This window comes from Lutra lutra, chromosome 10 (assembly GCF_902655055.1).
Source record: "Lutra lutra chromosome 10, mLutLut1.2, whole genome shotgun sequence".
NCBI classification, from domain to species: domain Eukaryota; kingdom Metazoa; phylum Chordata; class Mammalia; order Carnivora; family Mustelidae; genus Lutra; species Lutra lutra.
In genome coordinates this window covers 66,994,132-67,055,079 of record NC_062287.1, presented here as the reverse complement: position 1 = coordinate 67,055,079, position 60,948 = coordinate 66,994,132, and the positions used below count along the sequence as shown (strand labels likewise).

Genomic DNA, 60,948 nt, shown 5'->3' with positions numbered 1-60,948 from the left:
AGCTTTTCAAATACATTGTTTACTCTGTGCTACAAAGCCTTTGCACTAGTTACCCCTTTGCCTAAATGGTCTTCTCCCAAATCTCTGCTCTTGTCTAGTTCTATCTTGTCATTTGGGCCTTTCAAATGTTTCCTCCTCCAAGAGGCCTTTCACAACCATTCAGTCTAGGCTGGTTGTCCTTAATATACCGTCTGTGCCTGGAATAGTGTCTAGTACATAGTAGGTGCTTAAGAAATTTTTGTTGAATTAATGACCTTTTTTAGGTGAGATTCACATTTTAAAAAATTGCCAGGACTGGTGTAGGTCAAAAGCTTGTTGCTTTTCCTTATACATTTTTTTGGATTATTATTATTTTTTTAATCCCTCCACTTTAAAATGTTCATAATATAACCCCAGTCAAAACATGAAAAAAACATCAGGAAAACCCAGGCAGGGGGGGACATTCTACAGGATACCTGGCTGGTATTTTTCAACATAAGCTCAAGAAGAACAATGAAGGATTGAGAAACTGTTACAGACCAGAGGAGACAGGGAATACATGACAACTAAATGCAGTGTGGTACCCTGGACTGGATTCTGGAACAGAAAGAAAACACTAATGAAAATGTTTGGGAAAATCCAGAAAAAGTCAGTCGTTTGGTTACCAATAATGTTCCAATGTCAGTTTCTCAGTTTTGATAAATGTGCGATGATAATGTACACTGGCAGTGTAATGGGGAAACAGGGAGGGGTACATGTAGACTCTCAGGGTTTTTTTAGCAAATTTTCTGCAAATCTAAAATTTCTCCAAAATAAAAAGTGTATTTCAAAATATCCAAGGAGTGCCTGGGGGGCTCAATCAATTGAACATCCTACTCTTGATTTCAGATCAGGTCATGATCTCAGGGTCCTGAGATTGAGCCCCACATCAGGCTCCATGCTCAGTGCAGAGTTTGCTTGTCTCTCTCCATCCCCCTGTTTCCTTCATGCTTTTTCTTTTGCTCAAATAAATAAATAAATAAAAATTTTAGAAATGTCTTTCAAAATCTTAAGACATTTCTTTCTTTCTTTCTTTTTTATATTTCAAAAAAATTACATTCACAAACATTTCTATATTTTAGACTATTTCTTAAAGCCATATAGTCAGTCATATTGTATAATTTAAGAGCTAGTGATGATGTTCACCACTATAACTGTAACTATCAGTAATACTGTTAAATGTATTCCATAAATGTGAATAGATATTTTCACCATGACTGTGTTTTAATAGGGTTAAAAAGAGCTTTAGTCAGTGTGATATGGACTTGGACCCCTGTTTCAAGATCTAAGCTCAGACACTTTTTCCGTATAAGACCTCTCTAAATCTCTTTTTCTCAACTAGAAAATGGGGGCAATAAAGTCTACCCTTAGCATTTACCAACTTAATATTTGCAGTTTTGACCAGAAAAGTCCATGATATGTACAACCATCCATAATTGTACTAGAGAGGAAGTTTAAATTTTACACGTTATCCAGAGTATAGGAAACTAGAAAGCTGAGTGGTTGAAAGAATAAGCTGATAATTGTTTACCTGATATTGAATCCTACCTCTGTTATTATTAACTGTGTGGTCTTCCTTGAATAGCTTTCTTAAATTTACTAAGCTTCAATTTTCTTATCTGTAAAATGAGGATAACAATAGCCCAGCTTTGTGAGGTATTTTAAATAGCAAAGAAAATAATGATAATCATAAAACTATAACAACTAAGGTGTGTTTATATATATATGTATATATTCAGCCTTGTTCTAGCTTTACACATATTATTTCATTCAATTCTTTCAACTTTTTATGTATAACTTCGACTATTATCCCCACCTTACAAGTGAAGAACTTGATATAGAGCTATTTAAGCATGCAGCACACTGTCCAGCACCGACAAAACAATCAATATATACTGGCTATAATTATCCCAGCACTTGACTTAGCTCCATGAGGGATCATGCAGCCCTGACAATGCCTGGCATATAGTAGGTGCTTTTAAATATTTGTGGAATAAATGAATAAATAAACCATTTAGCTACAGGATAAATCTTGTTAATCGCCCAGCAACTATACTTTGACATAGTTTCTTTATTGCCTACTCTTCTCCACTTATTTCCATGAAAATGCCTAAATGTTCTTTTTTTTTTTTTAAGGACTCTGAAACAAAATTTAACTATTAGCAATGAGATTGAAGAAATGAAGAACGTGATGGATCTTTGCCATGAGATAGTCCATTTGATTGAGTCAGAGAGTGGAATGTAAATTAGTCAAAGGCTTATATTTGTGATGGAAATGACCTCATCAACAAAGAAGCAAGACAAAAACAATTTGGGAAACTATATTCAGTGAGTGCTTCCACCACTGGGATAAAATAAAAATTGGCATCAGCTAAGTAGAAAACCTAATAAACACTAAAAAGATGACTAACTCTTGGTGTAAAGATAAGAATAGGAAGCACCATGCTCAAGAAAATGTAACCTAGGAGAAACCTTGGAACATATACATGTATTTCTATGAAGCATTTAAAGAGGACATTAGTGGAGCTCTCAACCCACTTTGGCCTCAAAGAAAGATTGGTTCAAGGACCTGACATAGCATTTTGATTGACATAAACTAAAAATCAATCAATCAATCAATCAATCATTGCCATGGAAGTGCGTTTCACCTCTTTCTGAGCTGAAGAAGTTCATGAAATAAAGGGTTTATGGGTCAGTAGGTTCAACAGCATAAAAAGAAGCTCACGCCAAAAAAAACCACCTTGGAAATATATCAAAGGAAGACACACAAATATCAGAGTTTAACGCAACCAAAGACAAACTGACCATGATTCATCCTAGTTTTCTCTGGGTTTCTGCAAACCCTTCAATGTCAAGTTCCAAAATAAGGAGAAATCCAATAAAACAAAGTCAGAGTCATGGTTTTAATCTTTTGAAATGATTTCATAAGATCTTTGTAATAGAGTAGTACTTATAAAGTTGTGTCTGAAGACATCTCAATATTCCTTGAGAATATCAATTGTTCTTGTAACAATTACTTTACAAAATTATGATTAGAAATAATATATACAGAGGTGAATATTTTATAATAATATTGTCATGGAACAAAAATAAAACCCAGAGTGTAAAAGGAAATATGGTAATTAAATTTTTTCATTTTGTGTGTAGCTAAATATTGATATAAGTAAAGTCAAAAGACAAAATGTCAGCTAGAAGAATATTTGCAACAAATATAACAAATGGCCAATTTCCTTAGTATAAAAGAGCTCTCATAAATCAATAAGGAAAAAATGAACAACTTCTGCATAAAGGAGAAAAATTGGTACCTCATACAAAAATGAAATACAAATTGCCAATAAACATTTGAAAAGATCCTCTACTCATTATTAAAGAACTGCAAATAAAAAAAAAAACCAAAATGTCATTTTCACTCTCATATCAACAAGATTCATGGGGAAATAAGAACTCATTTAAACGTTGTAGAATATGAATTAGTGTAAACTTCTCTGAAGGCAATATGGTAATATGCACATCAAATTTATACACAAAATGTACACATCTTTCAACCCAGCAGTTCTATTTCTAAGATTATCCTATCGTACAAATGAACAAAGATACTGCAGACCTCAGACCACCACAATAAAATGAACATCTCAATAAAGTAAGTAAAATGAATTTTTTGGTTTCCTAGTGCACTTAAAAGTTTTGTTTACACTATACTGAAGTCTATTAAGTGTGCAATAGCATTATGTCCAAAAAACTGATGTGCATGCCTTAATTAAAAAATACTTCATTGCTGAAAAATGCTAACCATCATCTGAGCTTTCAGTGAGGCATAATCTTTTTGCTGTTGGAGGGTCTTGCCTCAATGTGGATGGCCCATCCGCGTGGTGGTTACGGAAGGTTGGGATGGTTGCGGCAATTTGTTAAAATAAGGTTAACAGTGACGTTTGCCACACTGATTGACTCTTCCTTTCATGACTGATTTCTCTGTAGCATGTGATGTTGTTTGATACCATTTTACCCACAATGAACTTTTCAAAATTGGGGTTAATCCTTTCAAGCCCTGTCTCTGCTCTATCAACTAAGTTTATGTAACATTCTAGATCCTCTGTTGCCATTTCAACAATTTTCACAGCCTCGGCGCCAAGAATAAATTCCACCTCAAGAAAACCCCCCTTTTATTCCCTTCTATGGAAGCAACTTCTTATCCATTAAAGTTTTATCATGAGATTGTAGCAATTCAGTCACATCTTCAGGCTCCACTTCTAATTCTTCTTCTCTTCCTTTTCCACCAATCTGCAGTTATCTCCTCCACTGAAGTCCTGAACCCCTCAAAGTCATCCAGGAGGGCAGAATCAGGTTCTCCCAAACTCCCGTTAATATTGATATTTGACTTTTTCCCATGAAACACAAATGTTTAATGGCATCTAGAGTGGTGAACCTTTTCCAAAAGATTTCAGTTCTTTGCCCAGATCTGTTAGAGGAATCACTATATAGCCTTATGACATGTATTTATTAAACAACAGGGTTTGAAAGATGAAATTACTCCTTGATCCAAGGGCTGAATGGATGTTGTGTTAGCAGGTGTGAAAACAATATTCATCTCACTGTACATCTCCATTAGAGCTCTTGGGTGACCAGGCGCATTGTCAATGAGCAGTAATGATTTGAAAGTAATCTTTTTCTCTGAACAGTAGCTCTCAAGAGTGGGCTTAAATATTCAGTAGACCATGTGGTAGACAGATGTGCTGTCACCCAGGCTTCATTGTTCCATTTGCAGATCACGGGTAGAGTAGATTGAGCACAATTCCTGAGGGCCCCAGGATTTTCAGAATGGTCAGTGAGCATTGACTTGAATTCAAAGCCATCAGCTGCCTTAGCCCCTAACAAGAGAGTCAGTCTGCCCTTTGAAGCTTTGAGGCCAGGCATTGACTTCTTCTCTTAGCTATTCTCTCCTTGAGGACATCTTCTTCCAATAGAAGGCTGTTTCATCTGCACTGAAAATCCTGTTTAGTGTAGCCACGTTCATGACTAATCCAAGCTAGATCTTCCGGATAACTTGATGCAGCTTCTGTATCAGCACTTGCTGCTTCACCTTGCATGTTAATATGACAGAGAGAGCCTCTTTCCTTAAGCTTCATGAACCAACCTCTGCTACCTTCAAACTTCTACAGCTTCCTCACCTCTCTCAGGCTTCATAGAATTAAAGAGAGCTCAGGCTTTGCTCTGGATTAGGCTTTGGCTTACAGGAATGGTGTGGTTGGTTTGATCTTCTACCCAGACCTCCAAAACTTTCTCCATATCAGCAATAAGGCTCTTTCGCTTTCTTATCATTCATGTGTACACTGGAGTAGCCCTTTGAATTTCCTTCAAGGACGTTTCCTTTGTATTCACAACTTGAGTAACTGTTGCAAGAAGCCTAATTTTTGGCTTATCTGGACTTTCGACATGCCTTCCTCACTAAGCTTAATTATTTCTGGCTTTTGATTTAAAGTGAGAGGCATGTGACACTTCCTTTCACTTGAACACTTAGAATCCATTGTATAGTTATTAATTGGCCTAGTATCAGTATTGTTGTGTCTCGGGGAATAGGGAGGCCAAGGGAACAGCTAGTTGGTGGAGCCATCAGAACACACAACATTTATCAATTAAATTCATTGTCTTATATGGGCATGGCTCATGGTGCCCCCCACCTCCAATTACAATAGCAGCATCAAAGATCATTGATCACACATGGTCAAAATTAATAAAATAATGAAAGAGTTCGAAATATTGCAAGAATTGCCAAGATCTGATGCAAAGACATGAAGTGAGAAAACACTGCTGAAAAAAATCGTGCCAATAGATTTCCTAGATACAGGGCTGTCATAGCCCTTCAGTTGGTAAGAACTTCAGATCTGTGAAGTGTGATAAAGCAAAGGGCAATAAAAAGAGGCGTGCCTGTACACAAATTCGTGTTCATTACAAACAATAACAAAACAATATTGCAAACAATAACAAAAACTAGAAACAATATGAAAATTTGTCAACAGGAGTATGTATATTATGGTACACTTATGCCATATAACACTATGCAGAGACACTAGCAGAGAAGCTATTGAAATCTGAACAAAGTGCAGAGTCTAGTTAATACTAATGTACCAGTATTAATTCTTATGGATGACAAATGTACCTTTGTCATGTAATGTGTTCATATTTCATGTCTCATATTACTTGTAAGTTCATATTACAACTTGATCTAAGTTCAAAATTATTCCAGCATGAAAAGTTTATTTAAAAAAAAATGAAAGAGGAAGAAAATCAGTATATAATAAATAGAAAAAAGCAAGTTGCAGGATAGTATGGATAGCAATTTGTGTACTAAAAGATGAGGGTTATATATGTATATGCTATTATAGGCATAGAAATCTCTAGGAGCACCTGACTTATTCTACCAAAAATAAAGTTTAGAGCAGTTAGCTCTGAGTCCTTGGAATAGAAATTGTCAACTTCAATATCGGTGTAGGCTGGGATATTTTCATTTTCACTTTCACATTAAATCACGCTGTGTTCTTTTCATTCTTTTGCCATGGGGCTGTGTGTCTTCTACAATTTAAAAACAACCAATTAAAAAAAATAATGTACAGAAAATGACTAACGTGGTCACTGATAAATTGTGGATGTTCAATATTTGAAAACTTTTGGTATTTTATTATCAGCTTGGTTCGTAAGTTCTTTATCATATCTCTAATGACAATCATAAAATTTTATTGGATGTTTCCTATGGTCCAGGCCCTGTGTTAAATATTTTACACATAGAATTTCATTGCTTCCCCCACCAAAACATTCTGAGTTGGGTACATTTATTATCCCCATTTTATAGAATGGAGACATCAAGTAACTTGCCAAGGTCATGAGGCTAACAAATGGTGTAGCCAGGACTGGAGCGCAAGCAGTCTGATTCCATAGTCTTTGATCATATGGAAAGCCTTGTTTGCTTCTATAGATACTATAGAAATATTTTAACATATATAACATATTTCATACAAAATACATCTTACCTTCATGAGATATATTTTAACTTCCTTAATGATCAAGTGATGAGTATAATTCAGTTTCAGGGGAGGAAAGCAGTGATTAATAACTTTTAACTTTTAACTGAGTTGGGTGATTCAAAGTCTCTGGACCTTTGTTTTAAACTTCAGCACATGAGCTTTGAGGTTTGATCTTTTGCATCTTTAATGTTCAGCTAGTCTTTAATTATTTGATGGTTTTCACTAAATTATCCCATTTTTTGATCATTTTAAAAAGATTTAGTTATTTAATCCTTTGGGTGCCTGGCACCCTCAGTTGATGAAGCATGCAAATCTTGATCTTGGTGTTGCGAGTTCAAGCCCCACATTGGGTATAGAGCTTACTTAAAAAAAAAAAAAAAAGGCTTCAGTTATTTAATCCTTATAGTTGCTCTCTTCTGGAAAATTATGAATTTCCACATAACCTGAAAGTGAATCTTTTCTTTTTTTAGGATTTATTTTTATTTTATTTTTAATTTTTTTTATTTTTTAAAGATTTTATTTATTTATTTGACAGACGGAGATCACAAGTAGGCAGAGAGGCAGGCAGAGAGAGAGGAGAAAGCAGGCTCCCTGCTGAGCAGAGAGTCCGATGCGGGGCTCGATCCCAGGACCCTGGGATCATGACCTGAGCCGAAGGCAGAGGCTTCAACCCACTGAGCCATCCAGGTGTCCCAGATTTATTTATTTTAGAGAGAGAGAAAGAGAGAGGAGAGAGTGTGTGTTTTATTTATTTATTTATTTTAGAGACTGAGCTCACGTATGAAGTGGGTGGGTAGGTGGCTAGTGCAGAGGGAGAGGGAGAAAATCTCAAGCAGACTCCATGCTGAGCCAGACTTGGGGCTTGACCCTGAGATCATGACCTGAGCCAAAATGAAGAGTTGGATGCTTTACCGACTGAGCAACCCAGGCACCCCAGCTTTTTCTTTAAAAAGATTAATAGCAGTTGTTATTCCTTTCCTCCTCTTCCTCTTCTTCCCTCTTTGTATAGAGTAGGTAGGGTTTTTTGGTTGTTGTTGATGTTATTGTTTGTTTTTTTGTTTTGCATATCATCCTCTAAATTTGTCTATCAAGACCTTTCAAAAGACCAATACACGTGTGTAAAGGAATATTTTTTCATTGGTTTACATGAGACCTCTAGTAGAAAACCCAATGAAATTAACACTTGATAGTTGTTGATAGAATTTTCTACATGCATAGGTAATTAGGCCTTTTTTTAATTTAAAATTTTTTCAGGATCTTTAACTATGATCTCATTTTGTCAATAATCAAATCTATTGGATTCCTGCTGTGTATTATGGCACTGTAGTTTATAAGGAATCATAAATTCTTAGGCATATTCAATGTCTCATTTGATTTAACTACAAAAACTTCAGAATTTATTATGTATGTGAGCACTATAATCATGTAAGGCTCTTTGGAAGATAAAACACAATAAATAAAACTTAGAAAGTAGATCATAAAATAGATAAGAAAATGTGATGAAAAGAGCAGAAAATGAATGAGGGTCATTTATCATAATAAATTAATCGCCACTAAATATCTCTAAGGTACTTGACACTGTGAGAGATGCTTAAAAGAGCATAAAGTCAGTGTGGTTGCTGATTTCCTGCATAACTGAATAAAGGAGATTAAAAATGATGGAGCATGTCAGAACTTTATGTCTGAAAATGTACTCTGAAATTCAATTCAACAGGTATTTACTGAGAGTCTTTTGACAAGGCGTGTTGCCAGGAACTGTGCCAGATGAACAAGAATGCTCTCTACTCTTGGGGGAGTTAATCTAGTTAAAACAGCATTATCCAATGTGTGAATTAGAAGAAGGTGCCTCTAGGCTCACAATCTGGTGAACAGTGTGGGCTAAACTTCAGGGCATCTGGGTGGCTCAGTGGGTTAAAGCCTCTGCCTTCGGCTCGGGTCATGATCTTGGGGTCCTGGAATCAAGCCCTGCATCGGGCTCTCCACTAAGTGGGAAGCCTGCTTCCTCTTCTCTCTCTGCCTGCCTCTCTGCCTGCTTGTGATCTCTGTCTGGCAAATGAATAAAATCTTAAATAAATAAATAAATAAATAAATAAATAAATAAATAAATAAATCTGTTAAACTTCAGCCTCCATTCACCTCCAGTGGGCAACTGTGTGCATTTCACAACATGCACACTCACATGTGGAAGCCCTAGCCATAATTGAAACAAATGTTTCAAATATACAATAGATCTATAAATAAAGTCCTGAGAGTGTAGAAAAGTTGGTTCTGACAGGATATGACATTTGAGCCTCAGGTAACTGGGACGATGTGTAATAGTGAGGGAAAGGGGTCCCTTTGGGGACACATGCCTAATGCAATGACCAAGACTCAACCAAATACTGACAGCCCGGTAGAGACACTCTGGAGAAGAGACTGGTGGAAAGCAAAAGTAACCTGGGAATTCTGAGAGATGGAGAAGACGGTCACAAACATCATGGAAGATCTTAAATGCCATGCTAAGAAGTCAGGGACTTCAGGGTTGTTAGCAGAGACATTAAAAACAAATTTTGGGGGCGCCTGGGTGGCTCAGTGGGTTAGGCCGCTGCCTTCGGCTCGGGTCGTGATCTCAGGGTCCTGGGATCGAGTCCCGCATCAGGTTCTCTGCTCGGGGGAGATCCTGCTTCCCTCTACTCTCTCTCTCTGCCTGCCTCTTCATCTGCTTGTGATCTCTCTCTGTCAAATAAATAAATAAAAAATCTTAAAAAAAAAAAAACAAAAACAAATTTTGTGGGGCGCCTGGGTGGCTAAGTGGTTAAAGCCTCTGCCTTCGGCTCAGGTCATGATCTCAGGGTCCTGGGATCGAGCCTCACATCAGGCTCTCTGCTCAGCAGGGAGCCTGCCTCCTCCTCCTCTCTCTCTGCCTGCCTCTCTGCCTACTTGTGATCTGTCTGTCAAATAAATAAAAATCTTAAAAAAAAAAAACCCAACAAATTTTGTTCTTCAAATTTTCCTTGTAAAATGTTTCATGGTGCTTATTCAAGAAAACACTAACACATGTCAATTAATTCATTTATTCATTCAACACATGCCCTACTATTATTGGCCTGATATCCCAAAATATAATAAACAAGGAAAAGTTCATCATTAAGGATAATGAATGCAAATCCATATTTCAAATAACCTTCTTGATAGTTTCATGAAAATTTGTTTGACTGTCACACTGGTCGAAACTTTAACTTCCCGAGATGTATGACTGAGGTGTTGTACCAAGAGGAGGAGAAGTGTTCTCTCTGCTGTTTTCTTGTTTCCTTGTGCTTATAAGGAGTGTCATTGGTACTTAAAAGCACTGAGCAGAGACAGTTGCCTGAGCTGGATTAAGAACTAGAAACAAACTCTCCATGGCCCAGTTTCCTCATGTCTAAAATAGGACTAGAAGAGGGCACCTGGGTGGCTCTGTCTGTTAAGTGCTGAACTCTTGATCTCAATTCAGGTCTTGATCCCAGTGTTGTGAGTTCAAGCTCTGCCCTGGGTTCTACACTGGGCTTGGAGCCTACTTAAAAAAAAAAGGTGGGGGGTAAAAATAATCCCTTCCTCACTGGGTTTTTGTGAAGGTTAAATGAATTAATAGAGACAAAGCACTTAAGACAGTGGCTGGTGTACAGTAAATGGCATGTAAGTATTCCATATATGATTGGCATTAAGTTCCAACTGTCATTTTTTTGGGTAGGAATCTTTTAGAGCCACCTTTCTATTTTGCAATGGCAAGTTAGTTAAAACCAGGTAACGGACTCTGTAAATCTACTTCACCAAACCTTCAGTGACCCTGTCTTTACGGTGGAAACTCCCCTGACCTCTTTCCCTTAAAGTGGCCTGGGTACAGTAAGCTGAGGGGCCATCAGACATGCAATCCTGGTGTGGGTGCTGAAGCAAGCCACATATAAAAAGTAAGAAGAAGGAACTACTTCACCCTACTTGAGTCTTCAGAGGAATGGGCTCCTGAAGGAAGGAGATGCTGCCTGGTATGGTAAATATTGAAGAACAAACTTTCTCTTTCTAGTGTTAGAAAAAAAAAAAAGAAACAAAAAACACCTCTTTTAACTGCTTATTAAGGATACCAGAGTTTGAATGGAGCCACTGCCAACACTAGAATGTAAATTCCATGAGGATGTTTGTCTGCTTATGTTCATTGCCGTTTGCCTGATGGCTACAGACAAAGTGCTTCTCATTTGTCAAATGAATTAATGAATAGAGAAACCAGGAGCACCTAGATGGCTCATTTGGTTAAGTAGCCGCCTTCAGCTTAGGTCATGATTCCAGGGTCCTGGAATTGAGCCCCGCATTGGGCTTCCTGCTCAGTGGGGACCCGGCTTCTCCCTCTCCAACGCTTGTGTTCTCTAGAGTTCTCTCTCTCTCTCTCTCAATCTTTCTCAAATAATAAATAAATAAAATCTTTAAAAAATTATTAGAGAAACCATGTCTGTGAACTATGAGATAGGAGACTTTGTAGTCTTTGTTTGAATCATAAAACATGTATTATGGGGATCCCAGATGCAATCTAGTTCAGAGTCAAGTAATCCACTCAAGGCAATCCAGGAAGTCAGGTCAAGTGTGGGAGGTAGAGCTCCTATTTCTTAAGTCCTCATTCACCGAGTGGCACCTCCTCAGAAGTATCAGACGGCCACAACTCACCTCTCACTCATCAGACCTTCTCAGTGCAAGGAATGAATCTGACTCCAGAAGGGTGAAGGAAATGGAGATGTTAGAGATCTTTCTCTCCAGCTACTATATCTGTGTCTGGCTTCCCTGGGAACCCATAGCTTTAGTTGTTATAGATCCTTCTTCTTTAAGGAATGAGGAAGAAACAAAGTAGCAATAAAATGCAGATACAATTTAAAATATGTAATATAAACACATTTTCTATTTCCATTATTTCTCAAGCACACTAACCAGGCCGAGTAGCCCAATCACTGTAGCCCAATGTTCAAGAGAAATGTAAGCTGAACATCTGAGTTCCTCATTGTTCTTAAGGGCACATTCTGAATACACAGATATTCATAAATACAATATGAATATGTATTCATATAATACATGAATATTTATGAAAGGAATGTATAATATATAAATTAATGCATTTTATATGGCATAAAGGATAGATAGATCCAACAACCCTAAATTTTAGGTTTTAGGCATAAAATCTGACTTTGCCATAACACCCCTAGACTTTGCATAAATGTTATTATCTCAAAGTAAACTGCCACCCTTTCTAAACACGGATATTCCTCAACCTTACTAAATTTTTTCCCTTTTAAAACTTAAATTCATGTCTACTAGTTTGAAGTTTCAGGCCTTAGTTGTTTGTGAAGTCTACCTCCTAAACATATCTCAGGACTGCCCAATTTTCTCTATCTCTACTGCCACAAGTTAGTCCAACCCATTATCACCTCTCAGTTAAGACTAATGAAATAACTTCTTAATTCTATTCCCTCCCTCCCTCCAATACTTTTCCCACACAGCAATTAGAATTATCTCTTTAAAAAAGAATCAGATTACTTTTTTGCTTACAGTCTTCCAATTCTTTCCATAGCTCCTTATAAGATAAAGACCAGAGTCTTCGTTGTGGTGAACAAGACCCCTCGGGATCTGGCTTCTGCCTGTTCACCAGCTTCCACTTGGGCATGCTCTCCCTGAATGTTTGCATTTCAGTCACATTTTTTCAGTTCCCGAGAGTCATCATTGTTTCCCTTCCCCAGGGCCTTTGCACCTGTTGTTTCAACTTCCTGCAATGTTCTCTAGTATGGTGCTTTCCTACACCTCACACACATCCTTTGCCCAGTTATTTTCTACCTACCCCTGAGAGTTCAGCTCAGTCAGCACCCCTTCTAGGAAGCCTTTCCCCCTCTTTGGATAAGTCAGGTGCCTTGTCATTTCCTCTCTTAGCAATTCATTTTCCTCCTTTTTAGCACTTAACATAATTGTAATTTAAGGAATTATGGTATTATTTCTTCAATGTTTTTCTAGCCCAACAGAATGTGAGTTCTATTAGAGCTGGCTTATTCATCACTGTCTTAGCACTGGCAGGAATAAATAGCTCTTGAATGAATAAAGAAAATAAGAATAATTTCTTAAATCAAAGGTGTTTGTTACTAAAGTGAAATGCCAATCATGAAAGTGAGTTCACATTTTTTAAGTAAATGTAAATATATACTGAGATACAGTATGAGACACCGCCCTAAATGAAAACCCCCACACAGACACACATTCTCACACTCCTGTTCAGTATCTCTCAAAAAAAAAAAAAAAAAAAAAAGACAAAAGGAAAACATATGCAGCTCCAATGAGAGAAATCTTGCTAGAACAGGAAGGAAGCAGGAGGTCTCAGATCAGGTCTCAGATCAGGTGGCTGGTTGTTGAGGGCTTGGTCACCAACTAAGGGAGTCACAGTCTTCTCCTAGCCAGGCACACTGGGGCTCACCTCCTCTGGAGGGCTTTTCATGCTGCTTCTCAGTGAACTTGGCTAATGCCAGAGAGGCAAAGAGGCAGATAAAGTGTCCTGGGACACACAGGGTCCTGGGACTAAAGACCTGTAGACAGTAGCCTGAGGTTCTTTCTAAATTAGGTACGTGGGTGGGGAAGGACTGATTTCAGCAGCTGAACCTTAACCAGAGGCCCAGGATTTGGCCTCAGAACAGCACTGTTCTGTGGAGGAGGTCACCATGGACTTCAGGCAAATGCAACATGTGGTGTCTTTGGTGGTTGTCAGTGTCCAGGGGCAGAGCGCAGGAAACACCCCTCCCTCAACTCCTAGGAGTTCATCAAGAAGCTCAATGGATTAGTGAGGTAGAAACTTTAGCCCCAAGCTCCTCTGATGCTCTTGGTTTTCTAGCGCTTATAGCCATAAAGCTCAGGCTGGAGGCTCCGGAAGACCTAATATAATTCCACTGAGGATATTTCAATAATTTATTAATAATTAATAATTAATAGCTATGTTATAAGCTATTACTATATACTTATTATCTATAGGATATTAGGACTTATACAATAGAAAAGCATATTGGTAATTATTTATTAGGAACACACATCAAAAAATACCAACTGCCTATCTTTTCTATGGTATTTGGTGTCATTTAAAAAAAAAACTTGTGATAGAAGAGGGGTCATCTGGTTGGGTAGATTTGCAACTCGACTTTTTAACAGGGCACACTCATCCTGATTGTGCTAACATCTGCACAACTACTCAAAATAAAAAAATTGGGAAGATTCTTGACTAAACACAAATAAGTAGGTATTCATAGGAATGTGAGAGTTTATTGTTCGTAAGTTAAAAGTTAATTAAAGGATATCCACAGCAGCTGATTTACCACAAAGCATCCCATCCTCCCCTCTATGCACTACCTTATGCATTTCAGTGAGGGGTGTGGTGGGGTGCAGTGGAGCTGGTGGGAGCCAGAGAGCCCTCTCTAGAGGTCCAGTGCAGGAATATGAACAAAGAGGAAGGAAAGAAGACTAGATCTCAGAGAAGCCACAAGTTTGGCAACTTGCAAAATAACTAGGAAGAATCTAAAGGGGGTTCAATTTTGGAGAGTAGGGGTGGGAGCAGGGTAAGGCCTAGATCAAAGAATATGTTGCTCTAGATTATGTAGGTTTTTGTTCTGTTTTATTTTTCATTTTTTGCTTTACTGATGTGACCTGAAAAAGGCAAACTAGATAAATTTATATTCCCCAGGGAGTATGGGTAAGCACACAAGTGCTCTGTATATGTTTACTGACTTGGAATGAATCAATCATAGAAAGTTGCTGTCTAGGGACGCCTGGGTGGCTCAGTTGGTTGGGCAGCTGCCTTCGGCTCAGGTCATGATCCCAGCGTCCTGGGATCGAGTCCCACATCAGGCTCCTTGCTCTGCAGGGAGCCTGCTTCTCCCTCTGCCTCTGCCTGCCATTCTGTCTGCCTGTGCTTGCTCTCTCTCCCTCTCTGAGACAAATAAATAAGTAAAATCTTAAAAAAAAAAAAAAAGAAAGTTGCTGTCTAGAATGTTTAAGTGTATATTCAAAACACTAGCTCCTATTAATTGAACTACATGTTACACATTATGCTACCTGCTTCATATTTAATCCTCATAACTAACCTCAGGTGAATGTTTTTGAGTTCCAGTTTTACAGAGAAGAATACTGAGGCTCAGAGAGGTTAAGTCACTTGCCTAAGTCACAGTCAGTAAAAGCCAAGGGTCAAATCAAGAATTGACTGACTTGGGGCGCCTGGGTGGCTCAGTGGGTTGAGCCGCTGCCTTCGGTTCAGGTCATGATCCCGGGGTCCTGGGATCGAGTCCCGCATCGGGCTCGCTGCTCAGCAGAGGGCCTGCTTCCCTTCCTCTCTCTCTGCCTGCCTCTCTGCCTACTTGTGATCTCTCTCTGTCAAGTAAATAAATAGAATCTTTAAAAAAAAAGAAAGGGAAGGAGGATAGAAGAGCATGGTCACAAACTCTAGAAGCTGCCTTGATGGTTTAAAAAAAAAAGAATTGACTGACTTCATAGCCTGTGTTCCACTTTTCCATGCTGCTCTGTTTTTGTGTATTACTGAGTAATCAGAACTAAGATAATTTTCCCAAGTGATATTAATCAGATTTTCTGTGGAATCATTACTTATATGTATCTCTTCTCTGCTAATGTGTGAATTCCTAGGGTAGGGAGACCTGTCTAATTCATCATTTTGTCCCAACTATTTAACAGAATGACTGGTACATAATAATAATTGCATTCATTGAATATTAGGTGTTAAGCACAGTTCGAAGTGCTTTATGTATATTAATTTAATCCTTGCAATAACTTTTAAACTATAAGCTATTATTATCTTTGTTCTACAGGTATAAAAATAGAGCCACAAAGAGGTTAAGCAATTTGCCCAAGTTGTGATAGAAGCTTTTAGTGGTTCACCCTTCTCCAGGGTCTCCTCTCTTTCTAAGGATGTAAGGATAATTTTCTTACCTTCTTGCAGTTAGGTTGTCTTGTGGCTAGTAAGGGGCAATAAGCTATGGGTAGAATTGGTATGTGTCACTTCTGTGTTGTGGATCACTTCTCTGCTGAAGCATTTAATTGCTGGTATGAGACCCTCCAGTGCTCAAAAAGCTGACATGCATACACCGCTAAAAGACGTGAGAGTCTCCATCACCCTGGCTGGTTCAGTGATTACGTGGAGCACAGCTCTCTCCCCCACAGTGGAAGTGTAGCTTGAGTGAGAAATAAATCAAGGTGTTTTAAGTCGCTGAAATTTTGGTTGTCATCTATTACACATGCTACAGACTGAAATTTATAGCTCCTCCTCCAAACTCAATTAGTTGAAACCTAATCCCCGGTGTGATGATATTTGGAGGTAGGGACTTTGGGCAGTGATTAGATCATGAAGGCAGATGCCTCTCATGAATGGGACTGGCACCCTTATAAAAGAGACCCGGGAAGCTCCCCCATGCTTCTGCCATGGAAGACAGTGAGAAGCTGTCCTCGTAGCTGTCTATGAACCAGGAAGCAAGCTCTCACCAGACAGTGTATCTGCTGGTGCCTTGATCTCAGACTTCTCAGCCTCCAAAACCGTGAGAGATAACTGTTTGTTATTTATATATTGCCCATATTATAGTATTTTTGTTATAGCAGTCTAAACTGACTGAGACACCACAGCAAATCCAACCTTTAACTTGACTTATTCATGGGATCAGAGCTCTGGTAAGTGATAGAGCAGAGATTTAAATCCAGGCAGTCTGACTCTGAAGCCCACGCCTCAAATCACTACCCCATTCTGATTAGTAAATATCAACTGAATAAATGACAAGTAAACGAATGAATAAATGGTAAGAGGTCTTTGTTATTCACGCATGCTTGGTGATCAGGATCTAGCTTTGGTGGGGGATGAATGCTTTCCTTTTTCTAAGAATGCCTTGTCATTTCATCTTGACACACTAGACAGTCTTGATATTTATAGTGAGATGAATATATCCAATCCCTCCAGTATTCATCTTGACCTTGTCTCTTGAAGTATTTAGCTAAATTAGCTTTCAGATCTCATTAAAATGGAAACATTTGGTTGTTTCAATTCAGTCACTTTTGACTCTGTATATTTAAAATGACAGCACTATCAATCAAATGAAACTTTAATCACAATTGGAAACTTCAATAACCAACAAAAGGCACAGTCAATTTTGTAATAAAAGACAGTTATCCATAGGTGTTTTGGATTTGTTTTCAAAACTGTAAATAATAAAAAAGGATATCTAGCAACATTTCACAGGATAAAATGTAGGCAAAACTCATGTTTCAACCACCTATTACTGCTACTTTCATTTTAATGTTATCTTTAGAGCTTTTCTGTCATTGTAATCAGAGTATATCTTTTAAAATTTTTTTACTTAATATTATATCGAATATTTTTTAAGATTTCTTAAAGTAAAACTTCACAGTTATATAGTCAAAGCACCATAATTTAATTAATCAGTCTCATATTTTGGGATATCTATGTAGACAACTTGCTTTTCCTTTTTAACTTGTCAAAAACAGATTGATATGAATAGGCTTACCATATAGCTTGTTAAAGAAAACAGATAACTTTAGTGCATGACACTGAAGCTGAGCCAGCTCTATTTGCAGTGTATAGGGCAGGTAAATATATCTAATTAGAACTTACTGTCTTCTTTTTTTTTTTTTAAGATTTTATTTATTTATTTGACAGAGAGAAATCACAAGTAGGAGAGAAGCAGGCAGAGAGAGAGGAGGAAGCAGGCTCCCTGCTGAGCAGAAAGCCCGATGTGGGGCTTGAACCCAGGACCTGGGATCATGACCTGAGCCGAAGGCAGTGGCTTAACCCACTGAGCCACCCAGGCACCCCAGAACTTACTGTCTTCTGTACTGACAAGTCATGAAAGGAGATACAGAGCTAGGATCAGACGCCGTTTTCCTGACACTAGTTTGCATACTGTGTTCTCATGTCTTATGGGTGACAGCCTTTTTTATGTCAAAGTGTGTATTAGTCAGCATGGGCTGCCATAACAAAATACCATTGACTGGGTGGATTATATAATAGAAATTTTTTTTTCACAGTTCTGGAGGCTGGAAGGTTGAGATCAGGGTGCTAGCATGGTCAGGGGCTGGTGAGTGCTTTCTTCTTTGCTTGCCTTCTTGCTGTCTTCTCACACTGGAGAGAGAGAGAGAGAGAGAGATCTCTTCCTCTTATAAGTCCACAGTCCTTTGGAATTAAGCCCTACCTTTATTACCTCATTTAACTTTAATTACTTCTTAAAGACCCTACCCAGATACAGTCATAATCGGGTTAGGACTTCAAAGTATTATTTTTTGAGGGGAGGGAACACAATTCACCTCATAGCGAAACGTCACTAAAGAGCCACGGTCTAATGGTCAAAGAGAATGGAACATGATTCAAGTTTAACAGGTTTCTAAAATATAATGGTTTGTTTTCCTGGGGGACCCCACACATTACTTTCTCTTTTCTTTTGATAGTCATGTCAGGTTACCAAGTTTCCCTTTGAGTCTCAGTACCAGGGAGGCCAGATCTCTGACCTTATCCCAGTGACTGAAATGGCATTATTGGAATAGTTGTAGTCTGTCCTTTTTTCTGTGATTATTTCCCTGTTACTGGATTTGTTTTTTTGTTACCTAAATCATTTTTTTTTTCAGGAAGATATAAAGTAGAAATTAAAGAAACAGACAATGATTCTAGCAGTGTTGAACTTTCAGTTTCCTTTCCTTTTTCTTTTTTTCTTTTTTTTTTACATACTGTCCCCTTCTAGTGGTAGTGTATGTATTTTTCACTGGAACATATTGTACTTAATAACAAAGAAACAGTGGTTGAACTGTTTCTTCCTCCAGGGGCTTAATATTTTCCCTATATAATATGTATTACTCTGTGTCTGAGGATTTTATCTCCTCTAACTTTTAAATTACCTTAAGGACTGATTAAGATTCATCCAACTTAAGACATTCACATCCTTTGAGTAAGAAGCCAATTTGAATATAATCAATTTGCCAAAAGAGAATATTGAACTAAGTTAAGCTGCAAGGTCCTGAGTATAATGAAAATATCTCCTTAACAATGACTTAAAAAAAACAAACAAACATGACTTCGGTGGTTAAAATTTAATGCATCATTAATGGTGAAGTATGGCTCTTCTAATGGTCTCTGCTCCGGCTTTCTAAAAGCTAAGGGAGGATTTATGTTACAAACAGGACTCTATATTCATGGAAATATGCAGCTTGGTTTTTAAATATCTCCAGTACATAAAAAGGCCATTTGCTCTGTTTTATGTTTTTATGTATTTATTAGTTTGTAATAATAACCGTGACCTCCAGAGACTGGACATTTTCTGGGAGCTAATGATCTGCCAGGGTTAGAGGCCTGAAGCTTCATGCTGAGACCATTAATCAGCCCACCAGCCTTTAACTTAACGGGCAACACCCTCTTCCATCAGTCACTGTGACTCGGGTCCTGCAAGTCAGAGCATGAGGTTTGGAAAGCCTACGCTGTGGGCTGGCTTCGCTGAATACCACAGCTCACTGCTAATCATACATGTGCAAACCATTGTCAGAAAATTCACACTGCAGGGGACCTATCTCCTACGATTCTCACTCTTCTAAAGCCTGGAGCCTGTTTTCAAAAGGTCAAAGTTCAGAACATGGACAGATCATCATTAATTACCTTTTCAAGCCATTGGCCAAGCAGCATTAAAAACACTGCAAAATGTTTTCATATAATTGAACCCAATTAAAAATAAGCACTTTTAATAATTTTAAAACAATGGATTTTATAAAGAGGAAAATCACAAATGAGCCCAATATTCCATTAGTTTTGTTTGCAACTGTATTATGATTATGTATTATGATTATGAACTGTACCTACAGCTGGTGGTCTGCTGATTGCATTCCATACTCCTACATCTCTCTCCCTGGAGACTTTCAGAACAGTGATGCAGGGAAAAAACCAAGCCACCTTTCCTCTTAAGGTTGCTCTCTCTGATTCTAGCTCAACCCTCAGGGGCCTCTTTAGGGGTCTCATCCTCAGCAACCACTCTGTGGCATGTTGACCACTTCCTCCCTCTAGATGCTGTTCATTTATTCATTCAATAAGAATCTGTTTTGCATCCACAATGCACTAGGCACTACTCTGGCTTCGGTGCCATCTCTCTTTCTGACTTCTCACACCTCCCTGACTTCACTTCACCTTTCCTGTTTCCTCTCGATTTATTCTTGGTGTTATCCAGAGTTCTCTTTTGTCCTTCTTTCTTCTCTTTCTTCCTTTTTTTTTTTTTTTGTTTGTTTGCAGAGTTTTGAGGTACATTTTACATACCACAAAGATCACCCATTTGAAGTGTACAGCTTGATACATTTCAGTAAGTGTACACACAGCTGTGCAACCACCATCACAATGAAGTTTTGGAACATATCCATCACCCCCCAAATTTCCTTCCTGCCCCATCTCTGACCCCAGGCAACCGCTGGTCTGCTTATTGTCACTATTGATTTGGTTGTCTAGAGTTTCATGTGCATGGGATTATTGTGTTTTCTTCTGGATTCTTTCTCTTAGCATGATGGTTTTAGGATTCATCCAAGTTCTGCAACATATCAGCGGTTGGCTCCTTTTTACTGCTCAGTAATATTCCACTGTATAGCTATGCCACTTTCCCATTTATTCATCAGTCTTAAACTTTTTAATCAATCCGTACCTCAGTCTTCCAATTTGTAAAAGGGTTATAATACTGGTAACGTGCTTGGAACAGAGCCTGGCACCGATTACGTTTAATCTTAGCTCATATTATTACATTTAATTGTCCACTCTTGGGTGGTACGAATGCTTATCGCATGGGGGCTCAAACCAAGAGCACCAGGAGAGAATCTGACTTGTCGCCAGTGGGTACTGCCCTAACGGTGGGGGTCTTCGCGCCCCTCTGGGCGGGGCCTGGAAGCCGCTGCGGAGAGCGGAAGTGCGCCGTCTCTGAGGAGTGCGGGGCGGTGCGGGGAGGTAGAGGCACGCGGCGTGGGAGGAAGGGTGGGGGCGCAAGGGTGAAAGAACCGGACCGCGAGGTGAGGCGGGAACAGAGAGGGTACGCGCGAAGGCGGGGGTCTAGGGGCGTGGCCTGGCCTGGCCTGGGGACGTGGCCCGGAACGCGGCGCGGGCAAATCGGACTCCCTGATTCAGCTCAGTCCCGGCCGGCGTGGGCGGCTGTCCAGGTCCACTTCGTTCGCTGGGCAGAGGGTACGGAGCCCAGGCAGCCTGCGGGTCCGGCGCGCCCGGGAGTCAGAACCCCGAGGATCCCTCGGGAGCGAGTGCGCCGGCTCTTCGGGGGAAGGCCCGGCCGGGTAAGCGGAGGCGGGGCCCGGCCTCCGGTGCAGCCTCCTGTGCAGCCGCAGCTTTGCCCCTGGCTCCTCGGCCTGGTGGTGGGGCTGGTGAGCCCGGGCGGTGGGAAGGCCCCGGGGAGCGAAAATCCAGGACGGCCAAGTTCTGCGCGTGGAATCCTCGCCCTCTGTCGGAGTTGCTGTGGGGACCAGCGCTCTGCCCAGCTCTTTGCTGGGCAGTGAGCAACAGATTCTGTGCGGTGTGGTGGGCGTCGAGTTTTCAGACTTCTGACTTAAAATGTTAAGAGGACGAGACAGTCACTTCCACTCCCAGGCTGATTCTTCAAATTCACAGAAAGTGTTTAGATTTTAAAAACGTCCTCCCTCAGAAGGAGCCCTGAGCCGGAAATCAAGATAATAAACACTCTATCACGAGGGTCCCTCCTGTTACCTCACAGGGGTCAGCTAACTTTCTGGGCTTCCCAGATGATTGTCAGCTGTAGAACGAATGATCCACAGGGCTTTCAGCTCTGGATTCCGTAACTGTCTGGTCTAGCTGAACAGCCCCAGTGTGTGTGTCCTTACTGGTGGCTGCAAACAGTGCCGAAGGCAAAGAGAATGCAAGGTGTTCGGGGCTCTGACCGGTAGACTAACCCGTGCTCAGGAGCTGCTGGGCAGCAGGAACTGGGGGAGGCCCCCTCAGGCTCAGGGAGAATGGATAATAGATGTATAGTATCAGGGGATCTGGGCCCACGAAGGAGGAGAAGGCTGTGTTTTGAGAAGGGGGGATCGCTCTCAGTCTGGGGAGTGGGAGTACCGTGTACAGAGCTGGGCTTGGGTTGAGAGTGTCCATGGGACCAGTGATGCAAGCATAGTAAATACTTCTGTGGTCTAAGGGGACAGACGTTAACGCCTTAGCTGGGGCAGGTCAAGCTCGTCTTCCTGAGAAGGCCTTTACCCCCAGCAGGTGCTCTGACTTGGATGAGTAATTCAAGGCTGCCTCATGAAAAAGACCTGTGTGATTGTGATCTGCATGAAGAGGAGGGGACCAGGGGGCAGAGGCTGGGTTTGTGGGATTCTTTTAAAGGATGTATCTTACTCATTTGTTTTTCCAGAAATCCCTAGCAGAGAGCATTGCACTCATCTGGTTCTCATTTGCCTAGTAAAATCCAATGACAAAATCACCGAATGAAAAGCATGGCGAACTCTCTTTCCCACCTTCCCGCCATGCTCCCCCCAGTCTGATAATAATAATAATAATAATCGGAACCCCTTTCTTGTTCATTCTATCCTTGGTGCCTGCAATTCTTTTAATGGCAGATAAAGGCTTTCATTCCATATTTAGGCCATTCCTACAATATTTTCTTTCATTCTGGGCAAGAGGGACTCCCTGCAATATTGTCTTCCACACTTTCAAAGAGGGACTTTATTGAACTGCAGCATGTCCAAGAGAGGATGAGCGAGATGGTTAAGAGCCTATAAATCATGTCATATGAGGAGCAGTTGGGTCTATTTGAACTGCAGGGACATGGTACTCAGTGGGGGAGGTGACAGATGTCTTCAAGTAAAGCGAAAGGCTGCCAGGAGGAGAAGGACTCGTTTTATATTTCTCAAGTGAGGAGAAACTGTAGGGTGCTAATTTTGTTTAGCATGACTGAAAACCTTTTAATAGAGCAGTCCAGAAATGGAATGGGCTGCCCCCAGGAAGCCTTGATTTACAATCAGGGGAGGTGTTTACTTGGGCTGGATTCCATGTGTGGAGATTATTATAGGAGAACTGATGCGGAGGGTGAAAAATTAGGGGAAAAAGACTTCTAAAGTCACTTCCAAATACCTGATATTATATGTTACATTTTGGTTGAGAATATCTGACCTCAAATGACTCACACGGAAACTTTTTTTTTGTTTCCAAGGCCTGAGAGTAGAGGGTTGGGGAGTATGACTGTTAATTGGGGGGACTAATAAATTATAAAAGGGAGGTAGTAGACCAGGTGAAAAATAGCCCAAGAAAGGGGGCAGGGAGGAAGACTGCCCTAGCCACTTCACAGTTTGTTTTCTGGGGTCATTATGTTTAGCTTTGCCATGTGGTTTAGTGAGTATATTGGTACACAGCTTTTTCTCTCTTTCCTACTAGGTCCTTTCTGCAAACCGCACTCGATTTCCTTGTTGCCAACCCTGATCAGTCAGAGTGGCAGATTTAAAGATGAAATGACAAGCAGTTTAAATTAACCAGTGGAATCTAGACGTGTGTTCTATTTTTACTCCTTCCCTCTTCTTGTGTAGGTCAGTAGGGAGGCATTTGATTCACATACCCAATATGCTTCTCTTGCCTTGGCTTTTAGGTGGTTTTGCCAGGCTTCTTTCATTTTGTTTTGATTGGACTCCAGCTTCATAGTCCGAGTTTATCTTCACATAATACAGTGTACAAAAGACAAAGCTGTCGGGCCTGCATCCGCTGCCTAATGGACCAGACATTTTCCCTCTCAGTTTACATTACAGCTGTATCTGGCACATCATATAACATCCTTTTTCATTGTTATTGATATGGGATGTGAAAACATTTGAAAGCAGAAACACCATACAAGTGTAAATTGCTATTCTAGATAATATGCAAGTCTGAGGGGAGAATTTATGTAGATATTTGCTAGTACCTTCCAGCAGAGCATGGCTTTGTTGGTTTTATGACATGTTATTAGATGAATACAGCTGTTATTGTAAATTGGCACCTTTAATTTTTGGTGATTTGATGTGTCTAGTTTAAAAAGATATTTCTTCTTAGAAGCATGATCCCCAGATGTTTTATCTTTGATCCTCTGCTATCTCACTCAAAACATTACATACCTCTTTGATTTGCTTTACCAAACAGAAACAGTCTCTTCTTTAAACTTCACTACTTTGGCAAGTTGGAAACAAACTTTTTTTTTTTCTGCTTAAAAATCAAATTGTTGCCTGTACTTTGTTTAGGGAGCACAGGCTTAGGAAAGTAATCATTTCTACCCAAAGTACATCAAGTCACTACCCATTATAGCTGAATTATCTTACAGTGTTGCTAAACATATCCAGTACTACTTGTACTGAAATCAAATTATTGTAATATGTACTATGTGTAATAGCACTAAAAGAATATTTATTGCATACTTACTCTTAGATACAACCATCTTCAGTCTGACCACCTAATATGTACTTGCTCATATAGTGGCTTAATTTTTTTGTTTTCGAGGACCTGTATCTCCCCTTCTCCAATGAACCTTCTTGAGGTATGACCATAGATGACACCTGGCATTGGTTTGTGTGCAGATAGTGGTGACTTAAATGTTTATTATGTGGGTGAATGGAGCTTACTATCATATGTCTTAAGTATCATCAGTTGCAACGTACTAGCTTGAAAACTGACGGCTGTAAAGGAAAATTCAGAACACATTATTTTGGAATATTTTGAAAAACATCTCATATATTTTCATACCTTGCCTTGTCAAAAGAATACAACTCTTAAAAACAAACATTCTAAACATGACAAAAGTGTGTAGGCAACATCAAGCCAACCAAAGATGTCACTCATCAGGATCAAGCCTTTTCTCTTTCATCTTTATTCTTGTCAGTTATTGACGGAAAGAAGACAAGAAAAACATGTCTGAAAAGTCTTCAGCAAGACCCGTTGTCAGACATAACTGATAAAAGATTTTACAGAAACCTCATCTCTTTCCAGGAAAGTAAATCAAGCCAAGACCAAAAGAGCTGTGTAAGTATATATATGGGCCTGTCAGGGTGAACCCAGCAAACACCAGATAGCCCGTCCTTGTAGGGAGAATTGCAATGAAGATCTTCAAACTGCTTCATATTATTTTGATGATAGGATCCTAGCAGATTCCAAAAAAACAGAAAAGCGCACACAAAGGAAATCATTGTGGGTCTTGTATTGTGAATTGCCATCCCTGAAATAAACAGCTGTCCCTGTAGCATAGAGCTTCCTTTGTCATCCTGTCCATCTGTGCTGCAATTGAAAACACGTAACTCAGAAGATAAATTTGGGTGGAGAGTCTGAAAGAGAAGCAGGTTTCTCAAACAGGCGCATCAAGTGCTAGAAAAATAGGCAACATCTTGATCATAGTCAAGAGCTCTAATTCAAAAGACTTTTTTTTTTTTTTTTTTTTTGGACACTTTTCCCTACATGTCAGAGTAGTCCCTGCAATTATTTGTTTTTAGCAACTTCCAGACATTTTGGGGATGGAAGGAGGGAAGGAAGTCGCCATTGTGCGATTCTGCAGAAGTTTCACAGAGATCTTTAAGTGGAGAAGCAGTTCTAGAGCGCAGCTACCTCACTCAGAGCAACTTAAGAGCCTCTCGAGAATCAGAAGTCATGCGGGCACCCAAGAGGAGGCCAGTCAGGTTTCTTGCATTCTTCAGCCATAGCTACCTCCTTGCTCTTCAGAAAGAAAGTAGATTTGGATGAAAGCCTCTGGACTTGAGTTGGACAAGAGGAAGCTGGACTTGTTAAAAGGGGCTGAGTGTATTTTATAACATGTTGGATGCTGTGATGGGGCACACAGGACTCCTAAAAATGTTTTGGAGACTGTGTGCTTTGTAGAAGATAATAATGAAGATGAGGGTATAGTGACTTAATGACAAGATGGAATTTGTCATTTTTCTTAAAAAGGGACCATGATACAAATATTTCTAGAAAGCTGTGAGTGAAAATAACCAGGACAAAAGTTTCAGCCTAGAAATTATGCGGGAATATGAGCAAATCCAAATTTAAAGCAGAGTTTTTTTCATTTTCATGTTTCAGGTTTTTTTTTTTATTAAAAAAATTAAAAATCTAGGATCACCTGGGTGGCTCAATCGGTTAAGCATCGACTCCTGCTTTTGGCTCAGGTCATGAGCTCAGGGTCATGAGATCGAGCCTCTGGGAGTGGAGTCTGCTGCCTGCTTAAGATTCTCTCTTCCAGGGCACCTGGGTGGCTCAGTCAGTTAAGCATCTGCCTTCAGCTCAGATCAGGATCCCAGGACCCTGGGATGGAGCCAAGCCCTGCATCTGGCTCCCTGCTCAGTGGGGAGCCTGCTTCTCCTTCTCCCTCTCCTGCTCTACCTGTTGTGCTTTCTCTGTCAAATAAATAAAATCTGGGGCACGTGGGTGGCTCAGTGGGTTAAAGCCTCTGCCTTCGGCTTGGGTTGTGATCCCAGGGTCCTGGGATCGAGCCCTGCATCAGGCTCTCTGCTCAGGCGGGGAGCCTGCTTCCCACCCCCCCCTCTGCCTAACTTGTAATCTGTCAAATAAAATAAATGAATCTTAAAAAAAAAAAAAATCTTAAAAAGAAAAAAAAAAGATTCTCCCTTTCCCTCTGCCCCTTACCCCTGCTATTTCTCTCTCTCTCTCAAAAAAAAAAAAAAAAAATTGTAGCATAATATACACACATGTACACACATGTAATTTTGAATTTTAGCTTTTTTTTTTATTGCTTTAAATTGAAGAAAATGGGCCTGGGGAAGGTGGTGCAAAGAGCGATTTCTTGGATGTTAACACTGAGTTACCAACAATTACATAAGGCAATGTTAACTGACATCCATTTTGATAAGAATAGAAAAGAGTGTTAGTTGTCCACCTTTCCAGAAAAAAAAAGTTTTAAAAAAATGCAGTTATCTTCAGTAGGACTATATCTATTTATAAGAAACAACTGAATAGTTAAAAAATTTATTCACTGGTGGTTTATAAAGAGGGATTTTGGCAAATGTAAAAATGACCAATATTTAATTTTTTCCCCCAAAGTTTGATGTCTTGTCAACAGCCTTACCATATGAGAAATACTTATTTAAACAAAACTTAGTGTCTGATCCTTAGCTATTAAAACTGTGCTTATTCTAAAACATTACGCAGTTTAGAAATATGAGTATTTTTGTGCAAATAGATGATTGCTTAAGTTCCCAATTACATCACCTAGTCTTTTTTTGCTGTTGTTTAAGCAGTAAAGTTTATATTGCTCCAAATGCTTTTTTAAGGCTCAAAGCTTCTATTTGGGAACTCAGGATCTTTGACTAGCCTGAGTATAGATATGATATCAGAGTATATGGTGGAATTGTTGTTGAAAGGTTATTTCGTCTTTTAAAATATTGTTTTATGTTTCCCCAATATACAATATTTTCTCAGTTTGCATGTATAAATGCTAAGACAATTTAGAGAAGCGTGCGCAAATGTTCCTTTTCTGAGCTTACTGGAAAACTGACTTAAGTGTTTTCAATTTGTAGAATATATTACTTGCCAGATGTTTTTGATTCTTCCTACAATTTAGAAGCAACTCTCTGATTATGCTAAATATTAATTTACAAAAATTTGCGAATGACTTTAGTTGTCATACCTCATTTGAAATCAAGCTTGTAAAGGAAATAAAATTGTTGATCTTGCCTTTTTCTTTACAGTCATTCCGAGAACGAAATACTTCATGGGTCTGGATTTCTACTTATACACAAGAACCTTTGATCCCTTGATATATGTAAAATGTCAAAGGCTGCAATCACTGAGTATTTAGAAGGGGTACTTGGTTATGTGTGTTGTGCCATAAACACTAACAGTAGCACCAAGACGCTCTTCGTATGCATAGTTAGTTGACCAAAGCCAAAAAAAAAAAGAGAGAGAGAGAGAGAGAGAGAGAGTAATGCTGCACTCTTCAAAGCCCCTCTTCCCTTTGTGAGATGATTAGATCTTATGCTTCTCTTCTGTTTTGCAGGCAGGGGCCATCCACGTAACTGCCACACCAGGAATCTCCAATATGCAGGGACAAGATAACACCTGTTCTGCATCAGGCCCTGGGACATCCGGCTATATACTGAGGTGAGTGGTCATCGGGAATGCCCTGCTTTCCCTTATATGGAGATTGGAATCAAGACTTGGAATTTTCCCCCAGTCATTCCCAGAGACTGGCTGAACAGTCTGGTTTCAGAGACATGCTGGAGCCTCCTAGTGGTGGCCTCTGGGCATGGTAATGCTTGTAACAACAGGGTGACCTGCCAAGTTCAAAGTACTTCGGCAAGAGTTATTATCACTGCAAAGGGGTTTAGGTACCTACCTAGCATCTCATAGACTGAAACATGAAGGATAATGACATATTCTGACCTTGCAGGGTGTGGTGGGAATGATGAGAAAAGGGCTTTGGTGCCAGTGGATGGTTTAGCCTGGAGTGTTCCACAGGAACAAAAAAGCAGGATTGCTGTGCCTAATGACAAATTTTGACAAGATCAGAATGGGACTCAGATGAATCAGATCTCCTGGCAATTTTGATGATTTGAATCTACTTTCACGGTTTTGCTGCTCTGAGCTCTGTGGATTTCAAATGGTCTAATAGGCAGTTTGGCTAATATATTAATTTGCTTAGAGAATTTACAAATTAAGCCAGTCAATACTTGCTAAGCACCCGCCATATGCTAGATACTGTGTTAAGTGCTATGGCAAATTCCGAGATGAATCACATTTCCTACCCTGTAGGGGCTCATAGTTTGGTGGGGGATATAAGACATGTAGACCAGTCACTGGAATAGAGGGTAGGAAGTGGTAATGATTCAAGATGAATAGAAATAGACTATAAAGCAAGTTCAGAGGCAATGTGGGGGTGGTTCAGGCAGGTGGAATGGAGACAAGTGGATAATTTAGTCATTCAGGAGTAAAATTAACACAACTTGGAAACTGATTATGAAAAGGGGCGGGGGGGGCAGAGATGAATAACAAATGCTGTGATGTTTCCTAAGCATGCATGGCAGAGAAGTCAACAGGGGGCACAGAAGGCGAAGCATATTTGGAGGGATATAGGAAGGGTTCAGTTTTGGATAAGAGGAGTTCAAGGTGGAAATTCAGACCTTGGAGTATGGGAGGGAAATGGCTTTGGAGGTACAGAAATACAGGCTCTTTTTCATTGGAGAGAAACAAAGCAGCAGGAGTTCTGTACGGTTTCGGAGACAGGTAGAGACAGACCTGTTCTTTGTGGAGAAAGAGTGAGAGACAGTATGGGAGTGAGTCTGTGCTCAAGAGTCAGATCCACCCGAGTCTGAATTTCAGCTCTGTTTCATACTCTTTGCAGACAAGATATTGAAAATTTTCTTTCTTTTCTTTCTTTCTTTCTTTCTTTTTTTTAACTTTCTTTTATTTTAAAGATTTTGTTTTATTTATTTGACAGGGAGATCACAGTAGGCAGAGAGGCAAGCAGAGAGAGAGGGGGAAGCAGGTTCCCCGCTGAGCAGAGAGCCCGATGTGAGGCTCGATCCAGGACCCTGAGATCATGACCCGAGCCAGAAGGCAGAGGCTTAACCCCGGAGCCACCCATGTGCCCCAAGATATTGAATCTTCTAAGCCTCAGTTTCCTCATTTACAAAATGCGATAGAGGATAGCACTTTTCTCAGAGTAGGATGTGAGGATTCATTAGATGGTATACATAGGGGCGCCTGGGTGTGCTCCGTGGGTTAAGCCGCTGCCTTCGGCTCAGGTCATGATCTCAGAGTCCTGGATCGAGCCCCGCATCGGGCTCTCTGCTCGGCGGGGAGCCGCTTCCTCCTCTCTCTCTGCCTGCCTCTCTGCCTGCTTGTGATCTCTCTCTGTCAAATAAATAAATAAAATCTTAAAAAAAAAAAAAAAAGATGGTATACATAAAATATTTAGGTTGATGCCTGGCATATGCTCAAGAAAAGCAAATTATTTCAAAAAATGTATTACCACTAATAGAAATGATTGTGGACAGAAACTTGGGGCCACTGACATTTTGGGGGGTTGGAGGAGGAGAAATCAGAGAAGAAGGTGAGGAAAATCAACAGAAGAGGGTCAACGGACTATAGTTTTTCAGTGTTAGGAGAGAATTTTACAAGGACTTGGTGACCTCTGTTAACAAATTGAAGTGAGAAGTTAACATGGTTGAGGGTAGAGCAAATAGCATTACATTTGGGGGAATATGTTAGTTTGCTAGGGCTTCTATAACAAAGTACCATGGATTGGGTGACTTAAATAATAGGTATTTCTCATACTTCTTGAGGCTAGGAGTCTGAGATCAAGATGTTGGCGGAGTGGTTCCTTCAGAGAGTATGAAAACAAATATGTTCCATGCCTCTCCCCCTAGTTGAGGGTGGTTTGCTGGCCATCTTGGCATTCCTTGGCATGTTCTGATCCCTGCCTTGTAAATCACATGGCACTCTCCCTGTGTGTATGTCTGTGCCAGATTTCCTTTTCATAATAAGGACACAGTCATATTGGATTGGAGGCCTCCTTACTCCAGTATGACTTCATCTTAACTAATTATATCTGCGATGGCCTTATTTCCAAATTTCCAAATAATGTCACATACTGAGCTACTGGGGTTAGGGCCTCAACATATGAATTTTGTTGGGATGCAGTTAAACTCATAACAGGGAAGGTGGGCTTTGGAAGAATTGTTTAGGCAGAGATCAGATTATACATGCGGCAAGAAAATAAGAAAGCGGATCTCTAAGATAGAGGTAAAACAGAGGAACGTGGGACAAATTGAAGTATATTGACCATGAGGGCAGAGAAGATGTTTCAAATGAGGAGAAAGCAAGGTGGATGGATGGATAATAGTCTGAGTCTGTATTTAAGTCCAGAAGATGGTCTTTTCTGTACCTTTCTGCCAGGCCCTATGCTCTTTTCTTTTGTTTTTGCCTGAATTATATGGAGAATTGGTTTATCTCTCTAGTTTTCTCATGAGAAAACAGTTGTTAAGAAATTGTCTCAAGGGGCACCTGGGTAGCTTAGTGGGTAAGTCTCTGCCTTCGGCTCAGGTCATGATCTCAGGGTCCTGGGATGGCATCGGGCTCTCTGCTCAGCAGGGAGCCTGCTTCTTCCTCTTTCTCTCTGCCTGCCTCTCTGCCTACTTGTGATCTCTTCTGTCAAATAAATTTAAAAAAAAATCTTAAAAAAAAAAAAAGAAATTGTCATCAATAGAGAAAGAAAGAAAGCACATGCAGGCAGCCCTGATTGATATTGTCTATAGAAATATAATGAGGGAGGGAGGAAGGGAGTCCTCCTTTGGATACAACCAGAGTGTATCTATTTGTAGAATTTCAGGATTTCTTAAAGAGCTTTTTTTTCCCCCAAAAGAAGATATGTAGCTTAGAATGAAGAACATTTCCTTTGAGAAAAAAGCTTTAAAGATAGTAATAATCTTAATTAAATAGTGTTTCATATTCAGAAGGGAACAAAATTATAAATGTACATACAACTTTCTCAACCATATGTTCTTTTTAATGATATTAATATATCCCTCGAGATAGAAGTAAAGCTTCTTCCTAATTAGGTAGTATTTTATTAAACTGAAAGAAATCTCATGTTAGTTTGAATACCATTTTCAAGAATTAAATAACACTTATAGTCTCAGATAAAGAGGATTTTGCTTTCTTCCATGAAAATTATTGGTGCTGGTCAAAAACCAATTTTATAATGAAGGAAAACAAGAGGTCTCCTTGCTAATTGAAGACAATTCAAATTCTCCAAGATTTTGCCAAGCGTGAATATATTATTGCTGATTCTATTTGTACCAAGATAGCTATTTTAAGGAAAAATTAGGATAATTTAAACTTCGTAAAAATCTAATTTCTGCACTTGACTAATCTTTTCAGTCAAATCAGTCAAAATGATTTACATTTATAGATTCAACCAAATTTAACCTTAAGGGTATATAGTGTGGAGCAAGGTCATGAGCCCTGGGGCTGGAAACAGAAAGACTAGAGTTCAAACCCTGGTTCTATGATTAAAGAAAAAACAGAACAAAAAGTATGTAAAATTGAAATGAAAAGAGATTAAAATAATTGTACGGAATACTACATGTACTTCTATGGCAGTATGTTTGAAAGCAGTAAAAAAGGGTTGATTTCTTCCCCAAATATAAATCCCCCAAGAGAATAAGCTGAAGTGGAAAATATGAATGTACTAGTTACTATATAATATGTTGGAAGGGTGATTAAAAGGCTATGATTGAAGAAGATAACAGGCCCAGACAGAGTCACAATTGTTTTTTTCATTTTTTTAAAAAAGATCTTTACTTATTTATTTGGCAGACAGAGATCACAAGTAGGCAGAGAGGCAGGCAGAGAAAGAAGGAGGGGAAGCAGTCTCCCTGCTGAGCAGACAGCCCCATGCAGGGCTCGATCCCAGGACCCTGAGATCATGACATGAGCCAAAGGCAGAGGCTTTAACCCACTGAGCCACCCAGGCACCCCTGTTTTTTTATTTTTAAAGGACAATTCAAATGTTTATAAACTAGGTCATAGACAGTGATCACATGAATATAGGTGCAACATTTCTAAATAAAACATTAACAGGGGCACCTGGGTGGCTCAGTGGGTTAAAGCCTCTGCCTTTGGCTCAGGTCATGATCTCAGGGTCCTGTGATTGAGCCCTGCATGGGGCTGTCTGCTCAGCAGGGAGACTGCTTCCCGTCCTTCTTTCTCTGCCTGCCTCTTTGCCTACTTGTGATCTCTGTCTGTCAAATAAATAAATAAAAATTTTTAAAAAATTAACAAATACATTCTAATAAAGTAGTCAGGAGTAGTAAAACAAGCATAGTTTATTTCAAGAATACAACTACTGGAAATCAATCAACGTGATCCATTCATCAACAAATTAAGGGGAAAATATATAAACATACCTGTTTGAAAGACATCTGATTAGATTAGGGACTATCCCTAAGAAAAACTTCCCCCAAAATAAAGATTTACTATCAAAATGCACAGCAAATATTATCCTAAATGGTACAATAGTAAAACCATTGGTTTTAATTCATAGCAAGAACTAGACAAAAATGCCTGCCCTCGCCGTTATTATTTAACACTGTCTTGAAGATTTGTGCAAGTATAATGAGTAAGTGAATTAATTGGTAAAAAAATACTGAGAAAGAGGAGAAAAATAAGCTCTTTTTCTGATCATAGGACTATATGTATGGAAAATCCAGGAAGCCATAGTAAAAACTCCTTAGAGTTAGTAAAGGTAATTTGACTAGGTGTCTAGATGCAAGATAAAATATATTAATATCAGCAATTTTTATCTACAGAAATAAATAGCTACAAATGGAAATGTTAGCAACTGCTTAATAACAAGAGTTATAATATAGGAAGAAATTTGATAAGAAAAAAACAGGACTTAATATGAAGCAAATAAATCATTGGGAGTTATATATCTTATAGAAGGTCATAAAACAAGATATAAACAAATAAAAACACCATTTTTTGGATAGAAAGACAACTTAAAATGGTCAATTCTTCTAAAATTAATATGTAAAGCTAAGGCAATTCTTATTAGGATCCCAGGGGCTTTGAGGTGGGGAGAATACAGAAGAATCAATGCCCAAAAATGGCTCAGAAAAATATGGTAAGAAGACTAGTGAGAGAGGGTTTATAAGATATCAGAACATACTATAAATTAAATATTACATTGACATAAGAATAGGTAACTAGATCAGTAAAACAGAATAAGGATTCTGGAGATAGATCTTAGACTATATAAGCTTCTTCTACGTTAGAAAGTTGCTAGTTTAGTTCAGTGGGGAAAGGATATATTCTATAATGAATGGTCCTGGCAAAACTGGTTATCTATTTGGAAGAAAAACTTGGATGCTTGTCTTATGTTTAATAAAAAAAATTAAATATAAGTACCAAATATAAAAAATTATATAATAATGTCTTGCAAGATAATCTGGGAGGCTACATTCCCAATAATTGGGAATGATGGGGAAATACCCCTTTAACCAGAAGTTTAATCATATTTATTTATATATAAATTCACACTTCTGTATGGCAGAATTCATCAGCAGAGTCAGTAGACAAATGACTGATTTGGAAAGAAAATGATTAACCTCCAGATGATAGGTATATAAAATTTGTAATGAAAATACACCAACAACTCTTACAAATGGAAACAAAAGACAAACTACCCAGTAAAACATGGCTAAGTCAGATAAACAGGCATTTTGTGGAAGAGCAAAGCTTTTTGCCAGCAAACATATGAAAAGGGGCTCAATCTAATTAGAAGCTAGAGAAATGCAAATTAAAATAATAATGAGATTAATCTTTACCTCTATCAGGCTGGTGGAAAGAAGTAGTAATGCCAGCTACTGTTGGGTTATAGGCAAGGAGGTACTCAACGTACTTTGCCAAAGGAAAGGTGAATTATTTCAGTCCTTCTGCAAAGTAGTCTGGCAATTTCTTTTAAAAATAAAAATATGTCTTTTCTTCAACCTGGCAGTTGCTCTCACTGACTTTTTTCCCCTAAAGATTTATTTATTTATTTAAGCTTTAAAAATTTGTTGTTATGCTAGTCACCATACAGTACTTGATTAGTTTTTTATGTAGTGTTCCATGACTCATTGTTTATTTAAGAGAGAGAGAAAGTGTGAGCAGGGGAAAGGGAAGAGGGAGACAAGCAGACTACCTAATGAGTGGGGAGCCTGAATTGGGGCTGGATCCCAGGTCACTGAGATCATGACCTGAGCTGAAATCAAGAGGCAGAAGCTCAACCAACTGAGCCACCTAGGCACCCCTCATTGATTTTTTGTTTTTAATACAAATGAACCCATTCTGATTTGAAAGGATTTTTAAAAGATATTGTTAAATGAGAAAAAAAAGATGTCAGGAAATGTATATAATATAGTTGGGTTTTTACAAGACAAAGAATGAAAAGCCTTTGCCAATGTGAATGTGAGTATGTGAGATTATAATATGGAGAAATATACAGACATATACAGATGCATACTAAGCTCTCAAGATGGGTTTTCTATGGTGTTGGAGGGAGGGCAGATGGTTAATCCAATATAATTTTTCAGTAATTTCTTACATAAAACATTTACTTATTTTTTCCAATTAAAATTTTTATTTTACTGAAAATACTTCATTAAGGTGAAGTTTTTCCATCAATATTTTTTGACAAAGACTCAATAATTAGCATTTTCTTCCTATCTAGCTGGACTGACTCTAACCTATGTTATTGTGAATTTTCTTTCTGGCCCTTATTTTTAACAAGTATGGTTTGCTTGGTAGTTACGAATTATTATTATTACTTGAAGGTAAAAATCAGTCTTTTTTTTTTTAAAGATTTTATTTACTTATTTGACAGATAGAGATCACAAGTAGGCAAAGAGGCAGGCAGAGAGAGAGAGGAAGAAGCAGGCTCCCTGCTGAGCAGAGAGCCCGATGTGGGGCTATATCCCGGGACCCTGGGATCATGACCTGAGCCAAAGGCAGAGGCTTTAACCCACTGAGCCACCCAGAGTCTTTCTCTAGTTAGCCATCTTATTCTGTGTAAGTCTCTGTTATTGGGATTTAGGGACAAAATAATCTGAAAATGCATATTTTTCAGGTGAAATCTGATATTTAAAGCATTGGTGGCTAGTTTGAATTTTATGAACCACAGTGTGGGCCAACATTATTTAGGTTCAGTGAAACGTGTCTGCAGGCTGCATACTTTTTGACTTCTGGTGCGGCTCAGGTCTTGGCTATCCTAATGTTCATAATGCTGGAAATGTGTGACCTACTAGGAAAATGTCATCCTCTGTTTGAAAAGCCCCTCCTGTCATGGAACTAGGGCAGTAATCCTGGGACCACATAAATCAGATATGTGCATGTTTCAGATCTGAATGATAGCAATGGAGAGAAGTGTGCTGGGGAGGCCTTGTCTGGATGCACCCCCATGTGGTCCCTCATGTGTTTCAGTGTATCCCCAGGAAATAGCCGCATGGGATGCCGCCTCTCCAGCAGCAGGTGGCAGCATTAGAACAAAGATTGGCCACATGAGGGCCTGTGATACTCCCAATTTCTTCTCTATTTATATATGAATTAGGGAAAGAACAGATTGCTGATCAGTTTTAGAGGGAACAAAATTATTTGACATACCCTTTCAATTAAAAAAAATTTAAGGCTCTACTACGTGCCAGCCACTGTGCTGTGCATTTTATTTTTACATTTATTTTTTTGAGTTGCCACACGAGGTTACGTTAGCTTTAGGTGTACAACATAGTATGATTTGCCGAGTTGACACATTCTGCTATATTCACCACAAGTCTTGTGCTGTGCATTTTAACAGTTGTGGTGTTCAGTCTTCACAATCTGTGACGCAGGCAACTATTTCTCTCATTTTAAAGATGAGGAAATTAGGTTTTTGAAGGCTGAAGGAATGTGCCTGAGGGCTGTCCTGTTTCTCACAGGCAGAGTCATGTCCAGAGCTGCTAGGTCTTTGACTGTTTTTCTGGAATCATACCTGTCATACCGGCCTGCAGTTGAGCTTCTGTCTCAGTTCTTCTGACTTTCTGCCTGATTAATGTTGTGGAGAAACTCGGGCTGTACTTGGGGACAGAGGAAGCCAGCATGGCAGAGGACATTTGCCCCAGATGCTGGCCAGGTGGTTGTGCCCTAGAGCTGCTGATTGAGGGAAGATGGATGCTACGGCAGACGAACACCACACTTTCAGTCTGGAGAAGGGATGTGGAAATTTGATGCGTTTTTCCTTTTTTGTATAATAATTCCCATGACAGGAACTGATGACCTTTTTCCTGATTTTTTTACTATTCAAAGTATTGGCGTAGAAAATAAGTTGTATAAGTAATTAAATGCTTCTTGTGATAAATGTGAGGCGCTGTCCATTTGGTAATTAAAGCTGTGGGATGTTTGCATGACAGACCTGTCCTTGGCTATTTCATACTGTGTCAGACTCTATTTGATTAAAAATGACTAATCTCATGATTTTATATAAATGGCTCAAATCTATTAGACAATTTGCTTAATAAATGAGATCAGCCAGCAAAGCTCACAATTTCTTCCAGTAAGGCAGTGCTGGGTAGAGCACAGACTCAAGATTATTCTCCTCTGCCTGTGTGATCTTGTGTATGTAGCTCATTCTTCATCTGTAAAGGAGGGGTTGGACTAGATGACACCAGAAGTTTGTTCCTGCTCTGCTAGCCTGTGATTTTCTGGAGTCCCCGTGGATCTGTATGTGAACAGAACCAACCCCCTTCCATGCAGGGCAGCTCCAGAGGGAGCCACAGAGATTAGATAAGCCCTTGTATCTTCAAAGAAATGATCCCAAGTCACTGGCAAGTTAGGAACCAACTAAAAAGGACATAGTTATATGGCATCTAAAGAGCTTGGGTTTGGAGTCAAGCAGTCCTGATCCAAATCTTGGCTACACTGATGACTAGCTGTATAATCTTGGGCAAGTCACTAGGACTCCCTGATTCTCGATTTTCTTAGTGGACACCTTAAGATTTGCTACGGGTTTTTAAGAATCAGAGTCTGTCATGTGTTTGAGTCATGATAGTTGTCCAGTAAATGGTAACTCTTTTCACTAGTGATTGTTATGGGTTGAATTACATCACCTGAAAATTCATATGTTGAAGTCCTGGTTCTTAGTACCTTCGAACGTGATCTTATATGGAGGGGGTAATCTTATTTCAGGGGTAATCAAGTTAAAATGAGGTCATTAAGAGAGTCTATTTTCCACTGGACATTCTTTTCTGCTTTGTTGAAGGTTAGTTGACCAAAGAGTTGAGGGTCCATTTCTGGGCTCTCTGTTCTGCTCCATTGATCTATATGTTTTTGTGCCAGGACCATACTATCTTGATTATAGCTTTGTAATAGAACTTGAAGTCTAGGAATTGTGATGCCACCAACTTTGGTTTTCTTTTTCAACATTACTTTGGCTATTTTGGTGTCTTTTCTGGTTCCGTACAAATTTTAGAATTGTTTGATTAAGCTCTGTGAAAAATGCTGGTGTTATTTTGATAGGGATTGAATGGAATATGTAGATTGCTTGGGGTGGTATAGACATTTTAACAATATTTGTTCTTCTAATTCATGAGCATGGAATGTTTTTCCACTTCTTTGTGTCTTCCTCAATTTCTTTCATAAATTCCCTATAGTTTTCAGAGTACAAATCTTTTATTTCTTTGGTTAGGTTTATTCCTCGGTATCTTACGGTTTTTGGTGCAATTGTAAATGGGACTGATTCCTTGATTTGTCTCTTTTTTCTAAGGTTTATTTTGCTCTTTTACAGTTCCTTTTTTAAAAAAATTAAATTTGTTTTAGGGGCACGGGTCTGTGATTCATCAGTCTTATGTAACACCCAGTGGTTACCACAACACATACCTTCCCCAGTGTCCATCACCCAGCCACCCCATTCCTCACCCCCCCTCCCCTTCAGCAACCCTCACTTTGTTTCCTAAGATTAAGAGTCTCTTGGGGTGCCTGGGTGGCTCAGTCATTTGGGCGTCTGCATTCAGCTCAGGTCATGATCTCAGGGTCCTGGGATCGGGTCCCCTGTCAGGCTCACTGCTTGGTGGGGTGTCTGCTTCTTCTTCTCCCTCTGGCCCTTCTGTTTATGCTCTCTCTCTCTGTCTCAAATAAATAAATAAAATCTTAAGAAAAAAGAAAAAAGAGTCTCTTAAATGTTTTTTTTTCCCTCTCTGGTTTCATCTTGTTTCATTTATTCCTCTATCCTCTGTGATCCTCTGCCTTGTTTCTTAAATTCCACATATCAGTGAGACCATATGATAATTATCTTTCTGATTGACTTATTTCACTTAGCATAATACCCTCTAGTTCCATCCATGTCGTTGCAAATGGCAAGATTTCATTTTTTTTTTATGGCACATGCACCCCAATGTTTATAGCGGCAATGTCCACAATAGCCAAACTATGGAAAGAGCCCAGATGTCCACTGACAGATGAATGGATAGAGAAGATGTGGTATATATATATATATATATATATATATATATATATGAATATTATGTAGCCATCCTTGATTTCTCTTTCTGATGCTTCCTTATTGGTGAATAGAAACACAACAGATGTCTATGCATTGATTTTATATCCTGTGACTTTGCTGAATTCCTGTATCAGTTCTAGCAATTTTTTAGAGGAGTCTTTTGGGTTTCCTACTTAGAGTTTCATGTCATCTATAAATCCTGAAAGTCTGACTTCTTCCTTGCCAATTTCAATGCCTTTTATTTCTTTTGTTGTCTGATTGCTGAGGCTAGGACTTCCAGTAGTATGTTGAACAACAGTGTCGGGAGTGGACATCCCTCCTGTGTTCCTGACCTTAGGGGAAAAGCGCTCAGTTTTTCCCCATTGACGATGATAGTAGCTGTGGGTCATTTGTATATGGGCTTTATGACATTGAGATCTGTTTCTTCTAGCCCTGCGTTTTTGAGGTTTTTTTTTTAATCAAAGGATGTTGTATTTTGTCAAATGCTTTTTCTGCATCTATTGAGAGAATCCTATGGTTCTTATCCTTTCTTTTATTAATGTGGTATAGCACATTGATTGATTTGTGGATATTGAACCACTCCTGCAGCCCAGGAATAAATCCCACTTGGTCTTGGTGAACAATCCTTTTAATGTACTGTTGAATCTGATTAGCTAGTGTATCATTGAGAATTTTTGCATCCATGTTCATCAGGGATATTGGTCTGTAATTTTCTTTTTTAATGGGATCTTTGTCTGGTTTTGGGATCAAGGTCAACCTGGTCTCATAGAAATAGTGATTTGAAGGGACACGTGCACCCTAGTGTTTGTAGCAGCAATGTCCACAATTAGGGACAGACTATGGAAAGAGCCTAGATGTCCATTGACTGATGAATGGCTGAAGAAGATATGATACACACACACACACAGGAATATTACTCAGCCATCAAAAGAATGAAATCTTGCCATTTGCAATGATGTGGGTGGAACTAGAGGGAATTATGCTAAGTGAGATAAGCCAGTCAGAGAAAGACAAATATCATATGATTTTCACTCATTTGTGGAATTTAAGAAACAGAACAGATGAGCATAGGGGAAGAGAAGGATAAATAAGATAAAATAAAAACAGACAGAGAGGCAAACCATAAGAGAATCTTAACTATAGAGAACAAACTGAGGGTTGCTGGAGGGAAGATAGGTGGGGGGAGGGGTAACTGTGTGATGGGCGTTAAGAAGGACACTTGATGTAATGAGCACTGGGTGTTGTATACAACTGATGAATTACTAAATTCTACCTCTGAAACTAATGTGTTAACTAATTTGAATTTAAAGATTATTTATTTATTTATTTATTTGACAGATGGAGATCACAAGTAGGCAGAGAGGCAGGCAGAGAGAGACGGAGAAGCAGGCTCCCTGTTGAGCTGAGAGCCCGATGCGGGACTCCATCCCAGGACCCTGGGGTTAATGACCTGAGCCGAAGGCAGAGGCTTTAACCCACTGAGCCACCCAGGTGCCCCCCTAACTTGAATTTAAATAAAATCTAAAAAAAAAAAATGGTTGTGAACTCCAACACTGTACCAGCAGTTTTCCGATAACGGTTGTTTACTATATTTTTTATGTTTTTCTTATTTTATTTGTAATTGTAAAAATAAACCTATAACATAAAAAATGATGTCATTAAGGTGGGCGTAATCAAATATGGTATCCTTACAGAAGGGGGATTTGAACACAGAGAATCCTAGAGGGAAGATGATGTGGGTAGATAAAGGGAGAAGATAGCCGCCTAGGCCAACCAGAGAGGAATGGAACAAATCCTTCCCTCATAGCTCTCTGAAGGAACCAACCCTGCTGACAGCTTGATCTTGAACTTCCAGCCTCCAGAACCAAGACATGATACTTTTCTGTTGCTTAACCTGCCCTGTCTGTGGTGCTTTATCCTAACAGTCCAAGCAAACTAATAGAGCTCTTTTTGCTTGGATCGCTGTTCTGCTGCCTCCTTGCCCCACTCTGAATATACCTTGTGTAGCACCCATACAAGCACATGTCTTGTTGTGGCTTTATGTTCCCTGCCTCAGCTGCCCCTAAGTGGTCAGCCAGCCTTTGAGATGGTATTAAAAGAGTTCACATTTATTGATACCATTTTATATGCCAGGAAATTGAGGCACAGATATGTTTTTGCAACTTATCTCAAGGTCACATACCTATGAACTAGTAGAGTGAAGATTTGGATGGACCCAGACACTCTGACTCCACAGTCCTTGCCCTTAATTCTCACAGTGACATCTCCACCACCACTCAGAGGACCTTGGAGATGACTGGAGCTGAATGAAGAGAAATGAATGGCTATTTCTTATTAGCAGGACAGAACTGACAGCTCTGTGTCCTCAGTACTGGCCTCCATGTTTCTCTCTCATCACATCTCTGGAACATACTAGACAATGGTGCCCACTGCCTGCAGATCACTCAGCTTGCTAAGGAGTTCCATTGGCCAGAGTCCAGAGCTGTTGCTCTCATTTTAGGTCCTGGGCCTTTTATCTTTTAGGTTTTCCCAGAGCTGCCATTGATGAATTTTTGGGCTTCTGTCCAAGGATCTGATGCAGAAAAGCACTATGGGGAGGCAGAATGTCATAGCACTTAAGGGTGCAGGTTCTGGTGTCAGATGCCTGGGTTTGGATACTGGCTCTGTACATGACTTAGTTAACCTCAGATACTCATCTGTAAAATGGGATGACTGTAGTACTTATTTCATAGGGTTGTTTTGGTGAGAATTAATTAACAGATGTTCACTTCTTAGATCAACACTTGGTGAGTACTTAATACACGTTGGCAGTTATAACGTGTCAGTGGGATGGACTGTAGTACTCTAATGGTAACTACCTAGGGGAGCATCTCTTCCAGGAAAAAGACTGAACTATATCCAGTCTATAGTGATAAATTCATAAAATTTCAATAACCTGTCATCCATATTGCAATAGAAATACAGAGCTTGATATATATGCAAGTTATTTCAGAATTGTGCAATTTAGTAGGAAATGTTCATAGCTCATAATAAATATTTGTTGAACGAATAAAGGAAATGTGAGGTGAGGCCTTGGTGCTGCAGGAAAGAGGGGAGTGCAGGCTGGCAGAGGGATGCCTGGGCAGCTATGGTAAAAGAGTAGTAAACTGTCCAATTCTAGAGGATGAGGTGAATTCTGATCCAAAACAACAGGTGGAGAAGTGAGAGGGCAGTGGGCATCTCAAGACCCTTACTGTGGCTAGCAGTGGTAGAGATGTTGGGGCTAAGGCTGGGCTGAGCAAGAGGCAGCAGGCCTGCGAGCAGGGGCAGAGAGGAGCTGTATTCTAGGAAGGGAAATCCAGGGAGGACAGGAGCTTGTCAGACAGGCAGAAAGACTCTTCTGTGGGAATTAGAGATGGTCTCTGTCTCTTGCTGACTCACTGGGTCTCTGGAGAAAGGCCTGGGGGCAGCGGAAGTACTGCAGACCCTGATGGCTACATGAGCTAAGCCTGCTTCCTGAACACTGAGGACAGGTCTTTGCTGCTGGCAGCCGGGAGGTGCTGGACACCTGGGCTGAGAGAGAGTGCCAAGGACTGGATTCCAGCTTCCGTGTTGCAAGGCATCAGGACAATGCTGCTGAAGCCCAGTGAGAATGAACACTCTCATTTCTGAACCTGAAACTTGCAATTATACCTGGAACTTTTTTTTTTTTTTTTTTTTTTTTTTTAAATAGAGAGGCAGGCAGAGAGAGAGAGAGAGAGAGGGAAGCGGGCTCTCTGCTCGCGGGACTCGATCCCAGGACCCCGAGATCATGATCTGAGCCAAAGGCAGCGGCCACCCAGGCACCCTACCTGGAACTTTTAAAATGGAGTCAATTGAGGGTTTTCCAGAAGCAACAGAAAGATTTCTGTTGCATTTGTCATTAAGAAGTATAAATTGCTATAATCTTTTTAGAGAGTGATTTTGCAATATTATCAACATTTAAAGGATGTTTAATTGCAGTGTTGTTTGTAACAGTGAAAAAGTGGGAATGATCTAAATGCCATCAACAGAGGGCTGGTTAAATAAGTAATAGTACTTCTGTACTATGGAGTAATATATTTCAATTAGAAATGATGAAGTAAACATGTACAGATATGAAAAAGTTACCACATTAAATCATGTGGAAAAAGCATGCTTCAGAAGAATGAATTAGTAATATCCTGTGTGCAAAAAAAGGAATTTCATGCATTGAATATGTATGTTTGAGTAATGCAAGGAACATATCTGAAAGGACACAAACCAAATGAACAGTGGCTAATTCCAGAAAAAGGGCTTGATGGGAGATGGGAGGGAGAGAAAAGGGAAGAGGCATCTTGCTTTATACTTAAAAGATTTCAGTACTATTTGCTTGTATTGTGCTGTTTTACAAGTATTTATGACATGCTATTTTTAAAACACTGTAAAAAAGAACCTCAAAATAAAACTAAAGTTTGTTACCTGGGTGTTTGGGGTTTTATATTTTCTTGTCTGTCTTCATATTTGGAACAAATTGCTTGTTTTTTTTTTTCCTTCTATTTTGACCTCAATTCTTCTTCTTGTTTTTTTTTAATCACGTTCAGTTAGTCAGCATATAGTATATCATAAGTTTTTGTTGTAGTGTTCAACGATTCATTAGTTGTGTATATCACCCAGTGTCTTTTTTAAAAGATGATTTTATGTGGCTTTTTAAAGACCATAGGGGGCTGTGGAGAGGCTGGCAGTGGGGTTGTGGTCATCAGGAGGCCAAACGGGGTAGTCATAGGACACTGCCAAGAGGGTTTGTGAGCAGGAGAGAAACTTCCGAGGTGTGTCACTCTCTGAAGGCCATTCATTGGGTTCCATGCAGGCCATCAAGTGGGTACTTGTTGGGCACTTGGCATTATATTTAGCACCATGTTGGACATCTCAGTGGGTACAGCTCTGCACTTCAAGGGGGATTTTGCAGAGCATAGCATAGAGCTTGACAGATACTACGTTTTGGATGGCCGAGGTCATTTCACAGCCTCTTCCCTGGCTGTAGCATATTACCCCTCACTGGGCATCAGGGCAGTCACTGGGCATTGGGCGGAATTCTGTGTGTGCCTCTCCACTGGACACACCATAGAATTCTCTGGACTCCACATAAAATTAACTTCCAGCATCATGGTTGGCATCATGCAGAACTCTGAGCTGATCCCCAGGAAGCACGTCTTTGTGGGTACCCCAATAATGGATATGGATGAGTAGATGAAGAGTTTGATTCTTGCTCTCTCACAACAGAGACTGTGCTAGGAGGAAAGGGAATTATAGACCCATCAGGGCAACCACGTCTCCTCTGCCAGAGCTCCCTGAACTGACTGTGGCCATGAAGAAGGTAGACCAGAGACTGGGGAAGGGCAAGGGAACAGTTGAGCCACTTGCCAACTCCTTCTCACTATCAGAAAAGCCCCAAGGGCTTGAAAGGGTCAGGTTGCTGCGTGAGACTCCAAATAAACAAACGGAATCCCCGATCATTAATACAGATACTTCTGAGAGTAGTGCAAGGTAAAGGCAAACCAAAGAGCCTGGAGGGAGAATGAAGCTCTGAGAGAAGTCCCATGTCCAGGCTCACTGCTGCTTGGATCGCAGACCCTTGTCTGCCTTCCTAGGTTCCCATTTTCATGTGGCCTTTAATTTCCCACATAAAAGGCAATAAAACCAAATTAAATACCTCCTGGGACCCCTCCAATTTTTCATGAGAGTTTCCCCTCATTGCCAACAACAAAGCCCAGTTGAGATGGGATGCTGGGCGGCTGGCTAGGCACCTTCATTAGCTAGATTATTGCATACATTTCAGATTAACAGAGATCTGAAGTTGCTTGTAAGCAACCAAGAAAGGACCACATGCAGAGTTATTTGAGAATAAGCAAAGGAATGTTGTGTCTTCTTAACTTAGGAGGACCCACAGCAGGGCAGGCTTCACTCCTCATAAATGCTCTCAGGGCCTTTTGGACAATCTCGAGCAGCTTCTTCTGCTCTGATTAAGAAAAGCAGATGTATGCACCTGGGAACTCTCACTCTTAGCTGGAGAGTGATACACCTTTATGGAAAGCCTTCCCTTGAATCGAGAAGAGAATGTTGGCTCACCATGCTGCTAGACTTAACCCAGGCACCTCACTCTTCCCCAACTCTACTGAGGGAGCTTCCTTGAAGTCCCTTCTCCCCCTCGGTGCTGGCAGCCATTTTGGCCTTTACCAATAGATTTACTTATTCTGCATGTTTCACATAAATGGAGTCATACAATACATGACCTTTTGTGCCGGGCTTCTTTCACTTAGCTTAATATTTTTTTAGGTTCATCTACTTTGTACTAATAGCTTTTCAGGGACACTGTGTGGTGTGAAAAGAATTTAGTCTTTGGTGTCAGACAGATGTGGGTTATAGTTCTGGCTCAGGCACTTACGAGCCATGTCCTAGGAAGCTTATCTCCTCTTTCGGAACTTCAGTCCTCATTCATAAAGTGAAGATAATAAGCCCTACCTCAAATGTAGTTGTGAGGATTAATGATTAACATATACAGAATCATCTGGTGTTGTAGCTTGCACATCGTAGGCACTCCCTAATTGTCAGAAGAAAAGAAGTTAAATGTGGGAATATGTGGTACAGAGTCTGCTAATTCCTTGCCTTTGCCCCCTCTTTCATGCCCTCCTTTATAAGCCTCATTACACGGTGGCACCTTTTTTCTCTGAATTCCTACAACCTCCCTTCCCCTTATGTAAAACATTTGCCTTGCCCTGAGCATACACTTCTGTGTCCCTTTGTCGAGTAGGTTCTTTTTTTCTCAGTGTGTGTATCTTATCCCCGCACCCCATCCCCACCCCAACTGGACTACATCTTTTCTAGAGGTCAGAAGCTGTTTTCTTCTTCTAGGGAACATATGTTTCAAATTCTCTGGGCCAGTCCCACTTGTAAATACTCCGTGATGTAGTCCTTAGAAACCACTGGGATATCACAGAGTATCCAGGAGTCTGGCAGCCTGGCCACGTCTCCCAGGTGGTTCTGGCATGCAAAAGTGGCACAGACTCCTTCTTCAGCCTGATTTTGGACAATATGATCCCTTTCAATGTTTGGGGAAAGTGTCTATTGCCCAGAAGTGCCACATCTGTCCCCTACCACCCACACAGAAATGGAGCTGGCAGCATGTGAACCTCCATCCTAATTATCTGGCCGTAATTGAAAGGAGCAAGTCGGCATTCTCAGGAAGGTGCTTCTTCAAAGGCACTTGCTGCAGAAGCTAAACTCCAAATTAAAATTGATTCCCATCCTCATAGATGCATCAGCTATTAGAGAGTAGGTTCTGGAATGGAGTGTGCTACCAGAGAATGAGGTCAGATATGGGCAGGGAAAATGTCTTCCAGAGTTTCAGCATATTAGACTCAGCTGAATTTATATGTTGGGTTTTTACTACAAGTAAAATATGATAGCGTTCACAGTACCCATTTAATGTTTTTGACCCTGTCTTTTTTCTTTTATATATAGGAAGTTAGTACTTAGAGAAGGAATAAAAACAGAAACCAAGAGTCAGAAGCATTTATGAAGGTGACAAATTTCTAGAGCAGTTCTTAACCATTTTTTGGTCACAGAAAACAGAAAGGGCCTATGTGCACAGAAAAAAAATTCTGCACGTAATTTTGGGGAGAGTTGCAGACTCCCTCGTAACCCACCTAAGGCCACCAGGTTAAGACTTCTACTAAAATGAGAGCCACTTGTCTTTAACACTAAGGTCACAAAGATGAGTAAGACACGGTTCCTGCCCTCAAGGGATTTGCACTGTGGTGAGGGGGATCAAACATATATCAGCCAGTGATACCTCAGCTAGTCAGTTGCAGAAACCTACTGATTCTTTCTGTGCCCTCTCTCCTTTCACTTTGTACTACCCTTGTCCTGTTTTGTCTCTCCATCCTGGGGCAGGAGCAATAGCTTACAAGTGGTAACATGTTAGTTTCTTCATCCTTCATGTGGAAGAGCAGTGATCCTCCTAAAAGTTACTCATCTGAGGAAGAATTAGCTCACTCCTCTCTCAAGAATCCTGCCATGGTGTTTTTCCAGCCCTTCCAGAATAAAGACTCAATTTCTTGCAGCAGCTCTCAAAGCATTGTGATTGGATGCCATTATATGTTTCAGCTTTGTGTTCTCTCCAGCCTGGTCTGAATCCTGGTCTTTATCAGTACCAGACCCCTCATTTTTCCCTAAGTGAAGCATTTTCAAGCTTCCCTGTATGGCTCATTCTCTCTCCCATCCTGGAATATTGTTTCCCTTATTATTTATCTATTAAACCTTTCTCATCCTCAAAGAACCAGATCAAACACCTCCTCTGCAAAACTGGCCTCGATTCACCAACTCAGAATGAATGATGGCTTTTTTGAACCTATATTTAGCACTTATTTTATCCTGTGTTATAGAAATGTAATGGCCCATGCCCGATTCCGTCAAAAGACCACAATATTTTGAGGCAGAGGTGGCATCAGATTTATCTCTGGGGTGTGGAATCCCTACCAGAGGGGTGGTCTTTGGAATCACTAAAAATAGGTTTTGTTAAAAGAGGAGGAATGATTAAGGGAAAGGGGCGTAACAAAATCCCACAGATGAGAGTTCAAAATGAAAGTTTCTCAGCTCTTGAAGACAAGCCCCAGGAGGGCGAAGGATGGTGATTCTGGGTCCAAGAGGTGGGGGACTCCAGAACAGATCTCATTCTCAAACTGGGTTTCCAACAGAAAGATATACTGGATAAGAACTGTTCTGGGTCTGTAGAAGACCTTCAACCTCTGCCTCCTCAGAAGAGGACACTTGGGCAGCATGGACAGTACTTTGCCGCTATGGAGGTCCTCCTCTGCCAAGCCTCTGGGCTCACCCCATGCCCAGAGGCTAGAACTTTCCTTCATCATGGCTTCCACATCCATGTAGTGTCTGGCAGTTGGAAAAGATTGGCCTGAGAGTCCTGAGGGTTGGGCTTGGCCCTTTAGGTTAGCTTTGGGTGGAGAGGACACACCTGAAAATGCACAGGGGCTACTGGAGCTGAGGACTTGAAAGCACTTTCGTGGTTTGAAAGCAACACCCCAGCAGGCACTTTTGCTCAGCCACCGGTGCCTTTCCCTCAAGTTAAAACAGTGGGCCAGAGCCAAAGTGCTCTAGACTTCTAAGCTCTAAGTACTGTTACGCATATTACCAGGAGGATATGGTTAGAGAATTTATGCTGTTGTTGGCAGACCTCAAACAGGATGGAGGCTACATCCGTATCTGCCACGCCTGTATCTCCGGCATTCGGGACTTTGTCCACAGTGGAGCATAATAAATACTCACAGAATTGAAACCCAAGTGCTCTTAGCTGGCTCTGAATATTGATTCTGCTATGCAAATATTTCTTTCCATTCTCCACAATACCAAATGCCACTGTTTTTGGTCCCTCTCCAAGGTCTCTGTCTCTAAGCTCTTAATTAGAAAAGGGAAGCAGTAATTATTAAAGTTATTAAAATATGGAATATTGCAAAGGAGCAGATTAGAAGTCTTCATGCTAATCCAAACAAATCGTGCTAATATTACTTTGATTCTAGCAGACTCAAACCCACAGAGGAAGATAAAAGCTAGGGCTTGTTTCCTAAGTGGTGAGTTTAGCCTATTCGCTAAGCCAGGATTCATCAAGCATTCACTGGGAGCTGCAAAGGAGAAGCAGGAGGAGATGAAAGGAAGAAAGATGCGAATGTGATGGAAAAGATGAGGTGGGTAGGGAGGACAGCTATGTCAAGAGAGTCAAGCCGGCAGCTGGATTCATCAAGCTCCAGCCACAAGCTCTTCCCTCTGCTGGGAGCTATAGGGTACAAGGAGTACCTTTGCCACCCTGTGACTTCACAGACTGCATTTATGAAGATGACTGCTCGAATCCTCTGCCCCGTTCAGACACATCTGCTGGTCTGATTCCTACTGGGCAGGACCACTTACTATAGAGAAAAATACACACTTCAGCCAGTATGGTCCCAGAGCTCTAACAGAGTTATACATTGGATGCGTCTTTGGGAACCTGCCTTGGCCTGGAATGTCCCTACAACCATCTCAAATTCAACACATGCCAGACTGAGCCGAAAACTTACTCCCTTGCCTGTTTTTCCTACTGGCACTTCCTCTCAATCTGTGGAGTCACCACCTACTCAGTCCTCTGGGCTGAACTTGACAGCCCCCTTAGGTGCCTCTCTTCAGCCATTCACCAATGTCTTCTGATGGTTGAGAACTGGCTCTTCTCCTCTTTTTCCTCTCTACCTTCAGCACCACTGCTGTAGTTTGGATCTTTATCCTCTCTTCCTGTACTGCTTCTCCAGTTTCTTCTCCTGCCACTTTCTCGACCTACACGTTTCAGGCAGCCCACACTGGAGACACCGTTCCTGTCTCCATGCCTTTGTCCATGATCATTCCTCTGTCTCCCTTGACCACCTCTCAAACCCCTCCCTATCCTCCAGGGCCCAGCCTATTTGTCACCCTCTCTGGGCATCCAGTGTTGGTCCTCACCAAGCTTTGAGCATTGTGGTGTCAGAGTACTGTCACTGTTGGACAGGTCTGTCTCCCTTGAGGGTCAGGGACTGTGCATTCCACAGTTATCTATCCTGAGGGCCTTGCAGAATGCTTGCTTGCACATGGTAGCTCTCAGTACACCTTTCCTGATAGGACATTGGTTCTAGAGGGTGATTAATCCTGTAGATACATGCTGCTGTGAAAGACCAAACTGTCAGTTTGAAAGCAAAAAGCTTGGGAGAGGTTACTTGAGGAATTATATTGTGATGTCTAAGGAGGCAAGAAGCATGGGCCTGAAGGGAAGGAGAGGATAATGAAGAAGTTGCGTTTGAGTCTGTCCACTGGTTAGGACTTCATTACATTTCATAAGAAGATCTTGATGGTTCTCAAAAAATCATTATTATAGTTGGGACTTGAAAGATTTGAAATAAACATTTCAATTTGGAATAACAGCCACTTAATTGAACACCTTGTCTGTCCAAGTATTTTTACCTATTTTATATTTAAGCCTAACAACTCTACTTGTTAGTTATATTTACCCCTATTAGTTGAAAAAAATTGAGGCTCAGAAAGGTTAAATAATTCACTCATGGTCACACAGGAATAAAGGGAATAGAGTAAGGATTTTTTAAGACTTAGAATGTAGATCCAATTCTAACACCTGATTTTTTTTTAAAGATTTTATTTATTTAACACCTGATTTTTTATACAAGCCTATATTTACTCTGGAATGTGGAAACATGCTCACCCTCCAGGATCTATGTATGAATTCATCACATCTTCAGCTTTTTCTCTCACCAGAAATATAATAGGATTAACGAGAGCTGATAAAGTGGACTGAGGTTTGTGTCAGTTTGCCCTCTTTCACTTCCCTTGCTTCTGGTTGGTACCAAAAAGGAAACCAAAAGATAAAACAACAGGGTAGAAAAGAAATAGGCACAAAAGGAGTTGGCTGACTGGGGAAAGGAAGAGAAGTAAAATGCCCAAAGAACCCACAGATGGCTAACTGTATCTGCTTCAACACGCTTTTCAAAGATGGTATTCTACTCAGTCCTCATAACAACAATGGGAATATATAATAGTAGTTCCATTTGCTACATGAGGAATCAGACTCTCAAGGAGCTTAAAAGCTTTGACTAAGTTCTAACAACTAATGATGGGCAGAGCCAGAATTGAAACCCAGGTGCTCACTCTCCCAAACCGACTTTGGTCCCACCCACCAGGTGGATCCATACCTCGGCATGCAGCACAGTGCTTGCCAACCAGTTATGTGTGAATATGTGAATGGTAATAACCAATTTTTATTGGCACCTACCCTGTGACAGATACTCTACAAAATGCTTTGCATAAATTTTTTTAAATATTTCAATTCTCCCCAAATTTATTTATACTTTAAATTCATTTATTTGTTTATTTATTTATTTATTTTCAGCATAACAGTATTCCTTGTTTTTGCACCACACCCAGTGCTCCATGCAATCCGTGTCCTCTCCAATACCCACCACCTGGTTCCCCTAACCTCCTACCCCCTGCCCCTTCCAAACCCTCAGATTGTTTTTCAGAGTCCATAGTCTCTCATGGTTCACCTCCCCTTCCAATTTCCCCCAACTCCCTTCTCCTCTCTAACTCCCCTTGTCCTCCATGCTATTTGTTATGCTCCACAAATAAGTTTTGCATAAATTTTTTCTTAATTCTTGTTACAACCCTATGATGCCAGCACTGTTAATAGTCCCACTTTACAGATAAAGAAACCGAGGCACAGAGAGATTTAAGTTACTTGTATAAGTGGCAGAGCCAGGATTTAAGTCTGGTTCTGAGGACTGCTGAGGCTTTGCTCTTGAAAGTAGGTAACAAACACCCTTCTGTGTCTTCTAATCATGCAGGATCTTCCAGTGATCTCTTCTCTTGGAGGAGGCCTGTGTTATCTTCCTTTAGGGCTGGGCTCAGTTGGGTACAATCTTATATGGCAGGCCTCCTCAAAAATCTTTTCTCCAGATTTACACTTGGAAGGTGGAAGAGAAAGATAAGAAACAGCACGAAGGATCACAGGGGAAGGGAGGGAAAATGGAATGGGAAGTAATCAGAGAGGGAGACAAACCCTTAGAGACTCTTAACTATAAAAAACAAACTGAGGGTTGTTGCTGGAGGGGAGGTTGGTGAAGGGCATTAAGGAGGGCATGTGATGTAATGAACACTGGGTGTTATATGTGACTGATGAATTATTGAAGTCTATATCTGAAACTAATGATGGACTATATGTTGGCTAATTGAATTTAAATTAAAAAAAAGAAAAAAAGGGGAAAAAAAAGAAAGATGGTTGGTGGCTGGCTTTTCTTTAGTCAGAACTAATTAATATCACCTTTTGCAAGCCCTGGGGCTAAGTGGTGAATAGTTCCTTGTATTTCATTTGAATTGTTCACTGAGCAGAATTCTGTGATGAGACTCTATGTAAGCAATGACCCGTGCCAAATATGTTCTGTTTTCATCCTGTTTGTGGGTTTTACTAGCTCGGGACAATCCTTTTATGTTTTTTTCTCTGATTATTTAAAAATTTTTAAATTTAAATTCAATTAGCGAAGGCATAGTCCACTAGTTTTTGATATAATAGGGTTTTTAAAAAAAATATTTATTTGAGAGAGAGAGAGAGAGAGTGGGAGGGAAGGAGAACATAGAAGCAAAGGGAGAGGGAGAAGCAGACTCCCCACTAAGCAGAGAGCCTGAGATCATGACCTGAGCTGAAGGCAGATGCTTAACCAATTGAGCCATCCAGGAGGATTTTTAGGATTTTTATTTCTTTTTCAGAAAAATTCCTGGGAGGGCATTTGGCGATGTAGGGAATGTGGTGATGACTATCCCCAGGTCATGGGACCTCTAGGTTTTTGCCTCTCAAACCCAACCCCACCTTCATTTATTAGCTTTTCCTGGCCCACAGCTTCTTGAACTTTCAGTCTCCTTGTCTGCCTAGGTCCTATTGGGTAGTTCTCTCATTTGCCAAACTGGGCCGTGGTGGGGGCTGGGGGGGAAGGTAGAAAATAGTAATAATAATAGCAACACAACGGCTGCTCTAACCCCGACGTGTGTTGGGTTTCTTACCCTTAAGATAAGATGGGCTCTAGCTCCCATTCCATCTCAGTAGATATCCAGTAGACTCCTCAAGATTTTCAGGCATTCCCTGGATGGGGTGTGGGCTCTCAGTCTCATGACCCCCTGTGCTCTAAGCTCCTGTGTTTGCAGAATTGGTTTGGTTTCACCTGACCCTGTGTGCTTCTGAGACACTAGTCATTTTATTTAATTACGCCTGGTAGCAGCCCTGGTATCTGTCTTTTTATGTAAATGTGGTGGCTAAAGTAGTTCAGTCAGTCAAAACTGATGTATCAAATAGTGTCTAAACTCATGTTGTCTTGTGTCTACCTGAATTTTGAGCCTGCTGCGCCTGCCTTCAAAATAACACACCATATCATTTATTGAGGCCTTACGATGGGTTAGGTATTGGGCTGATCCCTTACATCTATGACCACATTTTACCCTCGAAGTGGTCCACCAAGATAAGAGATCCGTTTTGCAGATGAGGAAACAGTAATTGAAATCACGTGGCAAAGAGGTATAGGAACTCGTATTGGAAAGACTGCCTAATTCCAAAGTCAGCTCTTGCCTTCCCCATACCGCTTAGAGGGCTGAGTTTGCTGTATTCTCACTTAGGTCCTGGAGCAGAGGCAGAGGTTCTGTTTGGTTCCATCTCCTCTTATGTCTGAGTATTCTGGTAGGTGCTGGGGCATGGTTGTCAATGAAATCTTAGGACTTTGTTCTTTAGATAGAGAACAGAGCCCTTTATCCCTTCCAGGTCTCCCAACCTCTTCCTGAGTTCTGTCCATCAGAATGTGCCTGTCTTCACAAAAACAGACACATAGATCAATGGAACAGAATAGAGAGCCCAGAAATGGACCCTCAACTCTATGGTCAACTCATCTTCGACAAAGCAGGAAAGAATGTCCAATGGAAAAAAGACAGCCTCTTCAATAAATGGTGTTGGGAAAATTGGACAGCCACATGCAGAAAAATGAAATTGGATCATTTCCTTACACCACACACGAAAATAGACTCAAAATGGATGAAGGATCTCAATGTGAGAAAGGAATCCATCAAAATCCTTGAGGAGAACACAGGCAGCAACCTCTTCGACGTCAGCCGCAGCAACATCTTCCTAGGAACATCCCCAAAGGCAAGGGAAGCAAGGGCAAAAATGAACTTTTGGGATTTTATCAAGATCAAAAGCTTTTGCACAGCAAAGGAAACAGTTAAAAAAACCAAAAGACAACTGACAGAATGGGAGAAGATATTTGCAAATGACATATCAGATAAAGGGCTAGTGTCCAAAATCTATAAAGAACTTAGCAAACTCAACACCCAAAGAACAAATAATCCAATCAAGAAATGGGCAGAGGACATGAACAGACATTTCTGCAAAGAAGACATCCAGATGGCCAACAGACACATGAAAAAGTGCTCCATATCACTCGGCATCAGGGAAATACAAATCAAAACCACCATGAGATATCACCTCACACCAGTCAGAATGGCTAAAATGAACAAGTCAGGAAATGACAGATGCTGGCGAGGATGCAGAGAAAGGGGAACCCTCCTACACTGTTGGTGGGAATGCAAGCTGGTGCAACCACTCTGGAAAACAGCATGGAGGTTCCTCAAAATGTTGAAAATAGAACTACCCTATGACCCTGCAATTGCACTGCTGGGTATTTACCCTAAAGATACAAACGTAGTGATCCGAAGGGGCACGTGCACCCGAATGTTTATAGCAGCAATGTCTACAATAGCCAAACTATGGAAAGAACCTAGATGTCCATCTACAGACGAATGGATAAAGAAGATGTGGTATATATACACAATGGAATACTATGCAGCCATCAAAAGAAATGAAATCTTGCCATTTGCGACGACGTGGATGGAACTAGAGGGTATCATGCTTAGCGAAATAAGTCAATCGGAGAAAGACAACTATCATATGATCTCCCTGATATGAGGGAGAGGAGATGCAACATGGGGGGTCGAGGGGGTAGGAGAAGAGTAAATGAAACAAGATGGGATTGGGAGGGAGACAAACCATAAGTGACTCTTAATCTCACAAAACAAACTGAGGGTTGATGTGGGGAGGGGGTTGGGAGAGGGGGTGGGGTTATGGATATCGGGGATGGTATGTGCTATGGTGAGTGTTGTGAAGTGTGTAAACCTGGCGATTCGCAGACCTGTACCCCTGGGGATAAAAATATATGTTTATAAAGCTGTAAAAAAAAAAAAAAAAGAAAGAAAGGATGAATCCCCAAGTTTTGTAGCAACATGGACGGGACTGGAAGAGATTATGCGGAGTGAAATAAGTCAAGCAGAGAGAGTCAATTATCATATGGTTTCACTTATTTGTGGATCATAACAAATAGCATGGAGGACAAGGGGAGATGGAGAGGAGAAGGGAGTTGAGGGAAATTGGAAGGGGAGGTGAACCATGAGAGACTTCGACTCTGAAAAACGATCTGAGAATTTTGAAGGGGTGGGGGGTGGGAGGTTGGGGGCACCAGGTGGTGGGTATTGTAGAGGGCACGGATTGCATGGAGCACTGGGTGTGGTGCAAAAATAATGAATACTGTTATGCTGAAAAAATAAAAAAATTAAAAAAAAAAAAAAAAAAAAAAAAAAAAGAATGTGCCTGTCTAGAAGCCCACTGGTCTCTACAGCACCTCTTCCTTGGGCATGACTGCTGCCATAGATTGATTACTGTGAGGGTAATGTGACCTTCACATCACTGCCAAACCATGATCTTAGTCTGTTGGTGTATTTTAATGTATTTAGTGTATTTTATGCCAATTAACGCAGTCTCTACCTCATATTCTTGACAACAATGCCTGACTTATCTCAGCTCAAATGTTAGTCTTCCTCAAGAAGGTCTTCTTCTACCATCCAAAATAAAGGTGAACCCTTCTACTGCCTAGTTACTCTAACACATTTAGGTGATTCATTTAAATCATATGTTTATTCCAAATTGAAATTACTAGTGTGATTCCATTGATATGAAGTGTCCATAAAAGGTGAATTTATACAGATGGAAAATAGATTGAAGCTGGGGTGGAATCTGGGATTAACTGTAAATGGGCATGGGGGATCTTACTGTGGGGATGAAAATGTTCTAAAACTGATTTATGGTGATTGTTGTATCACTCAGGAAATCTAAAAGTCATTGAATTGCACACTTAAAGTGGTGTGTAATGTGTAAAATATACCTCAGTAAAGCTATTGGGAAAAAGAAAATACCCTGTTCAGTTTGCTCACCTTATTACTGTCTGTCACTCTTTGATTAGGCTGTAAGCCTCTGATGGCAGGGCCCTTGTCTGTCTTGTTCACCACTCCGCCCCTAGCAACCAGACCAGCATCAGGCACCTAGTAAGAGCTCAGCACATATTCAGGGAATGAGTGAATAAACAAACTAGCAATCTCCACCACAGTTCAAGTACTCAAATGCCATTGTTTGAGCCTGTGGAAGGAGATAGGCTCAAAACAGAATCAATAACAAACTTCAGATCTACAAGTCATATGTCAAAGATAAGTAAGTGCGACTGGCAAGACTCCCATTCAGTGGGTACGCCAGATTGTCTGCTGTTAACTGTCATCTTTTCTGTCTGCTTCTGCATGATCTTCATCATTGCATCATTCCTACAGAGAAGTTTGCAAATGTATTTCCCAGAATTCCTTACCAGGATGGCTGTGGGTTAGTTTCTGTAAAACCACATGAAGATTGAAGGGTGGTAGGGTAGAAGTCATTATTCTCTGGCACAATTGTAGGCACAGATGAGGAGGCAAAGGTAAGTTTTGCAGAAGCTTCCAAGTGAGTTCTTGTGAACCACCTGCTATAGAGAGCTGAGATTGTAGTTTCTGTTCAATTCTTGAGCTTCATAGCACCTCTGGGCAATCTCCCATTTCACTTGATTTGAGCTGTGGATGGCAGAGACTGGTGGCAGACACTTTCCTGGTCACTTCTTGATTTCGTGAACTCTGGAAGCTGCTACCCTGATCTTTGCTCAGATCATTCTGTTGGTTACATGAGAGTCTGTTCCCTATGTTAAAACCTTCCCTATTTGGAAAACCTGGGGGAGTCTCTTTTTCTGGTTGAACTCCGATACAATAGGTATAGAATATAATCTTTAAAAATCCGGAGGTGGATAACAGTGGAAAGAAGAAAGGGTAGAGACGCTGGGTCCTTTTTTAGATTCCAGTTGGCCACAAGAGGCACATGCATCATTTATCCCTGGACACCTTGGATCTTGAAAGAGAAAGTCTCCTTTCCTTTTTCCATTATGACCTCTGTCCTCTCTTTCTTCTGTTTTCTGTGCTGTGGTTTTTGTGAGTGCTTCCTTTCCTCCTTTCTCTCCTCGCCAGCTCTGAGAAGCCATCAACATACCTTTCCCCAGAGCCTAGATTTATGGAACTTGGCCAGCTCTCTTGCCTTTGCAGTCTTGATAAAATCATCCAGTTGCCTGGTTACACTGAGGGAGCATAGCTAATGCCAGGCAAGATTCCCCAAAGCAGGACACATTCGGCCTACTCACCAAACTTCCCAAATCTTGTGCCAGACTCTTAAGGAGTCAAGAACTTAGATTTGCTGCCTAGAAAAAAGATATTGTACAACCTGTTCTTTTCCTTCAATAACAACAACCACAAAATCAGGCCAAGATCATCTTTTAATATGTATTCAGCCAAAATGTGCTGTTTTGGTTTAATTCTGGTCTTAACTACACTTGGTAGTTTCTGAAGTCTTAGTAGAAACTGGTTAGGGAGAGACTGTAGGTTTTTCACTGTTGGTGTCTTAACCTCACTCAAGTCCTCTTACCTGCAATCTAGAACCTCATAAAGCCCTTAGCCATTTCTTACTAAGACATACTTACATTAGTAGCCTGACACCCATCACTGGAGGGTCTAGAGTTAAGTCGCACTCCCAGACTTGATGTTTGAGTGGCAAGGAAGAACTCTGCCTTAGTATGCGGCTGTCTGGTCCTGGTACTTTTGGACTTAGTATTAGACTTTGCCAGAACTGGGCATTTGCCTCAACCTCTGCTCTGTAGTCCCCTGGCTATCCTGCCTTGTATTATAATCTCTCTCCATCACTAGGGCCTGACTTAAAGTCTATCTCTATGGTTGGGATTTACACCCAGTTCAGTTTCTCCCCTCCCTGTTGGAGATGGTGATGAAGAGGTACTGAAATCTTCTTCTTGAATCACCCCTTCCCAAGTTACTGGCTTAAGTCCTGCAAAGAATATATGAATCGCTAGAATTACCATCACCTATATGTATGCAAGTCCCTCAATACCAACTTCTTCCATATCAGTATTCCATCACCCCCTGACCTCTCTCTTCCACTATTACACTCCACCAATGACCTTGCCCTGCCTAACTCACTGCAGAACCTGTTATACTCTGAGTCATGGACCCTCTGGTTGCTCTTGTCAGAACCAGCATCTTTATTGGAACTAACAGAGATTCAGCAAGCAGTCAAGATTCCTTTCCTAGGTGATGGTAAGTCACCAAGGGGCTCACAGTATTACCCACAATAGTACTTCTCTCCTAGCTGGCTGGCCAACATTACTGAGAGTCTACCATGCATTACGTCCAAGTTTCCATTCCAGTAGGGTAGAATTTCTCATAGCTGGAATGAAGATCAAAGGCAATGAAGAATGAAATCTTTTTGTTAGTTCAGGCAAAAGCAACACTGGGGTCTGAATTCTTCAGGTAATAATATTTTCATTTGCCTAGGAGAAATCTTTGGAGCCTTAGAATGCCTTCCTGTTCACAGAGGTGAAAGGAGTTTTCAGATCTCTTGAGAGTCCTAGTCTGATGGAAATAAAAATGCAACAATGATAATATAAGATCCATTATAAGTGTACGGATAACTCAGGGAGAACCTTGAAAGCTGAGTTTTTGATGGTTTGTTGCTTTAGGCAAAACTAGTGCCTAACCCAACAGTGATGATAATAATAATGAAAATGCTGGAAAGGAATCCAGAAGAAAGGCATTCACTGTGCTACTGAGATGTGTCATTCATTGTGGAAATGAAAACATCAAATGCTAGAAGGATTCCCTGCTGCAAATCTTATATACCCTGGGCATGGATAGGATAGTTTTTTTCTTGTAAAGGATATGAGAGATATTTTTTAACCACCTCTGGCTTCAGTTTTTCTTTTTTCTCTGAAAAGCTCTAAGCTTTTCATGCTATAAGCTGCCTTTCTTTATAGAACTATGAAAATCTCCTTCAGATGCAGTCAGATTTTATTGCCAAAGGCAGAGGATAAATTGGGGGTAAACACATCTCTGTATTCATTAAAACCTGCATCCATAAAACGGATTCTACGCTTTATAACTATTTACTCCAGTAGCACTGGAAATGGGTGAAAGTATAAGGGTACATATCAGGAGATGCTGCCACATGGAAATAAAACAAGGAGTGGATTTGTCCAGTCTTTGTTCTCTGGTGCTGAGCTCCCTCAATTTCCCCACAGACACTTATCAGCCTGATAACGTGTGGGAGTACCCCTGATGGACATATGCGCAAAGTGCCCTAGAAACCTCTGAAGGAAGGCATGCTAATTTGGACTGATCTTATCATAAGCTTAAAAAATGGCAGAAAATACTGGGTCCAGTGGATTCATACTTATTTTAAAGTAACAGTATGTCATCAACATATCTCTGCGAACAGTGACTTTCAGTTCCACAGGTCCCCATGAGCATTGCAAAGGGGGTATATTGGTAGAAATTCTCTGATTTCATCTTCACTCTGGATACCAGTTTCATACCTAAAGTCCATAAGCAGCGAAGAGGGTCTTCTTCCATGGAGGAATATTGTATGCACCTAATAATCCAAGACTGTCTATAAATGAACAATGCAGTTCTCAAACAGAGATATGGTGGATTAAAACCTGCTCAGACAGTATTTTAAGGACCTGAATAAAGGGAATCCATTTATTTATTCTAAGGCAATAAGTTACTTAAGGAGAATTACTGATATTTTTTCTGGTCACGTATCCTTAATGCCAAGTAGCTAGCAGAACTTCTTGGACATGTAATAGTCATGTTCCTCAGAGAAACTCAATTGCTGTTTGGAATTCTATGGTTATCCTGTCTCTCATTATTTATTGATGAATGCTTTTAGCAGTAGGAACATTCCTTACAATGTAAGAATTTAGGTTTCAATAAAAAGAACACATATAAATCTGGAAAACAACTTGGGAGTCCTTTTCCTTGAGAAAATTCATTCACATTGAGTGCCCTAGAAAGTGCAATTCTGTCTGGAGAAGGTCTAGAGCCAGAGAAACTCGTAGTGAAGCAGAATGGTGGCTTGACTAACTGACCAATGTCATTTGCGTTGGAACTTCCTTTCCCTACAGACCACTTGGTAGCTCTTTAGGACTTGAAAAACTCAAAGTTCCCTCTAGCATTGCCATCTTCATTTAGCATCCTTGGGGTCCAGTCCACCCAGAGGGAGAACCCAGGCTTTCCAGATCCTGTATGTACTCTGACGACCAGTCATGTGCTAGACTTAGCAACAATAGTAATAATGACCACAGTAGTAATTGCTAACATTTATGAAGCACCTACTATGTGCCGGGTATTGGGAGAGATGCTTTTCAAACTTATTTAATTCTCACAATGATAATGTGAATTAGGTTATGTTTTTATCCAAACTGTATGAAAGAGGATATGGAGGCACAAAGGGTTAAAATAATTAATAATTAACCTTGGGATTCAAACTATTTGAGCCTGGTCTTTTAAAAAAATTTTTAAATTTAAATTTGATTAATTAACACAGTATATTATTTGTTTCATAGGTAGAGTTCAGGGATTCATCAGTTGCATATAAAACGCAGTGCTCATTACATCACATGCCTTCCTTAATGCCCATCACCCAGTTACCCCTTCCCCTCACCCATCTCCCCTCCAGCAACCCTCGGTTTGTTTCCTATAGTTAAGAGTCTCTCATGGTTTGTCTCCCTCTTTGATTATTCCACATTCCGTTTTCCCTCCCTTCCCCTATGATCCTCTGTTTTGTTTCTAAATTTCCACCTATGAGTGAAGTTGTATGACAGTTTTCTTTCTCTGATTGACTTAGTTTGCTTAGCATAATAATACCCTCTAGTTCCGTCCATATTGTTGCAAATGGTAAGACTTCATTTTTGATGGCTGAATAATATTCCATTATATATACACCACATCTGGCTTATCCATTCATTTGTCAGTGGACATCTGGGCTCTTTCCATAGTTTGGCTATTGTGGACATTGCTGCTATAAACATTGGGACACA

General features: G+C 40.4%; 1 protein-coding gene and 1 pseudogene across 1 annotated transcript; one reads left to right on the top strand and one right to left on the bottom strand.

Moving 5' to 3' along the window:
• Nucleotides 1–3,818: 3,818 nt before the first annotated feature.
• Nucleotides 3,819–5,540, bottom strand: LOC125078171 (tigger transposable element-derived protein 1-like; annotated as a pseudogene).
• Nucleotides 5,541–20,867: 15,327 nt separating this feature from the next.
• Nucleotides 20,868–41,451, top strand: LOC125079785 (uncharacterized). The gene is made up of 3 exons (XM_047693540.1): nucleotides 20,868–21,365; nucleotides 28,061–28,164; nucleotides 41,335–41,451. Exons 1-3 carry the CDS (start codon nucleotides 20,868–20,870, stop codon nucleotides 41,384–41,386), a joined length of 654 nt encoding a protein of 217 aa, XP_047549496.1. The 3' UTR covers nucleotides 41,387–41,451.
• Nucleotides 41,452–60,948: the final 19,497 nt, after the last annotated feature.

Coding starts and splice junctions, on each gene's coding strand:
- LOC125079785 (XM_047693540.1), top strand. CDS start 20,868: ATGGGGGCTCAAACCAAGAGCACCAGGAGAGAATCTGACTTGTCGCCA. Junction 21,366..28,060: donor TCGGGGGAAGGCCCGGCCGG/GTAAGCGGAGGC, acceptor TCTGTTTTGCAG/GCAGGGGCCATCCACGTAAC. Junction 28,165..41,334: donor ACATCCGGCTATATACTGAG/GTGAGTGGTCAT, acceptor TAATTCTCACAG/TGACATCTCCACCACCACTC.